At 42.4% G+C, this 72089-nt stretch overlaps 2 protein-coding genes across 2 annotated transcripts in view; both read left to right on the top strand.

Annotated features, from left to right (window-relative positions):
• The first annotated feature begins 37333 nt into the window (after positions 1-37333).
• Positions 37334-45907, top strand: LOC310774519 (N-acetylneuraminate-9-phosphate synthase-like). The gene is made up of 6 exons (XM_083634602.1): positions 37334-37583; positions 37708-37923; positions 38166-38265; positions 42594-42748; positions 44529-44795; positions 45463-45907. The coding sequence occupies exons 1-6, from the start codon at positions 37452-37454 to the stop codon at positions 45646-45648; spliced, it is 1056 nt and encodes a 351-aa protein (XP_083490728.1). The 5' UTR covers positions 37334-37451; the 3' UTR covers positions 45649-45907.
• Positions 45908-71914: 26007 nt separating this feature from the next.
• The window catches only part of LOC310774521 (N-acetylneuraminate-9-phosphate synthase-like), a 6098-nt gene continuing 5923 nt past the window's right edge, over positions 71915-72089 (top strand). The window contains exon 1 of the mRNA XM_083634604.1: positions 71915-72089. This exon is cut by the window's right edge and continues 73 nt beyond it. Coding sequence (XP_083490730.1) covers positions 72031-72089 — 59 coding nt within the window. The 5' untranslated portion in view covers positions 71915-72030.

The following is a 72089-nucleotide window of genomic DNA, read 5'->3' as shown; positions in this document are numbered from 1 at the left end:
TTTCAAGTATTTACCTTCCAAGTCCGAGTCGAGTCGGAAGTCCTCAAATTTGCGACTCGAGTCGACTCGAGTCCGAGTCCCTATGACTCGAGTCCAATTGTCTGGTTATAGCTTATATAAGTTTGCAAGCATGGCCACATGGAAAGGACAGCATAAAAACGACAATCAATATAAAAAATACCGAAATAACGTTACTCACCTTCATTCCAGAACTGATATTTCAGCCAAGTTTAATCCACTCACTCAGCCCTGCTACAGACTAACCTCGCGTCACCAGGCTCTTCTCGGCGAGCTACAGATAGCTTTGTCTGTGATTCCTGTCTGTCTGTCTGTCTGCTGCAATAGGCTGGTTTTGTGTTGACAAGTATGGCGACACCTATCGAGGGAGTTTCAGGGGTTCCCAGCACAAGCGTGAATAATTTATTTTCATAATTCCATCCATAAGTAACACAATGACAGAATGTTGGCCATGGGTGCCACAGACTTTCTCCTAATAAAACATCTAATATCAGATGGGGGACCCTCATCAAATATTATCGAATGAGGGTCCATGTGGTCTAATTGCAGTGATTCCAAACCAGGGGTACGTGTACCCCTAGGGGTACTTGAGCAGCTTGCAGGGGGTACTTGGAAAGATTTGATTACAATGTATTTAGAAAATGATAATAACTGGCGACTTTTTTCCAATTGAAAACTGTCAAAATTGTATTAAAGAGGAGTCATTCAAATTATTTTCATTTAATGAGATGTGTTAGAGAGGCCTACTAAAAGTTTAATATAAGTTTAATATAACAACTTTAGGAGAATTATGGACACACATGAGTGAGGGGGTACTACCGGCATGGTAAAACAGCTCAAGGGGTACATAACACAAAAATGGTTGGGAACCACTGGTTTAGGGGACCATGGCAGGAAAAAGTTTGAGAACAGTGTATAAAGGCAGAGACTTTTTTTATTGATTTTTTTTGCTATGTATGTATGTATTTTTTTGTTTTGTTTTTTATTATTTATTCATTTTTATTTATTAATTTATTTGTATTTATGCATGCATTTATTTATTTATGTTTATATTATTTATTTATTTATTTATTTATTTATTTATTTATTTATTTATTTATTTATTTATTCATTTAGAGACTTTTAGTTTGAAAAGTACAGCTTAAAATGACAGAGCACACTAGCCAATCAGAAGCAAGGCTCGCTGAAGGCCTACCCACCAATGAAAACCATCCACCCACTATTGAAAACGAAAAAAGGAAAAAACCAGAAAACAAGCTGAGTTTTTGTTTTTCCGTTTTATAGGAAAAACGAAAAAACAAAACAACGACCGTTTTCTGGTTTTTCCCTTTGTCAATTTAAACGAAAAATCAAACCGGCAAAAAGTACCCTGCCCCAGCACAATAATAGCTACAAAATGTAATACCTCTCAAATGACAATTAAGACTTTTGAATACTTTTTAAGGTCGCTTTCACATATAAGCTGGTGGACTCGGTGTGATTTGGGGGGGTGAAGTTGCAACATTGTTTTGCGATTTTCATTTGGTCTGGTTCGCTTTCACACAACAATTTGTCACAAGCGCACCAAACTTTCTAAACAATGTCACGTAGTCGAAACAGTCACTCGTCTATTGGACAGAATAGAGAAGGGAAATCTCTCCTCTCCAGCAGGCTTCTTGCCTGGCTGAGGGTTGACTGAACAACACAAGTGAATCCGCAACACACAAACCATGGAGCAACACCACCTGCGATATTGGGATTTCTGGTTTTACTTTGGTGTTACTATCAAATACATATTTGACAAGAATGTGCCCAATATGAGCAGCATATGAAGCAGAAAGCTGTTGAACATACCGTAGGAGATAGCCAAGCCAGCTGTTGAGAAATGATGTTGTTCATGACGTATGTCACGACGCGGCGCGCAGGTACTGTACGGGCTCTATTCTCCCACAGGCCATCGGCGCTATTACGGGCCTTAACCGCAAAAAAACGTGCCTTGCGCCTGTTTCGGCAAGATAGCAATAGGCTTTAGGCTGCCAAATGCGCTTTAGGCCGAATGGGCGTGGCGCAGTCCCAAAGTGGGCGTGTCGGCGCTAAATACCAGCCTAGTCATATCTTGGGAGCTGGCCTACATTTAGCGCTTTGCGCTTTTCAAAAGCAGGCCTATTCTTTGCCTTCACTGCTTCTTCTCTGTCACCCTTCTCTCTCTCTCTCTCTGAGTTCCCAGCATGCATTGTGTTTCTTCATTTCGCTACTAAATAGCCACCAAATGAGCCAAAATAGATATAAAAGGTAGTTCTAAATTAATGTGTAATGGTAACACAGCCTGCCATTGTCAACATTTCAATATTGGACCAAATAAAACCTCGAAATGAAAACACCACCCTATGTGAAACATATATGTCCTCCTGGGCATATATATACCCCTTGTCGAGTTAACGTGATTTAGAGAAGTAACAGCGGAACGCGCTTCGGAACGCGCTTCTAATGGCATCTGCTATACTGTGATGTCCGTCCAATAACTTGGCCCTATTTCACATTTAGTTTTACAATAAAAACACATTTATGCAATGACTTGACATAATGTAGGGTATATTTATGTGCATCATCCTTCCTGCAGCAGGCGAGAGAAAATGATATCTTTCTGGACAAACTTTCACCAATCTAATAGGCTATATTTTTCTAGCTGATGCATAGAACATTATTTTCACTTTGATCTTGCTATAGTGTAGCGTATTTACATGCTTGCAGTATTGAAACTGCAGTTAGATTGGTTTGAGAAGCATAATAATATGGAATAATAGCCTATAATGCAGACAGACAGGCTGGATGAAGGGAGGGGGGGGGGGGGGGGGCAGAGCGTTTGGCTTTCGTCTGGTTTTGCGGGATCACTGGAATTGGAGCTAAAAAGGCAAGCGTGCGATTCGTTTATTGCACTTATCCAATGAGCATGACGGTGCATAATTTTACGCCTAAAAGGCGTGGTTGTAATGCTTTGGGCTGCATCTAGCGCCAGCACGACGATATCAAGTGCGCCTTTCCACGCCCACTGCTTTGATCTGCGCCTGCCGCTCGGCCTAGAAACTGCGCCGATGCAACGATAGGGGCCATCTGTACATGTGTGCACCCGCAGTGTTTGTTTTGCTCCCTGCTACTGTCTTCTACTCATGATGCACTGCATGAGTGCATCAGATGCACTGGCATTCTTGTGTTTAGTCCGGCTTGCTTTCACACAACAAACGAACTGCACTAGGGTTCACTTGGAAGCGAACCGAGACCCATGTTTTCAAGTGCACCAGAGTTCGTTTGTTTGTTCCGCAACAGAGTTCGTTTGCGCTTTCACACCATCCCAAATGAACCGCACTATCCGAGGAAACGAACTCTGGCGCGGTTAAAGCGGACTAAACAGCTTATATGTGAAAACGACCTAAGGGTCTTAATTTTCCTTAAATTGATTTAATCAACTTTTAATACTTTTCAAGACCCCACCCTGTATTTGGTGCCATCTGAGCTCACATGGCATTGTTTTCATGTGCTCGAACAAACTAAGAGAGCAAACTTTCCAGATTTCAAATAAACCGCTCTGCAGATACTCGGTGTACTTACTAGTATCTGTTGGCAACAAAAACTATGGCACTGGGGTTAAGTAGCCGAGTCAAAGATGAGGTCTAAGGAGGGAAACATTATATGGGTCTGAGCGAGAAGGCAGTTGGCTCACTTCTTCTTCTGGGCCTATAAATCTGTCCTGTGTTCAGTACAGTCAGCAGAGGGAACATGGCAGCTGCCAAATCCCAACCAAACTTCAGAGATCTGGTTGAGAGTGGCTGAAGGGACAAAGTTGACTGTGATGTCACAGATTTAAACCCACTGCTCTAAAAATGTTCTGCACGATTTCCCAGCTGTGGCGAAGAAAGACACTGTTTTTTTGTACACTACCTGATCTGATCACCACCTTGATTATGATTAAGTTAGACCTTACTTCACTGAGGTAACTAATATAATTAACACAGACAAAATGTTGGTAAATTCTGTCTAATAATGAATCCATTTGAATTCAGTGCATAATTCGGCAATGGTGCATACTATGCATGCAGGCACCATTGCCAAAAAGGTTAATTTTATGCTCTGACCTTGGATGTGATTAATCACTTATCTCAGGTCATTTAGGGTAAATTCACAAACCTCCAGGATTAGTGATTGTTAAACACAATGATGCAACACACGTCCTTCTGTGACTGATATCTAACGTTACAGCAAGGTGTGTTTCATTTCCCAAAACAATATAACTGGGGTGTTTCCTGATGGTCCACTGAGTGATGACACATCTGTGTTAATCAATCATCAACTACAGTCTGTTCACAATTAACTTATCGTATGATCTGCTGTGACACAGCAGTTGCTAAGCTGCATACACTGAGTAGTAACATTACTACTCATATGACGTCTCTAAAAGTGAGTCCTTCCTTTTGGGGGATTCTCTATCCTAGACTGAGCAGATGCCCTCCTCTCTCACCACAAGAAGAGGGTCATCTTACCACAGAGTCGTTACGCCAAAATTAGTTGCCATGCTATTTGTGGATAAAGCTTGCTTGTCAAATTTTACCCACTGGTCTCTCATTATTGAAATGTTGGTCTCGACCAACTGGAGACCAGTCAGGTTACCTCATAGCCAGTGTTGGGGGTAACTCATTACAAAAGTAACATATTACATGTAATGTATTACTTTTAGCAGTAACTCAGTAATTTAACCTATTACTTATAGGATAGGATTTCAGTAATATTACACCAGTTACTTTGTCAAGTAACTCAAGTTACAAATTGAGTAAAATGTTTTTTAAATCAAAGCACATATTTAAAAAAGATACAGGGCCCTATCGTTGCATCGGCGTAGAAACTGCGTTTAGGGCCTGGCGCAGCCCAGATTAGTGGGTGCGGACCAGCGCACTCGATATCTTGGTGTCGGCGCTACACGCGGCCTCAAGCATTATAACCACGCCTTTTAAGCGTAAAATTATGGACCGTCTGGTCATTGGTGAAGTGCAGTAAAGAGTCACAAGCTTGCCTTTTAAGCTCCAATTCCACGGAGAAATCCAGTAAAACCAGACAAGCCAAGCACTCTGCTCCCCCCCCTCCCTTTATCCTGTCTGTCTGTCTCCATATATAGGCTATTATTCCATATTATTATGCTTCTCAAACCAATCTAACTGCAGTTTAAATACTGCAGGCATGTAAATATACGCTACACTATAGCAAGATCAAAGTGAAAAGAATGTTCTAAACGCATCAGCTAGAAAAATATAGCCTATCCCTATATGATGAGATTAATTACATTGGTGAAAGTTTGTCCAGAAAGATATAGTTTTCTCTCCCCTGCTGCAGAGGTAGGATGATGCACATAAATATAGCCTACATTATGTAAAGTCATTGCAGAAATGTGTTTTTATTGTAAAACTAAAATGTGAAGTAGAGCCAATTTATTGGAGCGGACATCACTGTAGGACATGACAGTAGAACCGTGTTACACTGTCACTCATCTAAATCACGTTAAATCTACAAGGGATATATATAGCCCCAATATGACATAGATGTTTCACATAAATCTACAAGGGATATATATAGCCCCAATATGACATAGATGTTTCACATAGGGTGGTGTTTTCATTTTTATTTTATTACAATATTGAAATGTTCTACAATTGCAGGTTGTGTTACCATTACACATTATTTAGATCTACCTTTATATCTATTTCGGCTCATTTGGTTGCTATTTAGTAGCGAAATGGAGTAGCTCAATGCATGCTGGGACATTTCACATGCCAGGCAGTGAACTTACAACTTCTTTTTCCTATGGGATGTGTGTTGTGTCTGTCTGAGCGAGGGAGTCAGAGAGAGAGAGTCGTTTTGTGCCTGTCAGACTGAGGAGAGAGAGGGAGTGACACAGAGAAGGGTGACAGAGGAGAGGCAGAGGAGCGCTCCGCGCAACTGGCGCACGGAATAGGCCTGGTTTTCAAAAGCGCAAAGCGCTAAATTTACGCCAGGTGGGTAGATATCATTAGGCCGGTATTTAAGGCCGGAATGCCCATTCTCGCCCATTCAGGGAGTGCGCCACGCCCATTCCGCCTAAAGCGCATTTGGCAGCCTAAAGCCATGTTGATATCTTCCCGAGGCAGGCGCAAGGCATGTTTTTTTGCGTTTAAGGCCCGTTTTAGCGCCGAAGGCCTGTGGGAGAATAGGGCCCACAATTATTGCCTAATCAAACTGTGTGTTTTTATGCAAATAACCACTATAGATGACAATAACAAGACAAAAGGATAACATTTAGAATTTTGGATGGTTTACACTTCACTTCACAAGGCGGTTGAAATTATTTTTCGGGATGGTTCCGGGGTGGCGATGTCATTCTGCTGCTGCTGTTGTTTTGGTAAAAGTAATGCAAAAGTAGTGTAATAAGTAACGAGTTACTCTAGACAGACAGTAATATAGTAAAGTAACTTATTACTTTCAGATGAAAGTAACTAGTAATATGTAGTATATTACATTTTGAAAGTAACTTGCCCAACATTGCTCATAGCACAATAGCAATCAGCTCTCAACATAAGTCAAGTGTGATGTCTGTTGTGACGTGTGTCTCGTGACTCATCACCCCATCCTCAATAGCCAATCAGCTCCTGCCAATATGACGTCCGTTATGACGTCGCTGCTGAGCCTATGACGGGACAGTATATATAACCATGGTCACGCGTCATCAGCCTCTGCCTGATCGTTCACCTCAGTGGTGGCTGTATCTGGTCTGATGGTCTTCTCTGGAGCTGTGTTTCGGCCCACCCACCTCCCCAGTCCACCACCAACGTCTTGACTCCTGAAGAATTCCCTATGGGGGGGGGGATTCTCTATCCTAGACTGAGCAGATGCCCTCCTCTCTCACCACAAGAAGAGGGTCATCTTACCACGGATTCATTACGCAATGGTTGCTGCACCTGGGCTGATCGTATCCTCTGGCGGCCGGTCGCCCAGCCATCGGATGTTTGCCCCGGCTGCACCCCGGTGACGGTGTCGACACTCCCCGGTGTCTCCACAGACATGAAACCGACCGCTTCCATCCAAAGAGAGTCCAGGCCGTCGGGTCTGTTCAGTACAGCGGATATCACGGCTTGTCTGCCTGGGTACCGAGCACGAGAGATCCCGGTCGGAGCTCCGGTGGTGCCTGTCAGCTGGAGCGAAGATGGGCCGTTCGCGGGTCGCAATGATGCTATTCACAGACTCATCCAAACGACTCATGAATTGATGCATTAAATTCCGTAGCACAGCTTAAAAACTCTTCAAACAGTGCACTTGCACTGCACCATCTAGGCCTTTGGCTTTTGAGTAAAATCCTCATGGCATCATTATAGGCTACTTGAAGTTTCTGCAGACTTGCTATTTTATAGCTTGACCACAAGTGGGCAGTGTAGAGTGGTGTACAGTACGCTCTAAATAGAGTGATCTTAACTCCACATGCTGAACTTACGTGTGAGGATGTTCGCCTGTGCATACATCCTGCGGCACTGTCTGTGACTGTCATCATCATCTGTCATCTGTTCTGTAATAAAATGTCAAAAGATATTTTGCTTTTACAAACACTGAGAATATTAAAAGATAGTTTCAAATCAGGAAATACTTGACCTTTGTCCTCGTTTGTTCTACAAATTAAAACAACTCTCTTACTGGCATTATACTTGATATAATTTTCCATGCCATACTCAGTGCTTATATTGAGAAGCTGCTAGAGTCCAGCGCTACTTGGACTCAGCACCACCAGATCATCTGCATACACCAGATGATTCACTAGATCAGTGATCCTCACTACTTTCTCCATGAGAGCCACACTAGCCGGTCAAAGTCAAGAGGAGAGACACTTTTACCGCAAAACCACACAGTAAGCATTTGACGCCGTGGCGCAGCCAGAACGCTGCGCAGACGGACCTGGTGGGACCAAGCTGTAAGACCTCCCGGACCAGGCAGAACCATCAGGAGGGCCGGGTCTGGCCCCCGGGCCGCAAAATGCACAGGTCTGGTATAAAATGGCCTGCATTTATATAGCGCTTTTATCCAAAGCGCTTTACAATCAGTAGGTACACTCACCCATTCATACACCGATGGCGGCAGGCTACCACACAGGGTGCTGGCACACCATCGGGAGCAATTTGGGGTTCAGTGTCTTGCCCAAGGACACTTCGACATGCAGACTACAGGAGGCGGGAATCGAACATCAGACCTCTTTTATCCAAAGCGATTAATGGATGACCCGCTCTACCTCCTGAGCTATAGCCACCCGGGTATAACGGGTGGGATACCCCTTTCTTTCTCCTTGCCGTCACCTTATAATGGGTGGACAACCACTTCCTCCTTGTCGCTTTATAACAGGTGGGGTACCCCTTTCTCCTTGCTGTCATTTGACACTGGTTGCATGTTGGGTGATAATCTAGTGACGAGATTATCACCCAACATGCAACCAGTGTTACAAGCATTCAGCTGCTTAGACAGATCATCAATATATATATAAAAAAAAGATAGGGGACAAACCCCCCCCTGTCTGACACCATTGGTTACACCAAATGGGGCTGAAATACTGTTGCCCCACTTGACTTTGATAGTTTGGTTGGCACCAATAGGCTTAAATCCTAACTACGTAACCAGGCACACCTTTTTGGCTGAGTTTAATAAAAAACGCTTTTAATGATTGACACGATCAAACGCCTATAGCTTTGAAGCACTAATAAAACACATAAGCACTGATGACTTTTACCCTCTATATTTGTTTACAATTTCCTTTAATGCATAAATGCATAGGTGTCGGTGCCATGCTTGGGTTTAAAGCCAAACTGATTGTCTGTGGAGTGAATGTACTCACTTATTTTATCCAACAGAATAATTTCCCTCACTTTAGACAGTACATACTGTCTATATTGGCTAAGGCTACGGGTCCGTAGTTGTCTAGGCTACTAACTTTACCAGCCTTGTCCTGAATAACTGAGACTAACAGAGAGCATGGAATGAGGAAGCATAGCATGAGGAGATGTTCTTACTGGCATAATTATTTAAGGTGCTCAGCAGCGATGCCATCTAGGGCTACTTGCTTTGTTAATAGATAACTTGTTTATGGCTTTATACACCTCATGTGCCGTAGTGACCATAGAGTCATCACTCTTGATGTTGTCTGCCTTATATAGTTCACTGTTAACACAGTTGAATAGATGACTATAATAGAGAGGCAAAATGACCGCCTACTTCCTGCTAAAGCACTGTACCAGAGATTTTCATCCGCCATTTCTTTTCCCATACACATTTTGTAAAATGCCTATAAAAAATAGTTTTACTGGTTCAAACCAAACGGTACAGATATATTTAGAAACAGGAGAGATCGCATAACATTTCACTGGGACCAAAACGTTAAAAAAAAAATGCCGGTTTATAGAAAATATTTTTTTGATGTTGCCTTTTTTTTGTTTTGGTGGAAGTGAAATGTTCTATGGTCTCTCCCGATTATAACATTAGCTGAACCGTTTGATTCAACAAAGTAAAACTATTTTATAAGCATTTTACGAAATGTCTATGGGAAAATAAATGGCGGGGTGAAAATCTCTGGTACAGTGCTGAAGCAGGAAGTGACATTCCACTTTGCCTCTCTATGCTGTAGCCGTACCTCAGCTATATTGTGTGTTATGTTCCATCTACAGTAGTACATTTTAAGGATGCTTTAGAATTGTTTCTTCTTTCGGCCTTTCTGGGAGGATATGGGTCGTTTAGTGTCTGAGATCCTAGGCTTCGACATTGAGGTATCCTTTCCCTCCCTGTTCCTTGGAGTTACAGTACGCATGAAGGTCTATGTAAAAGTGATGCCTACCTTCTGAAAATAGTCCTGATCGCATGTACGAAAGCGATCACCAAATGTTGGCTTCAGAGAAACCCCCCCACTCCAGAGCTTACAGGAATTGTCAAACATATACACCACATGGAAATGATGACCTTTGACCTTACAGAAAGATAAAGAGGAAAACTATTGCTTAAAATGGGATTGCTACTTACAGGAAAAAGGAACTGTTACGGTTCCTTCCCTTTTCTTTTTCTTTCTTTTTCTCTTCTCTTACCTGTTCACATTCAAATATTGCTTCCTCTATGTATTAAGTACCGATGCCGAGAGACTATAAATTGCACTGTATCCGACTACCCACTCCTAAACAAGATATCACGTTCTTTGCCCCTTTTGCTCTTTTCCCCCTGTTTGTTTGAATATATATGTATGTTTCTAATATATATATGAAACTTGGAAAACTGTGAAAATAAAAAATTAAGTAGAAAAGTCAACACAGTTGTTACTTAGCATCTTCTTTGCCATGGAATCAGCCCTTTTTTTTATAGCTCAGCACAGTTCTCTGAAAGGACAAGTGGTTATATAGACTGTCAAACAGGTGCAGGGCATTACTGTGAGATTGATAGAAAATTACAGCTTCCCTTCTATTGGCTGTGACGCTGCCTCCGTTACTGTAGCGCGAAAGTTGGTTCACTTGCGGGAAAGCTTTTCAGCACCATGGACAGCAACGGGGCGGCCTCCGTGCTGTCTGAGCGGCCGGACAGGTTTCTCCACGCAGCCAGGAGGGACAACAGAATTAGGCTATGTTCCCACGGGCGTGTCACGTTTTGTTATTATGATGCTCATAGTATGGTTTATTGCCTTCATGCAGAGCATCCACTATGTTATTATACATACGACGACAGAGAGCTCGCATATGCTCCTCCTCCTTACAATTAACATCCACAGAATTGCGTCTTTGCATATATGAACATTTAAATATTTATCAGTAAGAGCAAAAAAAGCTTAAAAAAAAAAAAAAAAAAAAAAAAATCTGTAAGGGTATATCTAACCTTTCTGTGTTATTGTTGCCATCATCTCTTGATATACCAGGTAACTTTGCTCAACGTTTATTGATATTGCAAGAGGGATATGATCAGTTGTTGCTCTGCCGTACAAAATGTCCACACATCCCATTGAGAGATGTGCATCAGCGGTACTGATGCAGTCCAGCCATGATGTGGTATGCCAGGCCTCACTGATATATAAATAACTATTTGCAGGCAAACACCCTTTGCTTGACAATATACGATTATTATTGTCACAAAATTGAGTCATATGGCATGCAAACAGTGAACTGCTGTCTGAAATATCTGCATTCATGTCCCCAATGACATAAATATCGGAAGATGAATTGTCTTGAATGAAAGAGTTAATAAATGCAATATGCAAATACTCATCCTCATTCTCTCGACACTAATAAGGTGTATACACATTCAGAATGACAAAGTCTTTATCATTATTGAGACAACCTCGGGAGTTCGGCCTAGTGGCTCCGGTATGGGCTGTGGTGAAGGAGCTGTCCGAAGTGCTGAACCGGCAATAGCGCGCCGGACCAGAGCGCGCGGTGGCCAAGCCATAGCCGCCGCTATCCATGGTGCTAGACAGCCTTCCCGCGCCACTGGCAGCAGCGGGAGGAGCTTCTTCTTCTCCCGGGAAGTTGGACTTCCCATGCATGAAAATAAACCAAACTTTCCACAAAAGTCCAGTCCCATGCCAAACTTCATTGACACAAATCTGGTGCCAATTGTCTTAACCCTAGAACACTAACGTCGGGTGATTTTCACCCGGACAATTGAATTCACGTGATTTTCATTGTCTTGCTGCTGTCTGAGGTGGGCGGGTCCTTAGGTACCTTCAGGATGCTCACTGACGTCATTGAATGTAGGTTTCTTTCCCTGCTCCCATTCATACGTGTTCGGGTGATTTTCACCCGACGTTAGTGATAGAGGGTAAAATATCTTCGGGTTAGGGTTAATGGTATTGTGGTGACTTCTTTTTTTTTTCACCACACAAGTACCATGAATGGTTGGACCGAAGGAGAAGTTGGGAGCTCCTGTTTTTTTTTTTTTTTTTGGGGGGGGGCGTTTATAACGATTACCTCATTTTTCCCGAATTTGATATATATTTTATAGTGTCCCCCATAATAAACTGTTTTGTGTTTTTTGTGATATTTCACATGTACTGTTGTACTTTAAGATATTTTGATGAGAAGTATGTTTTATGGGGTATATTGCATTGGGTGAAATACACCCGACGTTAGTGATGGTGTGACTTTAAATCACGTTAGTGTTCTAGGGTTAATGGTGGCGCTACAGCGACCGTCTAAAGTTTCAAACTTTGAAAATTCATAACAAATCAGGCATACGTGCTACAGCTTTGCAGCTTTCACCGAAATGTGCGCGCAAATGAGGAGAAACTTTTGTACACTGCGAAACCGCAAAAACTGTAAAAGCCCCCCCCCCCCCCCCCTTCCCCCAGCCCTGTCACTAATGGCAGTGTTCTAAGCAGACTGGATTGCATGCAGCAGATTTGGACTATAGAAAAAAGACTTGAGACTTGACTTGGACTCTAGGGTGGAGTATGACCGTGTGCGAGATTCGAATGCAGGTCGCTGGCTTGGACGCCCTTTCTGTTAACCACTCGGCTATTGATTTGTTGGAGTTTCTCTCTGCACTTTATGCTGTCCTCAACATGGAAGACTTAAGCTTAATTTATACTTATTAGAAAGTGTCGCTCAGCACATGGTCGCAGACGAAAAAGAAAGTGTCACTCATGGTGTTGCATTTATACTTCAGTGAATGTTCGCCTTGGTTCAGCGGTCACATGACACCCGAACGCGATAAGCAGACAGCCAAGAGAAGAGAGGGAACGCACAGTGAAACCACCTCGGAGGCAAGATGTAACGTACTTGGCTGCAGCCGCATATAAACGACACACAACTCACCTCCTCTCTCTCTGGGAAATTGGTCACAATGTTCTTTGTGATTTTCACAAAGTCATACATCACTGTCTGTCTACCTGACTGCAGTCAGCAGGTAGACAGACAGTGAGACAGACAGGCAGTATCACAGAGACTTTCTGTCAGTCTGCTCGACTGTCTCACTGTCTGCCTGTCTACCTGACTGACTGTTGTCAGACTGACTGCCTGTCTACCTGACTGTCTGTCTGTCTGTCTGTCTCACTCTCTGCCTGACTGTCTCAATGTCTGCCTGTCTACCTGACTGACTGTCTGTCTGTCTGTCCCACTGTCTGTCAGTGTCTAAACTGACTGTGTGTTTCACTGTCTGTCTACCTGACTGACTGATGTCTGTCTGTCACTGACTGACTGACTGTCTGTCAGACTGACTGTCTACCTGACTGCCTGTCTACCTGACTGACTGACTGACTGACTATCAGACTGACTGCTGTCGTATCTTATTATGAAAAATTTCGATGTGCAGAGGAGAAAGTAGAATGAAGAAAACAGGAGTCAAAGCCAGCAGTAAGGTCTCACAATAGGCGTTATTGTTTTAACCAGCACGCTGAAAAGTAGGACCGGATTTGGGCCTGCAGGTCCACAAATCGAGAATAGCATCTGCCGTTCACTTCCTGTACTGTTCCTTTTAACCCCTCTTGGTCACACTAAGCCCTGCCTTCCTTCTGACCTCACGTCCTATTCTCCTCCACCAATCAGATGACTCCGTTCAGCTGTGGGTGTTCCCAAGCAAATGCAGAAACTAGATTGATAACTAGTTAGTCTTCTCTTCTCTCCCAGATGTCCAAATCCTTTGTTAACCTTTCTCTGGAGAAACTAACCCCCTTCTCATCTCGACCTTATCTCAGGCCTGAGGGCACAATATCTGCCCCTACAGGTTATTTTAATAACTGTCCTCCAGGGTGAAGCTCCTAGTCTCTTTACAAATGCTTATGAGCCTTCGCCCAAAAGATTCAGCACCTGGCCTCTTCAAACAGCAATCCTCAGGTTTAACCCTGATCAAACAGATGCCTTGTCTCTTATCCATTTCCTAAAATTGAACCAAAAGTGCAGATGTAAAGCGTGGGTGTGTGACATATTTGTCATATCTCTCTTGAGTTGCCTTCTGCTTACCTGTTGCCCTGTGTGTATGTTTTAGCTGTGTCTCCACCCAATATCTCACCTGTCCACATTCCCCCCCAGTCTGTCTTAAACTACATTACATTACATTACATTACATTACATTACATTACATTACATTACGTCATTTGGCAGACGCTTTTATCCAAAGCGACTTACAATAGCACATTTTTTTGTCAGCAATAGAACACTCAACTATGGAGCACAGTCTATGACAACTACAACTTCTGAAGGAACAGTGGTACAAGTTTAGGTTAGTGGTACAAGGTTGGTTAGTTTTTTTTTTTTTTTAAGAAAGAGAGAGAACGAAGTTAGATCAAGAAGGGCCCAGATGGAGCCTGAAAAGGTGTGTCTTTAGTCTTTTCCGAAAGATCGGCAGTGATTCAGCAGTCCTGACCGAAGGTGGAAGCTCGTTCCACCATTGAGGTGCCAGGGACGAGAAGAGTCGAGATCGGGATGAGCGACTTTTGAGCCCCCGTAGCGAAGGAGGGGCGAGGCGACCTGCACTGGTGGAGGAGCGAAGGGAGCGGTGAGAGGTTTGGAACCTGACCATGGATTGCAGGTACCGGGGAGCTGACTGGTGTACTGCCCTGTAGGCCAGTACCAGTGTCTTGAATTTGATGCGGGCCGATATGGGAAGCCAGTGGAGCTCCTGGAAGAGGGGAGTGACGTGAGAGAATTTGGGTTGGTTGAATATCAGACGGGCTGCAGCATTCTGAATGAGCTGAAGCGGTCGGATGTCGGTGGCAGGTAGGCCGGCCAGGAGCACGTTGCAGTAGTCCAGGCGGGAGGAGACAAGAGACTGGACCAGGAGTTGAGTCGCTTCTCTTGTGAGAAAGGGACGGATTTTGCGGATGTTGTAGAGAGAGAACCTACAGGAGCGCGCTGTAGCAGCTATGTTGGCAGAGCAAGACAGCTGGTTGTCCAGGATCACCCCAAGGTTCTTAGCTGTTTGGGAGGGAAGTACAGTGGTGTTGTCAATGGAGATGGAGAGATCAGCGAGAGGGCAGTCTTTTCCTGGGAGGAAGAGTAGCTCGGTCTTACCAAGGTTGAGCTTGAGGTGGTGGGCAGACATCCAGTCGCCAATGTCTTTGAGGCATGCAGAGATGCGAGCCTCGATTTGAGTGTCAGAGGGGGGGAAGGAAAGGAAAAGCTGGGTGTCATCAGCATAGCAGTGATAAGAAAAGCCATGAGAAGAGATCACATAGGCAAGAGATCTGATATAGAGAAGGAAAAGTAAGGGGCCCAGGACTGAGCCCTGGGGGACACCGGTGGTAAGAGGACAGGATCTGGAGAGGGACCCTCTCCATGAGACCTGGTATGAGCGGTTCGAGAGGTAGGAAGCAAACCAGGAGAGTGCAGAGCCTGAAATGCCGAGGTCAGACAGAGTGGAAAGAAGGATTTGGTGGTTGACTGTATCGAAGGCAGCAGACAGGTCAAGGAGGACAAGAACAGAAGAGAGGGATGAGGCCTTAGCAGTGTGAAGGGCCTCTGTGACAGCAAGAAGAGCTGTCTCAGTGGAGTGAGAGGCCTTGAAACCGGACTGCAGAGGGTCCAGGAGGTCATTTTGGGAGAGATAGAGAGAAAGTTGTTCGGACGCTGATCGTTCGAGGGTTTTGGAAAGGAATGAGAGAAGAGAGACAGGTCTGTAGTTGTGAATAGCAGTAGGGTCAAGGGAGGGTTTCTTAAGCAGAGGCTTGACTCTTGCAGTCTTTAGAGCAGGCGGGACAAGACCAGAGGACAGAGAGGAGTTAATGAAGGTAGTGAGGAAGGGAGATATGTTAGGTGAGATGGTTTGGAGGAGAGAGGAAGGGATAGGATTGAGGGGGCAGTAAGTGGCTCGGTTTGAGCTGATGAGTTTAAGCACTTCATCAGGAGAGAGAGGAGAGAAGGAAGGAAATCCAGGGACAGGGGGCCGAGGAGCAGGATTGGAGTCGGGAGTGTTAGTGAGGGTGGCTGGAGGATGGAAGGAGGAGCTGATGTCATGCACCTTTTTAGTAAAGAAGGTTACAAAATCATCAGCAGAGAGGGAGGAGGGAGGGGGAGGGGAGGGAGGGTTGAGGAGCGTGGAGAAGGTGGTGAACAGTTTACTGGGATTGGATGCAGAGGACTGGATTTCAGAGATGAAGAAGGAGGTTTTTGCTTTAGAGACAGCATCAGTGAAGTTTGAGTGGATAAGGTGGTAGGAAGAGAGATCTTCAGGGAGATGTGATTTTCTACCACCCTGCTACCAACCAAACTCGTTCTACGACCTCACTCAGTCTACTAACCCTGGGCCCCCTTAAACTAATGCCTATTCACCTATATTTTACTCAATATAACTATAACAATTCCATAATTCATATACTGCAATACAGTTTAATATCCTACACTGCCTGTCTACCTGACTGACTGTCTGTCTACCTGACTGACTGACCATCTGTCTGTCTCACTGTTTGCCTGACTGTCAAACTGTCTTGCGGTCTACCTGACTGTCTCACTGTCTGCCTGACTGTCTCACTGTCTACCTGACTGAGTGTCTGTCTGTCCCACTGTCTGTCAGTGTCTGAACTGACTGTGTGTTTCACTGTCTGCCTGTCTACTGACTGACTGATATCTGTCTGCCACTGACTGACTGACTGACTGACTGACTGACTGACTGACTGTCTGCCTGACTGTCACACTGGAGCTTATGTAATTTAGTGTATAGCTTTGTTGTTTTGAATTTGACATTAGGCCAGGCATGACAATTGAGGCCTCTTTTAGAGCTGTGACGTCTCACCCCTTTTGTTTTTGCCCATCCTTAGTCTTCTGCACGGCCCATCCACCATCATGGTCTTCATCACCAGTGTCCGGGCCGGCCTCCTGAAAGGTTCCGCCTGTGTCGTTGGTGTCCGGGCCATCGTCCAGGGTTGCTCCACCCTTCGGCCTCGCCTCCTGGATGCCCTCTACACCTGTTGTGCCTGTTCATCCCTGCCCAGGCTACATCACCTGCTCACTTCCTCCATAGGGTGACTACTTAATTTTAACTATACATCAACTGACACTTAACTAGATCAGCTTGTGATTTGTGTATCTGTTTCAAATAAATGTACCATTTGAAGGGGCAGCTGTTCAAAACTCCAAGCTAAACGCCCTGGACTCAATCTCAGAGAATCCTTTACACCATCACATCTCACCCTTGCCAGTTACACACGTCATTAGTACCCACAATCAGGATTTAATTACCCCACCTCAATCTATGCCCTACCTTCATCCTTGGCGGTGTTCCTTTAAAGGTTCTGTTAATCTATTTTTTCTCATATGTGTTCTATTGATCACACTCCTCTGATCTTGCAAGGCAGCATCAGGTTAACACTCCCCCACCCTGTCCACCCTTTTGGTCATCGTTCAATTGATTATTATACAAAAGGTAGTTCTGGCAGGAGCAATTTGAATAGATGATGCAGAGTTGGGATAAGACAAGATAGTTTGGACTTTTTTTAATTGCAAAAGGTTTACATTTCCTAATATGTATTATTGCCGCATGCATTTCATATGCTTGTTCAAAATATGCTTGCCACATGTATTAGATATGTTTGTTCAAAGTAAATTACAAATACTATTTGAATATGTGTCAATTGTTTAAACACAGGCAAAATAGATACATTTTATTTTGAACACATACTGTACCTGTATTATTTATTTGCTGAATTAAAAAATTGAAGTCAGGCAATTGTACCCTTCACAAATAAAGCAGGTGAAGACCAAGTTCTCCAGGCAATTAAGGTATGGATGATATCAGCTACAGATAAAATTGTGCTAAATGATAGCTACTGTAATATGGTCTACAAAGGTCCAATGCAACAAGTATTTGGAATTGACTACAAATGCAGTCAGTACATTTTAGTAGACATGATGATTATGCCAAACAGCTTTAATGGTCAAAAGTTGACACTACATGATGTAAAATACTTTAATAAAGACAGGGCCGGCCCTAGCCATCTGGGGGCCCTAAGCAGGATATAGATCAGGGGCCCCCTCCCAGGGGCGGGGGTTTGGGGGCATCCGCGCTGGAAGTACTTTTAAGTAGGGAGTGCTGTAAGGAGGGGCCTCTCGGGGCAGCGCCGAAGAAAATTTGACGTTTTTGGACTTTTAGCCATATTTAGAAGAATATTTGAAACAAACAAAGATGACAATGACGCTCGTTTGTAGCCCTATCAGTGTCAAGCAAGCGTGTAGAACCCAGCAGCCATAGGGGTTGCCAGGTCAGTTAAACCAGGGGTTCCCAACCTTTTTTGTGCCAAGGACCGATAGATACATGCAGGACCGGTTGTCAATTTTAATGGTTTTAGTTACATATCGCTGCTGTCGTTCCAGGACCTCGAATCTCCAAAACAGAAACTTTTCAGGAAGTAAAAAAAACCTGTTTGCTCTTAAACTACTGAACCAAATGTCGTCAAAGTTGGCACATGTCTTAATTATAGTTAGTTTCCCGCTGAATGTGTCATTACTTTATAAATATCTGACCTGGATAAGCTCAAATGATGTTGTTTATATTATCAGTCCGACTTGGAAGCGCTTTCTCATGGCCAGTCAAGCGGGAGGCAGCCGCATCCTCATGCACGAGCCCCCAAGCTCCAGGCCGCGGGCGCGCGCGCAGGAGCAGCAGCATTGCCCCTCGCCTCTCATGGCCGATTTGGGGCTTTCGCATGGGGTGAGAAATAGTCTGACATAACGTAACGTTAACGTTACTTTATTCTCGTCAGAAAGCACTCCGATTTGCATGTTAAAACAAGTTTGCAGCCTAGGAATAACTGGAAAACATTTGATTGATATATTAACGTCAGAGGAAGCCAGGATGAGTCAAAACGATATGAGAAATACACAGCACGTCTGCCGTGTGTCTTTTCCGGGTTTAGTGTCCTGCGTGGGGGGGTACACACGGAGGTAGGGGGGGGATTTCGAGGTTTGACTGACAGATTGAGGGCGAATGGCGTTACGAGATTTACTCACAAGCTCGTTTTAATGCTTTTCCATTGGTTGCATTTGTTAAAAACCACACAGAGACGTGAAGGGTGACCAATGGCATTGATTCATGACAAAAAGTAAGAAAGTGAAAAAAGTGACATTTGAGGTCCTGGCCCGACACCGACGATATATATTTACTCACCAGGTGGCGACAAAAGGTAAATAACAGCCTTTTGTGTTGTATGTAGCCTACAGTATTTATGTTTTTGTTTAAACTACAAACATAAATAAACGTCAACCTATGTTTTAACTACCACACACAGCATATAATATTATAGCCTATGTTTATAAAAAAAAAAAAACTCCCGGGGCTCTAGGCAGCCGCTTGGTTCGCATATAGGGCGGGCCGGCCCTGAATAAAGATTCTGGAGTCAGAGGTTGTTCTCAGATGAATATAGCTTGCAAGCGGAGGAATACAGAGTATAGCTTAAGGCTGGTACGATATCACGCATTCTCTAGATCAGTGATACTCAACCCGAGGCTCTAGAGCCACATGTGGCTATGAATAAATACAAATCTAAATATAGCCGCAAGCGGCGATGGGCGGGGTTCAAGCCTTGCGCAGATGACAAAGCTTCTGATTCTGACTAGGACATCCTCCTTGATATATCTGCCAAGTTTCGCGATCATTGGACAAACAGGTGCAGAGTTACAGCCTTTTTTGTGTTAGGCCACGCCCATTTCTGACGTTTATGGCGCCCCCTTTTGGTCGAATTGCACAAAATTTGACACGCATGGTCTGGGATGGTCTCCGAAGATCTCCAGCAAGTTTCGTGAAGATTCCTTAATCGGTCATGAAGTTATGACAATTTAGCTGTGAGGCCACGCCCTCTCACAACTTTAATGATCAATATCTCCGAAACTAAAGTAGATTTCAAAAATCCAAAAATCACGATTGTAGAGCTTGCTCCCTAGATGCTTGCTGGCGATTTTGGTGCAAATCTGTCCAACGGTCTAGGAGGAGATGTCAAAAATGTGTTTTCCAAACTTTTCCAAATATCTCAAACATTTTCCAGACGGACCTTAAGGGTCCTTGAGGCAAATTTGTAGAGCAGGTTCACCTTGAAAATCGGACCAACGGCGTGGAAGTTATGGCCTTTAACGTAAAACCTTCAATTATAGCGCCACCTTCAGGCCGATTCGAAAAATCTTTCTTGAGCACCTACCAGCCAACAATATCTGTCATTGGGCCACATTTCAGGTCTCTACCATTCACCAACTCACGGGAATTTGCGTCGGGGCAGATGAACAATAATAATAGTAATACCGGTTTTACAAAACAATAGGGTTTCAGCCCCTTCAGGGCTTGAACCCCTAATAAAATAATTGGAGGAAAGAGACTTGGATTGTGGCTCTTTCAAAGCTTTGTTTTTGTCAGTGTCTCCTGAGTAGAGCAAAGGAAGTACCACTGCTTCAGTGGTTCTCAAATGGGGGTCCAGGGACCCCCAGGGGTCTGTGGCACTTTGCCAGGGGGTCCGCAACAGGTTCGCCAGGTATATGTAACCTGCCAGGTAATTGAGGTGTGGTTAGAGGCGTGGTTAGAGAAGTGGTTGAGGCGTGGCCCTGCTCCTGAACCTAAGTTAACTATCACTAACTTCCACAAAAATATTGTATGCTTTAAATCTAAAATGGTTCATGGATTACATTCTAATCTAACAAACCTATCAATTTGAAAGTCAAGCACATTATTATTCAATGAATCATCAATTATTATGGCTAATAATCACCAAAACAAGTAGCCACTTGTCTATGGTCCGTGATCGGCATAGCCCTGCCTGTAGAGACGACTTTTTGGTAAAAAAAAAAAGGCGAAATTACAATTTTATATGTAGACTATTAAACCAAGAAGTTGATATGCTGATAGTCCTCTCAGCTTTTATTTAGGCAGACAGTGAGACAGTCGAGCAGACAGACAGAAAGTCTGTGTGATACTGCCTGTCTGTCTCACTGTCTGTCTACCTGCTGACTGCAGTCAGGTAGACAGACAGTGAGACAGATTGACAGTCAGACAGACAAGCTAGCTAGTCACTACATTTTATACTGTAGAACACCACAACATGAGCAGCAGGTTTGCCGCAAATATAAGTTGAAAGCTATCGTTAGCTTGCAAGCTAACAACGTAGTTATCGCTGATATAAGTTTGCAAGCATGGCCACATGGAGAGGACAACATAAAAATGACAAACAACATAAAACATATCGAAATAACATTACTCACCTTCAATACTGATATTTCAGCCAAGTCCACTCGCTCAGCCCTGCTACAGACAGCTTTGTCTGCGATCCCTGTCTGTCTGTCTGTCTGTCTGTCTATCTGTCTGTCTGCCTGTCTGTCTGCTGCAATATAGGGCCGTTTTTGTGTTGACAACAAGTATGGCGACACCCATCGAGGGAGTTTCAGGGGTTCCCAGCACAAGCGTGAATAATTTATTTTCATAATTCCATCGATAAGTAACACAATGACAGAATGTTGGGCATGGATGCCACACACTTTCTCCTAATAAAACATCAGATGGGGGACCCTGATCAAATATTATCGAATGAGGGTCCATGTGGTCTAATTTGTTTTAGTTTAGGGGACCTTGGCATGAAAAAGTTTGAGAACAGTGTATAAACTATAAAGGCAGAGACTTTGTTTATTGATTTTTTTAGCTATGTATTTTTTATTTTTTTGTAGCCTATTATTTATTTATTTTTATTTATTCATTTATTTTCTATTTATGTATGCATTTATGTATTTATTTATTTATCTATTTATTAATTTAGAGACTTTTAGTTTGAAAAGTACAGCTTAAACTGACAGAGCACACTAGCCACTTAGAAGCAAGGGTCACCAATGAAAACCACCCACCCACTATTGAAAACGAAAAAAGGAAAAAAGGAAAAAACCAGAAAACGAGCTGAGTTTTTGTTTTTCCGTTTTATAGGAAAAACGAAAAAACTACCGTTTTCTGGTTTTTCCCTTTGTCAAACCGGCAAATCAAACCGGCAAACATACCCTGCCCCACCTGCAACTGCTTCCTAAACTAACTCTTATCTTTACTTTACTTTACTTGACTTTACTTGACTTTACTTTATCCCCTGCCTGTCTGCTCCGACTGTTTTTGTTTTATTTGCTCCGTCTGTCTGCTATGTTTTTAACTGTGTTTTAACTTGTGTTTTAATTTGTTCTAAGTAACTTTGTATTTATTTTATCCCCTACCCCCTATCCCTCAAAATGCTGTGCCTTCTGCCAGGTCGCCATTGTAAATAACAATTTGTTCTTAATGAATTACCTGGTTAAATAAAGGTTAAATAAATAAAATAAAATAAAATAAAAAGATATCAGTCTTTCCTTTGTTAATTTGTAGAAGGTTTTCAGAAAACCAGTCAGGGCTTAAAATTCACTTTGCAAACTTGGGGGGAATTCCCCCCTTATGTTCTTTCAGATAGGGGGGATTTATAGACTTTGGGTTTCTTTTTTCAGCCGATACGATAACCGGTAAATATCTGCTTTCTCCTGTCTGATAACAGATACAAAAACTAATGATAATTTCACATTTTTGTCTTTACTTAACCTGTAGTTTATGCACATCTGGGGTATTATAATATGATATGAGTGTTTTAGTAAAGTGTATCACTCAATACAAAAAAATAAAGGCTTTAATACAACCGAAAGCCTATGGCTGCTTAGTCTCCAGATAAAACACAATGATAAAAGACATAGTAATTATTAGACTCCTATTCAGGGATGCAAAGTCATGGATACTTAAAAAGGTGACAGATACCAGGGCAGACACAAAGTGACAGATACCAGGGCAGACACAAAATCATTCACTTAAGTGCCCTATTTTGGGATGAAAAATGTGACTCACTGTTACCTAAAGGTGACTAGTTTCCAGCCCTGCTTATCCTCTTATTCTTATTCGCTTCAGGTTCTATTATTTTAGTACGGCGATGCAGGGCCGTAACCAGGGTTCCGAAATAGGGCAAGGGGAGGTGGATTCGGTGGCGCCCGCAAGGGCGCCGCCTAAAAAAAATTGAGGGTTTTTTTCACCCTTTTTTAGCCATATTTAGAGTAATATATCATTTTAAATCAACATTAGGATTATACTGTTGTGATGTCATTATTCAATATATTCTCTTTCATGTCACCACCTGCTCAGCTCTCCTGTCAACATAATTGTAACTAACAAACACAAACTGTTTTAGCCAAATTCATATCAAAATGACACCTGCAAACACAGGTACACAACCCAAGTCGTACACAACACACAAAGTCATCATCGATAATAAAAAAAACATACAGAGGGACATTTATTTATTCCTGATAGGAACGATTGAAAAATAAAATAAAATATATTATGTTGTTTTTAACTTTACACCACCTCTTTTTGTTACTTATTGGGTCATGAAACTGAAACCATGCATATAGCCACCTGCATACCTGACTTCGGGAGCTTGGCAATTGGCATCATGCATGATTAGCCAGTAGCATCCCAACGTGTCACACAGGTAACATTACTTAAGAGACAGACTAGACACTTACTTTCTTGGTTGTTGCTAAAAAATCTGTCAGTGTCACTCACTGTCTGACTGTCTCTCTTTGCAAATGAGGCAGGCGGCATTCCCTTTGAATTCGACGAAAAAATGATCACTCTCCCACTTCTCCTGAAACTGTCTGTGCTCGTCATCAGCCTTTCTTTTGCCTTTTTACAGCGACATGTTCACTTCTCAACAAAAGACAACATTTTAGCTGCAAAATGTTTTTCTTTTCACTTGGGTGAACCGAATCACCTGCTAATGAGGTGGATTTTACATGCAGTGATGATCCCGCTGGCTGGAGTGTGAAGCCATGTTGCCAGATACTGCTGACGGTTTCCAGCACAAAGAGTTCAAAACCTGCCAAAATGCACACCAAACCGCCCAAGGAACTGCACATTTTATGGAAATGTATCTGGCAACGCTGGGCTCGTCTGCATGAAGACAGCGCCTCGCCCACGTGCCTCAGGAGTGCGCTCTGTGTTTTACAACGAGCGGAGGTGCGCGCCTGATTTCACTATAACTTGATATCAAGTGGTGGCCGTCTGAAATCGCTTTAGCCCATACGGAAGAGGCATATATACACATATATGGACATACATCCGACACAAGGTCCACATATATGTCACCATACATGTACATGTATGCACTTTGCATACAAACCCACCTGAGATATATGCATATATATGTGAGGATCATATATGTGATCCAAATATAAATTGACATATATGAGCATATAGGCAATTAACATATATGAGTACTCCCATACATGTGATCATATATGCTCATGTAAGTAATGGACATATAGGATTATTCTAGCATATGTTTAGATATATGTACATATAAGCAATTAACATATAAGAATATTTCCACATATTTCCGCATATATGCAAATGCAAGCAACACACATATATGTTATTCTCTTGCATATCAAAATATGTGTGCATATAAGCATTAAACATACATGATTATTATTACGTATGTCAACATATATGCTCATATAATCAATTAACATATGCGGATGTTCGCATACATGTAATCATATATGTTTGTGTAAGCATTGAACATATAGGGTTAAACTTACATATGTCTACATATATGTGTATATCAGCAATTAACATAGAAGACTTTACTTACATATGTCAGCAGGTATGCTCATATAAGCAATTAACATATATGAGTATTCTCATACATGTGATCATCTATGTTCATGTAAGTAATCCAGGGTGCAGCAGAGAGACTGGTTGGAGGGGGCGTGAACATTTCTCCAGAATTTGCATGGAAGTCCCATGATGCATTTGGGGCAGAGATTAGGGATCTAATATGGTTAATAACTCCACAGGATTTAATTTATGAAGCTTTTAAATTATATATTTGGAATCAGCTTTACGATGAGCTTCTAAATCATATATAATATATAATGTTTACACTAAAACCATAATATAGACTATGGGGCATTTTAATGACTCCACTGTCAAAAAACCCTTATTTTTCAATCTCATGCACACTGGACAAACCTTGAAAATATCCAGTAGTGCTGGAAGTCTTGCACAAAACTAACCATTTTTATGGTGGGTTTCACTTCTGAGATGTTCAATCAAAAATAATTTGGAAAATGATATTTCTTTTAATTAAGAGATATGTGTTTTGATTCCATACATGTTCATATATTGTGATATATATGCACATATATCCTGGATATATAGGTGGATATATGTCGAATAGAGATAAATACATACAGTTATACACAGGTAATAGTCATATATGTTCATATAAAAAAACATATATGTCTGTATAGTTATTATTCATATATAGTTTTATATGTATTAACCATATATGCCCGTATAGTGTCAATGCATACAAATGTACATATAATTAATTGCCATATGTGTCCATATACAATTTATACATGTATGCACATATATAATTATATAGGACAAACATATATGGACCATATATGAAACGTTCCAATTCCATACATGTTCCTATATTGTGATACATATGCACATATATGCACATCTATCCTGGATATATAGGTGGATATATGTCGAATACAGATAAATACATACAGTTATACACAGGTAATAGTCATATATGTTCATATAAAATAAAACATATGTATGTATAGTTATTATTCATATATAGTTATATATGTATTAACCATATATGCCCGTATACTGTCAATGCATACAAATGTACATATAATTAATTACCATGTGTCCATATACAATCTATACATGTATGCACATATATAATTATATAGGACTAACATATATGGACCATATATGAAACGTTCCAATTCCATACATGTTCATATATTGTGATACATATGCACATATATGCACATATATCCTGGATATATATGTGGATATATGTCGAATACTTATATGAACATATACTACATGTATGTTTACTACATATATGTGTATATATGCCTCTTCCGTATGGGAGGGCGCGTGTCTGGCCCGGGGGCAGTGGGTTTGAGACCCCTGGCATAAACCATTGCGGGATTACTCCCTCTTTATAAATTGAAAATATGCGGGAATTTCCAAAAAGATCCAATCCTGTGCCAAATTTTAAGCCCTGCCAGTGGTTGTTGATGTTATTGATGTATCTCACAAGCTTTATTGCAGGACTAAGGTTATATGTATGTAGCCTACGGCAGCATAGGAATGGTAGGATTGTGACCAAGGTGGACCTGAAGAAAGAGACAGAGAGAAAAAACAAGGCAGTGCAAAGTTCACATGAGAACAATTATTATGGAATCTGACAGAACCAGTGGTGCGATGTCACAATAGCAATTAAATGAATTATTTGCGATGGCTGGTATTGTTTTCAACATGTGTGTGTGTGTGTGTGTGTGTGTGTGTGTGTGTGTGTGTGTGTGTGTGTGTGTGTGTGTGTGTGTGTCTGGAGTCCTACCAACAAAATATAACCTGGCAACCTGGTATCCATCAACACATGACTCACACTGTATCCTACACTCAACCCCCCGCGACAAAGAGACAATAGCACATATCCTAAACGGCTGCAGCCAATACAAAGGACTTTACATAAGCAGGCACGACCGCCTGGTGGATCTGGTGTCAAACAGCATCAGAGAAGTACAGGACAATACAACACAAATGCACAAACACAGCACTGTCAAACTGGACTGGTTCAATCACAACACCACCGACAATAACACACTGCACAATATCCCAAATACCCCAGACATTGTTTTCATCAATGAAAGCAGAAAGTCAGTCACCATCATTGAAATAGCCTGCTCTTTTGATCTGTACATGGACACCTGCTTCACAACCAAACTCATGAAATATCAGCCCTTGGTAGAATATATTACAACTCTAGGCTACAGCTGCCAACTCATTGTGATTGTGTTTGGGAGTCTGGGGCATGTCCACAAACTCGTGCTCCGTGGACTGCAACTAGGCAGGCTGCTAAAGCCTGATGCAAAAAAATTAGCAAAATACTGCTCCATTTCAGCCATAATAGGCAGCCTCTTTATCTGGAGAAGACGATGCTTTGTATACCCTTGAGTGCTAAACATGCTTATGTTAGTTTGCATACATTATATTTAAGTCATCATCTTGTTCCAATGTCTTTTCCTGTGCTTAAGAATTACATGCATCAGTGTCTGGTTCAATATAAATGTACTGTACTGCGGCCTTCTTCTAAAATGTTTGGGTCTGTAATATTTGCTCTACTTTGGATCCAAATAAAAGTATTTAGATGTGTCTTTCCTCAAGGCAAAATGTCGCCTTCACACCTATTGTCACGGGAGAAGGACCACAGGCACATTATTAACCTCACACCCTCTGAGAGAGCCTGGTACATGTATGCGTTACTGAGGCAGGGAGACAGAAGAAGACCCACCCCCGTCTTCCGGTGGCCTGTGCTGCTGCTGTGCTAACTATGGTAAATAAGCAGCTCACTGAATTTTGGAAAGCTTATAATATCCTGTCTGATGTTCAGTCTGGTTTCCGTTCTGGTTTTGGTTGTGTAACTGCAACTCGTAAAGTGATCAATGACATATCTTCTGCCCTCGACCGTAAACAACACTGTGCGGCCATCTTCATTGATTTAGCTAAAGCGTTTGACACAGTCGACCACTCCATCCTTGTTGACAGGCTTAGCAGCATCAGGGTCTCTGGTCCCTCCCTGGCATGTTTTTCAAACTACCTCACCGATAGGGTGCAATGTGTCAGCTCTGAACCACTAGCGTAGCCAGACTTGGCTCATTGGGTGTGCCACAGAAAGCCAGGGTATGCCAGGGGGCGGACCATTATCAAATTTTATTTCCAAAAAAATTTGGGCCTTTTCAAACCAGATTTAGAGGAATATTAAGATAGGACCATATGACCATAACCATCAATGTTTGCTCCTTTTCGCACTCATTATTAGCAGGTAGAAGCAATCAATTAAATTGTATTTTTTGGCAACATGTAAAACCACTTTGGTATCTCAAAAAAGTCTCACCTACTTTTTCCAAAGAGTGTTCTAGTCGGGAAAGAACGCAAGTTTGGTTGGCATGCAGGTTCGTCTACTGCAGAGATCTGTAGCATTCTCAGTGTCCTCTGGACTGCTGCTGCACAAACCACCAGTGTGTTTTTGGCTGTGTCCCCGCGCTGTTATTAACGTCATTGTTTCGGCTGCATCATCTTCATCATCGTCTGTCTCTCCACTGTCCACCACCAAGCGTTCACACCCAAAGTGCTTTTTTCACTCAAAACGCTATGAAAATCATGTTGAGAGCACTTCCATTGTGCGCAAAACACAGCACACGGAGTGCTTTTTTGTGCTCCGTTTGTTTTCCCCTGTAGTCGCGTGCAGTACAGATCAGAACACAACGACCACACGGCCGGTAGCCAGCTAGTTTTGTCTGTTTGATGTTGTTCACTGTCCACATGAAAGCCAGATTATTGCTAATTCTGCTTTTCCTCAATGTTCAACTTTTTCATCTTAAAAAGTAAACACCCACAGCGCTCCTCCAAAAACAACAGACGCCACCAGCGCTGAAACGCCAGGTGCGTTCATTAAAAGAGGAGCACGTCTAGCGCGTCCTTACATAGAGAATGAATTGCAGAAAGACGTTGGCAGCTCCAAAAACGCTATTGGTCTGAATGGCCGACAGGCTGTGCATGACACCTGATGTGTTTTGCAGACAAACAAACACAACTAAATTTTTCCCCCTTTCTGTTTGGGTGTGCCAGCTGCCTGTGTGGGTGGCATTTGCACACCCAGGCGCACCCGTAGCTACGCACATGCTCTGAACAACTCCTGTCGCAGCCCCTCCCTCTCTCCAAGGGTGTGCCTCAGGGCTCAATATTAGGTCCAACTTTGTTTTCTGTGTATATAAATGATCTCTGTTGGTGACTCACTCATTCACCTTTATGCCGATGACACCATTCTGTACGCCTCTGGCCCTACCCCAGATCAGGCACGTGCACACATAGACATGAAAGGGGGCTTGAGCCCCTGCCTTTTTTTCAGTCTGTTAAAAGTGCCTTTTTTTATTTTTTTATTATAATACATTTTTCATTTTCATTCCAACAACACATGAACAAAACAAACAGCTCAGACACATGAAAAAATAAAATAAAAAGTGCCCTTCCCTGACCATGAATGCATTTCTAATGGTGCTTTGTATGGAAATTGCCTTTTCCATGCCGTCACTGAAGGCAGCATTCAAAGACAAAGGCCTTTTCCGAGCTCTCTTGGCCTTGAATGCACCATTTGTAATAGGCCTCTGTATGGAGCAGTGTTTTTCTAAACCGCCCCTGAAGGCACCAACCCAAAGAACCAAAGAAAAGGAGCAAATAAATATTGATGCTTAAATGATTTCACAACAGTAATGCAACAGCATGCAACTTTTATATACTAATATTATTCAGTTATGGAGTTATTTTTCCGTGACAAGTCTCATCCTAAAATGAGATATTCCTCTTATACCCCTAAATTGGCCTTCAAATTGCCTCAAATTTCCGTAGTGCCCTTTTATGAATTTGAGCCCCTGCCCCTCTAATGTTCTCTGCACGTCCCTGCCCCAGATACTGTAGTCATGCTTCTCCAGTCTAGTTTCGACAGCATCCAACAGGTTTTCTCCTCCCTACGCCTCATGTTAAACACCTCTAAGACCAAGGTCATGTGGTTCAGTAAAAAGGGCTCTGTGCACATGTCACCTCCTCAGATCAGTACCCTCAATGGAGCGACCCTAGAGCAGGTCTCTGAATATAAATACCTGCGCATATGGCTGGACAACACTCTGTCATTTTCTCATCATATTAACAAGTTGCAAGCCAAGGTCAAATCAAAAATTGGCTTTCTCTATAGAATGCGCTCCTCTTTCACTCTCTCTGCTAGACTCACCCTGGTTAAAATGACAGTTCTTCCCATGTTAGACTATGGTGACACCATTTTCCGATCTGCCTGCAAAACTACTCTGCAAAAGCTAGATGTTATCTATCACGCTGACATCCGTTTCGCTACAAATGCCCCTTTCAGAACTCACCACTGCACTTTATATTCCTCTGTAAACTGGCCATCCCTACACACCCCTCACGAAATACACTGGTTCATGCTAATTTATAAAACTCTCCTGGGTCTGTCACCCCCCTACCTGTAGTTTGTTGCAAATTGCACCTGCTGCGTACAACACCCGTTCTGCTAACCTCATCTTGCTGAAAATCCCCAAAACTAATTCTGTAATTGGTCATTTGTCATTCTACAACGAGCGGAGGTGCAGGCCTAATTTCACTATAACTTGATATCAAGTGGCGGGCCGTATTAAATCGCTTTAGGGCGCGTGTCTGGCCCGGGGGCAGTGGGTTTGAGACCCCTGGCATAAATCATTGCGGGATTACTCCCCCTTTATAAATTGAAAATATGCAGGAATTTCCAAAAAGATGCAATCCCGCGCCGAATTTTAAGCCCTGCCAGTGGTTGTTGATGTTATTGATGCATCTCACAAGCTCTATTGCAGGACTAAGGTTATAGCTACTGTATGTATGTAGCCTACGGCAGCATAGGAATGGTAGGATTGTGACCAAGGTGGACCTGAAGAAAGAGACAGAGAGAACAAACAGGGCAGTGCAAAGTTCACATGAGAACAATTATTATGGAATCTGACAGAACCAGTGGTGTGATGTCACAGTAGCAATTAAATGAAGGATTTGCGATGGCTGGTATTGTTTTCAACGTGTGTGTGTGTGTGTGTGTGTGTTTGTGTGTGTGTTTGTGTGTGTGTGTGTGTGTGTGTGTATGTGTGTGTCTGGAGTCCTACCAACAAAATATAACCTGGCAACCTGGTATCCATCAACACATGACCCACACTGTATCCTACACCCAACCCTCCGCGACAAAGAGACAATAGCACATATCCTAAACGGCTGCAGCCAACGTGTGTGTGTGTGTGTGTGTGTGTGTGTGTGTGTGTGTCTGTGTCTTTCATCAAGGCAAAATGTCGCCTTGACACCTATTGTCACGGGAGAAGGACCAAAGGCACATTATTAACCTTGCGTCACCAGGCTCTCTCAGAGGGGAAGGGGAGAAAGCCTGTTATGCGTTACTGAGGCAGGAAGACAGAAGAAGACCCGCCCCCGTATTCCGGTGGCCTGTGCTGCAGTGTTTTCGTTCCCCCACATAAATGCAGTCGCTACCATGGATGCATTAAAAGAACAGGTCGCTACGAGTTAGAGAAAAAATAAGAAGCATGGACATAGCAAACAAAGTGTTTGTGTTTTAGCTAACGCTAGTTACTCGCGTTGCCCATGTTTTCTAAACGGAACGCAAGAATTGAGCCGAATATTTATACTAGGGCACAGCACGGTCTTCCACCCAAAACTCGGAGCGAGGTTTTTCCATCCAGGCTAGGTGTTTATATGTCTGTCTTTCGGTCTGTCTGTCAACGCAATAGCGTTAAAACCGTACAAGATACAGTTACGAAACTAATAATGAAACTGCTAATTATCTATATAATAAGCACGCCTAAAGCTTTTGCACTGGCCGCACAGACATTTTGGCATTTTGCGCTTCACCACGCCCACAATTTGCCCTGCGCTCGGCACTAAACAGGCGCAAGCGATAAATTACCGCTTTTGCCAAGATAGGGCCCTATAGTTTTGTAAGTCTATCATTATTGCGCTCCTCTTTCAAGGAACGCACCTGGTGTTTAAGTGCTGGTGGCGTCTAATGTTTTTGGCGGCGCGCTCTGGGCGTTTAAAGCTAAAAAATGTTGAACATTTGGAGGAAAAGCGCGCTGCTCGTCTTTTCACTCCTCCTACCTCTTCTCCTCCCAGAGGGATATTCAACCTCCGCTGCTCCCAGAATTGGCAATAATCTGGCTTTAATGTTCACAGTCAACTACATCAACCAGACGAAACCAGCTGGCTACCATCCGTGTGATCGTTGTGTCCTGAACTGTACTGCACGCGACTGCAGGAGGAAACAAAACAAAGCACACACGAAACGCTCCGTGCAGTGTGTTTTGTGCACAATGGAAGTGCTCTCAACATGATATAGCGTTCTTATTGAAAAAAAAAAGTATCCTGTGTGAACGGCGCCTTAGGGGTTCAAGCCCCGAAGGGGCTGAAACCCTATTGTTTTTGTATTGGTTTATTATTATTATTCCTTTTCTGCCTCGACACAAAATCCCATGAGTTGGTACATTGCAGAAACATGACATTTGGCCCAATGACAGATATTGGTTGTTACTAGATGCTCAAGAAATATTTTTCGAATCGGCCTGAAGGTGGCACTATAATTAAAGGTTTTACGTTAAAGGCTATAACTTCCACGCCGTTTGTCAAATTTTCAAGCAAGTTTTTTTCCACATGTTCAGGTGAACCCGCTCTACAAAGTTGCCTCAAGGACCGTCAAGGTCCATCTGGATTTATTTATTATTATTTAATTTTTTTGGAAAAGTTTGGAAAACACATTTTGAAATCTCCTCGTAGACCGTTTTACCGATTTCCACCAAAATGGCTAGGTAGAATCTATGGAGCAAGGATTTTTTTTTAATCGACTTTCGCTTTGAAGACATTAAAAGTAAAAGTGGGTGTGGCCTAACAAAAAACCACCATAATTCCCCGCCCATTGGTTCAATGATCGCAAAACTTGACAGATATCCCGAGGGATATATGGACCATGTACCAGAACCACTGCCTTTCATGTACTGAGTTTATAAAAAAAAAACTGTTGAATTCTGTAGCCAGGATGACAGGATTAATTGATTATTGACAATTCAAATTCTTTGTTATCCCATTTATTCTGTCTGCCGGTTAGTTCATTAATTTCTAGACAATTTTTTTGTATTCCCTTTGCACTCTCAATGATGTTCATCAAGTCTGTCATGATCAAGTGGAAATAATCAGTAGATCTTTTGTAAGAGATTTTTATGTAGCTCATAATGAGTAAAATGAATAACGAAAAACAGTTAAGCATTCAGCTCTTGGTTTTAAGAGAAGTAATACCCTTTGCCTCCGATGGGGGGTGGGGTGGGGGGGTTGGTTCTGGACCACGTCCCGGGGCCCCCACCCTTCTTAGGTAGCGTTCCCACAATAAAACCTGGCCATTTCCACCGCTGGTGGTGTCTACTTGCTGCAACTGGCAGGCCCGTATCCAGGGTTTCGAAATTGGGGAGGTCCAGACATGGCAAGGGGAGGTGGATTCGGCGGCGCCCTAGAAAATTTGAGGGTTTCCCCCCCCCCCTTTTTAGCCATATTTAGAGTAATACAGTATATCATTTTAAAAAAAAATTATTTTATTTTTTTACCTTTTTTAGCCATATTTAGAGGAATATCTCATTTTTAATTAATATTAGGATACTGTTGTGATGTAATTATTCAGTATTTTCTCCTTTTCTCACTCATTCAGAGCAAAGAGGGAGATATATAGCATGATGATATTGCTCTATATCTCCCTATTTGCTCTGAATACACCAGTTTAACATGACACAGACTGATAGAAATATTATCAGCAAACTTAATGACTAGACTAATTATTCTGATCTGAATGGCATCAAGAAACATTGACTCCTCTCTTTGCTGTATAGTGGGAGGTGCATTTTTGAGTAGGCTATTAAAATAGCATGTCAAGTTCACATTTCTTTATTGCCAGATTAAACAATTCTTATTGGTTGTTGTTGGTTGGTTCAACACAACATGTGCGTGCATGCGCGTGCATTCTTCGCGTGCATTCTTCGCGTTCTTCGCGTGCATTCTTCTCTAGCCTACAAGCATGTAACTTCCTTGATTGTAATTGTTGATAATTCTATTTAAATAGGCTACATTTTCATTTCCCGAAACATTCTTAAACAAGAAAGGAACATAGTGCACTGCAAAATATTTTTAATTACATTTGTAAAAAAAAAAAAAAAAAATCTCTGAAATTATTAGGGAGGTCCGGACCTCCCTGTCATCGACCTATATAAAGATGGACGCCATTTCAGCTCCCGTTTAGTGAAGCCGCTGCATGTTAGATCGCCGCCCTGACGGCTGAATCCAGTATTAGGTCACAAGGCCCGCCTCCCCATGTTAGTGGATGAGAAAATCACAACCGAAATATTCACAGTAAACATCAGATAATTTTTTTCCAAAGGTGGTTCGTATCATTTTAGATAGTCATTATCATGCTAATGCCTGTGCAAGTGATCATTTTTCTGGTCAGTTTGTTTTTAAGTAGTTATTTGACATATAAAAAGGGATAAAAATAAATGATTGACAGCTGTGGCAGCCAGTCTCAAGCCGTCATTGGCTGGACAGGCTCTGCACATTATAGATCTATCGTCATAGACAACACACACGGCTTCATGTTATCTAACGCTCCCTGGAAGTCGGGTGGCTCATGGGTTGGCTGTGCTGGCTACAGACATCAATGGACCCCAATAAAAAGAACATTGTTTTGAGGAATGAAAACAAATGTTTTGTGCGCGAGGAATTAACGTTGGTTGGGGACTGAAGTAAGTTCAGAAAATGTGTTTTATGAGTTACTCCAGCTACGTTATAGGTACACAATGGTTTTAACATGCAGGCTAGCAATGGGGTTAGCTGCTTGCGGTAGTCGGCTGTTTTTCATATTACTATAACTTAACAACCGATAACGATAGCTGGAATAACACAATAATAAGACACATATTTTCAGAACTGACCAGGTTGTCCAACTGACAGGAAATGTGTTTTATAACGTTAACTCCCGTCCCGGCTATAAAATGAGGCCTAGTAGTACACAACCACCATTAGCTCATCGCTAACGGGTTAGCATGACATACAAACAGACGTTTTATTTTTTGTAGGCTATTAAAGCAACAAACGTTTTTATATGCATATCTGGGGGAAATGCTTTGACTGTGGTGATGTTCGTTCTTCACAAGCTCCTCTCTTAGTAACGATATACCAGGCAATAGACCAGGCAGCCTGGCTCAGGTCTAGGCTAACGTTAGGTTGGCCTGCCTATACACACTACCGGGGGGGTACAACAACGTAGCCTCACGGTTACATTTGTTAAACCAACATTTGCGCCAAAAGAAATGTAATCATAAAGTTAATCAAAATGCCACGGAAACATTAGGCTAATCAACACAGAGCTGTTCATCCGAGAATTTCCCCCAGTGAGAGGCTGACCCAAGCAGCCCTGGCTCCTCTTGCGGGCTGAGAGCAGCCCGGAGGTCTGACTTGTCTGGCTGATACAACTCAATCTCCGACAACGGAGAACGTTACAGGCTGCAGTACCCACAACACCAGCAAACAACGTTGCGTAAAGCGTCAAGGTTAGATTTGTAACACCAACATTTGCTCCAAAATGAATTAAATCATAAAGTTAATCAAAATGCCACGAAAACATTAGGCTATAGCTTAGTCAACACAGCAATCCCCCCAGTGAGGCTGTTGTCTTGAGTGAGGCCTGCCTCCACTTCCAGCCCGCGCTGAGAGCGCTGAGAGCACAGCAGCAGTCAGCAGCAGACCGGGAGGCCTGAAAACTCCGACAACCAAAATCAGATTTTCGTACAGGCGTCATTTTGATAAACTGATCTCATAGTGGGAATCTTCCTGGTTACTTTTGGCGAGACAAAAAATATTACAACTTAAATTGTCATATTTACAGAGCTAGACTGTATATAAATACACAACGCACTGTGCGCATTCTAGAAACAGTAGCTCTACATAAGAAAGTTCAGAGGGGCGTGGAGCTCTCAGAGGTTCTCAATCAAGGGCGCTACGGCGCAGACTCTGGTTCAGTGATCTGGCCGGATTTTGGCTTCAAAAGAACATACAGGGAGGAGATAGGGACACTCCCTCCATTCATATTATAACTCAATGCTCCCTGTCCTCATAGCTAGATACGGGCCTGGCAACTGGATCGTTGAGCATTTGAAGAAGGGGGAGGTGGGGGAAAGTATTAAAAAAAAATGTTGATTAACTTGTTTGACGTGCCTTAAAACCAGTCATGTAGGCTATTTGTTCATCAGTTCTGGTGCCATCGCACGGGATGCAATGTAATGCGAACACCTGAACAGTGTGTCGTTAAAAGTGACAGCTAGCTTGATCGGAGAATAAAAGCTATGAGAAGAATTGTGACAATCTTGTGCCAACGCCTGGACAGTGCGTCGTTAAAAGTGACAGCTAGCTTGATCGGAGAATAAAAGCTATGAGAAGAATTGTGACAATCTTGTGCCAACGCCTGGACAGTGCGTCGTTAAAAGTGACAGCTAGCTTGATCGGAGAATAAAAGCTATGAGAAGAATTGTGACAATCTTGTGCCAACGCCTGGACAGTGCGTCTTTAAAAGTGACAGCTAGCTTGATCGGAGAATAAAAGCTATGAGAAGAATCAGGACAATCTTGTAACGCCTGAACAGTCTGTCATTAAAACTGACAGCTAGCGTGATCAGAGATTAAAAGCTATGCGAAGAATTGTCACGGTGTGTTATTAAAACTGACAGCTAGCATGATCAGAGAGATAACAATCAGAATGTGGTGAATGTGGGGGGGGGGGGGGGGGGGGTGCGTAGAAGGGCCCCTGGGAGCTTCAGTGCCCAGGGGCCCCTGGGGGTGTTAATCTGGCTCTGCGGGTCCTGCATGTAAAACTTGTTCAGTGCAGTGCTCCGCCATGTGATGACGATCTTCCAACACTAGATTGTGTGTATGTGTGTGTGTGTGTGTGTGTGTGTGTGTGTGTGTGCGTGTGTGCGTGTGTGTGTGTGTGTGTGTGTGTGTGTGTGTGTGTGTGTGTCCGTGTGTGTGCGTGTGTGCGTGCGTGCGTGTGTGTGTGTGTGTGTGTGTGTGTGTGTGTGTGTGTGTGTGTGTGTGTGTGTGTGTGTGTGTGTGTGTGTGTGTGTGTGTGTGTGCTTGCAGCTTTAATTATCTAATTGAAATGTACTGAAACAAATGTATATACAGTATAAGGATATATGTATGTGTGACACAAAAATGTCATTTATTATTTTGGCAGGTAAAAAGATATGCTTGGCCGGTGGATTTTTTTCCATCTACCCGCCGCTTAGCCGGTGACTCAACAAGTTAATTCCGGGTCCTGCATGTAAAACTTGTTCAGCGCAGTGCTCCGCCATGTGATGACAATCTTCCAACACTAGATTGTGTGTATGTGTGTGTGTGTGTGTGTGTGTGTGTGTGTGTGTGTGTGTGTGTGTGTGTGTGTGTGCGTGTGTGCGTGTGTGTGTGCGTGTGTGTGTGTGTGTTTGCGCGTGAGTGCGTGCGTGCGTGCGTGCACGTGCACGTGCACAGGCCAAACCCACGCTGCAGAGGGAAGGTGTGTCGTAATTATTCAGGCAGGGGTGAGGCTGTATAAAAACGGAGCGGTGACATGACTCAAGCCTCTTCCACCTGTGACATTCCACCTGTGACATCTCCATTTTCATCTCCACATCCATTTAACCCCACCAGGTCTTGAGACTTTTGCACCAACTCTCTTATTTCACTCGGCACTTCACGTCCTACATCACCAGGATGCCTCTGCAATTTGAACTGTGTCCTGGTCGAATGATTGGCGGCTCCCACCCGTGCTTCATCATTGCTGAAATTGGACAGAACCACCAAGGAGACATTGAGATTGCCAAGAAAATGATCAAGATGGCAAAGGTAAGCTGGTGGAGGGGAGAGAGAGGTGTCTGTTTAGAAGCTATACCAGTGCTGTTGTTTCACCACCTTTTTCCTCACCTCTCCTATCTGATCCTCTCCTCTCATGTGTTCTGTATCATCTCAGGACTGTGGTGCTGACTGTGCCAAGTTCCAGAAGAGTGAACTGGAGCACAAGTTCAGCAGGCGAGCCCTGGAGCGGCCCTACAACTCCAAACACTCCTGGGGGAAAACCTACGGGGACCACAAGCGCCATTTGGAGTTCAGCCATGAGCAGTACAGGGAGATGCAAAAGTATGCAAATGAGATTGGCATTTCCCTCACTGCCTCTGGGATGGACGAGGTAAGACTGATTTTTTTTTTTTTTTTTTTAAGCAAGAAAGAATACTTTATTGCATTCTTCTAAAAGATTCATGGAACAGCAATACTCTGTTATATACAGTGTATATAATATATAATACAGTGTATATATATGTGTGTGTGTGTGTGTGTGTGTGTGTGTGTGTGTGTGTGTGTGTGTGTGTGTGTGTGTGTGTGTGTGTGTGTGTGTGTGTGTGTGTGTGTGTTGTTCCATAATTCCCACAGATGGCCATGGAGTTTCTCGATGAGCTCGATGTGCCTTTCTTCAAAGTTGCCTCCTGTGATGCCAACAACTTCCCCTATCTTGAGAGAACTGCAAAAAAAGGTATGAGGCACATGTATCAATGCTTCAATCATTATTCCACTCTTTATGAAAGTTACATTTTCTCCTTTGGAAAATAAATCATTTCTTAATCCTCTTGGAGGAAATTTCAAAAATATATTCTGTAGAAGTATCCCAAACAATAGTCCTCTTTTTTTTAGTGCATTGATTCTACTTTACTCTACAATTAGGGCACAAACTATTTGACAACACATATAGGAGTATAAAAGTAGCTGAACTTACCTTCAGTTACACCGGTTGCTGGAAAAGTATTGTGTCGTTTGAAATACGGTAATCAAAAATGCGAAACTGCTTCTGAGAGTTTTTGTTCTCCTGAAAACATTTGATACCAGACGGCAGACTAAATAGGGAGTCTTGGGTTCGGTGATGCTTGGGTGCATAGACACACCCACTGTAGGCGTGGTGAGTAAAGTAGGCGAGGTGAGGAGTAGGCAGTGTTGAGGAGTAGTGAACTACATGTAGTTTAACTACGTATAGTTGAACCACTCAAACTACAATTTTGGGAAATAAAATGGAAGCAATGAATATGTATATATATATATATATATATATATATATATATATGTGTATATATATATATATATATATACATATATATATATGTGTGTGTATATATATATATATATATATATATATATATATGTGTGTGTGTGTATATATATATATATATATATATATATATATATATGATTCTTACCCTAACCTTAATCATTCCTAGTCAAGTCTTTACTGCTTATTTGTCTGACAAAACAAAACCAAGAAGAACACAGATTTGTTTGCAATAGAAATATAGCATTCAATGTATTGGGTGACAATAAACTCAATTGAGAGGCATATTTTTGCTGGCCTTGTGCTTTTTTGTAGGCTATTTGATTTCATATGTACCTTCACATGTGCCTTGTTAATTTAATGTTTTTTTTCTTTGTTCTTTTTTTTTTACAAAGTATTTTGAACCAGTGGTGGAAATGTGGGGAACGGGTGGGAACGGAGTTAGAGTAAACATTGAGAGGGAACGGTGATAACAATTAGGGGAACAGCATTCCTCCTCAGATTCCCCTTCAAAAAGGCTTGCAATGCAGTGGAGAGCAGAGCAGAGCAGTAGAGAGCAGAGCAGTGGACAGCAGAGCAGTGGAGAGAAGAGCAGTAGAGAGCAGAACAGAGCAGTGGAGAGCAGAGCAGTGGAGAGCAGAGCAGTGGAGAGCAGAGCAGTGGAGAGCAGAGGAGTGGAGAGCAGAGCAGTGGAGAGAAGAGCAGTAGAGAGCGGATATATGAGTGGATATTTTTACCATGGCGCTGGGACAGCGGCCCCACCAGGGTTATAAGATGGGAAAGTCACTCACTAACTCAATCAGTCAAGCAGTCAGTCACTCATTCATGAACGTTTAGTGAGCTTCGTGATTAAAGCTATAGGGATAGGAAGGTAGTAGAGAGTCGGCATTGAGGGGTGGGTAGGCACTTGTTATGTAGATCTAATGGTAATGAGTAAAAGTAATAAGAAAAACAGTAAAGCATTCATCTCTTGATTTGAACAGAAATAATACATTGCATTACAATCAACTGCACAACACAGTCTGCATCAGATAAGACTTTTTTAAATGAATAAGTAGCATTTGTCAATACTTGAAGGAATAAGCAGCATTTGTTATTTATTTTTTATTTTTTATAAGAGCGGTTAGTTCAAGAACGGTCCAGGTGTAAATCATAAGTTAATAATGGACATGAATGCTAGTATGTGTGGGGACAAAATCCAAACAACTTTTTATAATCCTATTGAATTGGACACTGCCAAGGACTGCATGTAGTGCGAAGTGTACTATGAACCTGAGCTCAATATCATAAGATACAACGATCTTGATTACACAGACTATACGAGGGCAAACGTCATTGCACTACTTCATTTTAATGATTACCTTACTATCAACAGCACATCTTGTCCTCTGTCAGCGAGTCATAATTGATATCAAAGGTTGTCTTTATAGTTGTTGACACCCGTTCTTTCCAGACAGTTGACGTCACATAACAGGCAATGAGCTGTATCTCATGGACAATTGCCATCTTCATAAGTGTATACCTATACCCTATCTCTGGACAGTGGGGGGGTTGTCTAGACCGCATCCGGGGGCCGGGTTCCCACAGTAAAACTTGACCATTTCCACCACTGGTTTGAACTAGTTTTTCTGCGTAGCTTGTAGTTTCCTAAACTACATTTCTACCAGGGTAGCTTTGCTGTAGTTTCAACTACGTCCATGGTGAAGTAGTTGGTAGCTTCTATAAGCTATGCTTTCAAAGTAGCTTCCCCAACACTGGGAGTAGGATGGGTGAATACATGTGTCCAAATGTGTTGCATGAAGCTAGGCCATAAACATATAATATGACAAAAGCTTCCCCATTGGGATACACAGGAGTACCATATCCGAGCACAGTTGTCATGTGACACAATTTGTTATGCAATGTCCCATGCATGACTTAGGTTTGGCTCACACCTGTGTATTTATGTCTGTCTAATAATAATAATAATAATAATAATAACAATAATAATAATAATACATTAATAATAATAATAATAATAATAACAACAACAACAGCAACAACAACAACAACAACAACAACAACAATAATAATATAGCCGCAAGCGGCAATACTAGAGGCTCAGGTCTATTGCCCCCGAAGGGGCTTGAATATCTGTATCTTGAATATCTGTATCTTGAATATCTGTATCTTGAATATTATGTCACCCAGGTCAGCAGTTGACCTGGGTGGATCGATCTCTTCTAAAAACAAAAGTGTAGTCACCTGTATGTCAGCAGTTGACCTGGGCAAATATCCTGCAATTTGCTCGACTGTGATCTCATGCGCCTCCTACGGACATTAGGGAGCAGTGATGTCATCAGTGATGTGACATATTGATGACATCATCAGTACTGTCACAATATTGAGTGACATCATTAGGGAGCAATGTGTGGACCAGTCCCACATGTCATTCTGTGCAGTCCATATGTCATATTAATATACAGTTTCATAGCCTCTGTCCAGTCCACAACACACATCTTGAACCTCACTCTGGAAAGCCGACACAACATGACAATACCAAAAAAGGTGTTCTGTTGACTCAGATTCTGCACAACAAAAACGACACTCATCTGTCTGAGCAATACCCCAATCTTTAACATTTTTCTAGTTGATAAAAATGATAAACTTATTTTTAACTAAAAAGATATTAGAAATGTGTGTTGTTTTATATATCAACTTGAACACTAAATTCCACGGTATGGCACAATCAAAAGTGTCCTCTAATCCAATCGGATTAAGGGAGGGGCAAAAAAAACAAAACAAAAACAAGGGATGGCTAAAGTAACTGGTCTCTAGGGTTGTTTTGAAAGTGTCCAACATGAGCTTTGAGGGATGCCCTAAGCTGTAACTAAAAGAAAAATGAAGTGTCCGGTAGGTCATAGCTGCCTTTAAGGTCCTGAAATGATTTGAGACCATCATTGTTGTAAATGTCACCCAATGTACACCCAATACATGGATGCCTTTCCTTTCCCAGTGTGAAAACATTGCTTATGCCCAATAAGTAATAATAATAATTTATTACAATAACTTCTGTCATAATGATGTTGAAAACTTGGCACGCAAATTCAGTACAACCTATAGGCTATGACAAAGTCCCTGCATCAAATATCGTTCACCGCTGCTGCCTGCTTAGTCACTATTTTTTTTTTACTTTTTATTGACAGACTATCAAATATTTGCATTGTGTATCCAGACATTGCATATATGAACTCTCAGGATTACCTATACATTGTCGTTTACTCTTGATATACTGTCATAGAATTTTGTTTTGAAAAGAGTACGAAGAAAAGAAAAGACAAAACCACAACAGCCATCCAAAAAAGTAAAATCTAATGGGTGTTATATATTGAACCCAGTATTCCCATCTTGAGGTAAATTGTTCTAATCTATGGTTGACAAATGCAGTTAGTTTTTCCATCTTGTAGATATCCATCGTAATATTCATCCATTCTTTCAAATTAGGGCTTTGTCACAAAATTCCTAATGACTGACAAGATATTAAATAATGACAAGTGGACTTTTGATAACATACAGTGGGTGTCCAACTTTGAACACGACACAAGTGTTTTTATCGAACAGAAGTTTGCAGCGTTTTCTTTCTTCTTCCTTTGGTGGCCCCCATTTTGAAAACACCTTTGTCTTCTTCTTCTCTCTCTGTTGGCTCCTTCTATTTCTCCTCTTCCTGCTCTCTATCTGCCCCCTCCTTTCTTTCTTTCTTTCTTTCCGTCTGTCTGGGGCAGGCCGTCCCATGGTGGTGTCCAGCGGGATGCAGTCCATGGAGACGATGCGTCGGGTCTACCAGATGGTGAAGCAGCACAACCAGAACTTCACCATCCTGCAGTGTACCAGCACCTATCCCCTGGACCCTGAGCATGTCAACCTCAAAATTATCACGGTGAGATGAATAGAATTGAATAGAATGTGTCACCTGCAAAAGTGAGGGACTTGGGATCACCTGAACCGCCTCAACTGACTCCTCTAAATGTGGAGGAGCAGTTGGCTTAACTCCAAAGTCGCGCCAGATCACTGAGCTCCTCACCTCCTCACATGATCGCCTTCTTTCCATATGACCATTATGAGGGCTGCAAAAAGACTACCCAATAAATCAAGCTTTGTGGCTCAGCTGTGTGTGAATGGGTGAATGTAGGCCAGTAAAGTGCTTTGGATAAAAACACTATATATATCAAATGCAAACCAATCCAGTCCAGTCTCTTCACCATTCACCAACACAGTCCAACACATTGCCGCTGCCCCTAACCAGTGGTCAATCTCACTATTTTTCTTTTTTACCTTTATTTAACCAGATAAAAAGCATTGAGATAGAAATCTCTTTTACAATGCTGACCTGGCCAAGAAGGCACCAACAACTATATGTCAGGGCATGACAAAGACAGTTTACAACATGGAAAGCAATTAAGACAGAATAATAGTAATAATAAAAAAAAAACATAGACAAAAGCACATTACAGAAGGCCTAGCGTTCTAAGTGACACATTTCGACAGGAGCAGGTAATGACGAGGACGTCTGTGATCTTATGTTTGAAACATGCCAAACAAACAAGAGGATCTAGTTTCAGTGGAACTTGCGGGTCGTTCCAGGACCAAGGGCCAAAATAAGAGAGACTCGTTTTTCCAGCCTCAGTCCTCACTCACACACGGCAGCTCCAAACCAAGCCAAGTGCTGGATCCCTTTCAGCCTCACTTGATACCCTCATATCATTGGGCCCTGAACTTGTTGTGTAAACGTTACACTTGATACCCTCATACCATTGTCCCTGAACTTGTTGTGTAAACTTTATTAACGGATAGCCCTTAGAGATGAACCATCTCGTTTTCAAGGGCGTCAAACCCAAAACATACAATACAATACAATACAATACAATACAATACAATACATCACAATACAATACAATACAATACAATATGCACATAATTTGTCTTTTTGGAAGGAAAAGAGGTAGCCGGCACTACTTTCCAAACATGCCCGCCGACCTCTTTTCCTTCCAAAAAGACAGATTATGTGCATTTTGGATTAACATTTCATCGTGTGGTGAGTACCCAAAGCACACCATGTATTTTGGCGCCGTGAGATGTGTGTTTTGGCAGATTTTTAACAGCTGTACCATTAGCCTCCATTCTATGGCGATAATTACTAACTTCACGACTGTAGCTCACTGTGAACTGAGCGAACAGTGCCGATAAGGCATGGTGTATCTTGGTTATGTTGGGGGGATGTGGCAAATGAGCTAAACTTGCAAAAAAGTGGTGTATCCCTTCAACAAAATTCACATGTTCAAGAGATGTTGTTTGATGAATGATGGAGAACAATAGCAGCGCTCGATGACAGGAGGAGAAGGGAAATTCACTTCGCCCAGAAGCTGAGGGATCAGACGATTCATGCAGCCGAGGATATCCCTGCCCTCTGCTTTCTCCGGGACCGGAATGAAGCGCAGTTTGGAGGCCTAGCTTCAGTTCTCAGCAGTTGGCCTATGATAAATTGGGTTCTAATAAATGGGTTCTTCTTAGGCCCCTGCTACCTTCGACCAAGTTTAATAAAAATCGGAACAATCCTGCTACTGTAACAAACAGACGGATAGACCGCACCGAAAACACACACAACAGACAAGCAATAGTGAGCAATAGTTTTTTTTTACCCACTCTCTCTTCTCCCAAAGGAATACCAGAAGGAATTCCCGGACATCCCCATCGGATATTCTGGACACGAGCGGGGAATCTACATATCTGTGGCCGCTGTGGCGATGGGGGCAAAGGTCGTGGAGCGCCACGTAACTTTGGACAAGACCTGGAAGGGAAATGACCACGAGGCGTCCCTGGAGCCCGCGGAGCTGGCTGAGCTGGTCCGATCCATCCGGCTGGTGGAGACCGCGATGGGAACGCCCACCAAGCTGATGCTACCCTGTGAGAAGACCTGCCATGACAAGGTGGGTCCACTTTAGTATTTCATTACATTTTGTGTTACTATATCAAACTGTCCCCCGGCGCCTGCCCACATTTTCCCAGCAAGAGAGCAGGGATGATGTAGTTTTGTAGGCCAATTAACCCAGAAGTGATGCACTTTCTGGTTCCCTTGTCGGGCAGTCAATGGGATTTCTGAGTGGAGTTATCAGTTAGCCTCCACAGTCCCTTCCAGTCATAATATATTAATTATATGATTCATATTAAAGCAACTCGGAGCAAGATTTTCGATTGTTATTAAACAGTCTAAATTTAACATTGATGCCTCACATCTTACCTATAATAGTAGATGAGACCAAAGCCGAGTGAATGGACGAGTGCTGTCTTGATGATCTGTGTGCGGGCCGGGCAGATCCGGAAGTGAAACAAAATGGTTTACGGCAGCCACTTCAGCCATAACCACAAAATTACTTCCAAACAAACTATTAGAATATAACAAGAGAGGTTCGCGAGAGTAGAAAGCCCCTTGAAGTAGCGAGGAAAGCTGTTTTGGGTCTGTTGCTATGGCCGTAAACCGTTTCGCTCTGCCTAGCAACGGTTTACAGCTGCCATAAACCATTTCGCTCTGCCAAACAAATATTAGTTATTAAACCATCTGTGGTTTTGGTTCTCTCTTCTCCATTTCTTTTCCAGCTGGGCAAGTCAGTGGTTGCCAAGGTGGCCATCACCAAAGGCTCGGTGCTGAGCCTGGACATGTTTGCGGTGAAGGTGGGCGAGCCGAGGGGCATCGCTCCAGAAGAGATGCATCACCTGGTGGGCAAGAAGGTCCGTGTGGACGTGGAGGAAGACGACAGCATCACAGCTGCCATGATAGAATAAGGGTCTGCCATGAGGGTCGGGCGAGAGACGCAGCCAGAGAGTGAGAGTGAGAGAGAGAGACAGTGGAGGCACAGCAGCAACACACACACACACACACACACACATACAGTACACACACACACACACACACACACACACACACATACAAGACCACATGCGCACATACACAGTACATAGGAGGATTGAATTCGTTTTTCTGTTACTTTAATTTAATGTTTTCATTATTTAATTGATGAATTAAATATTATTATTTAATTGATTGATCTGTTGTTATATATACTTTGGCAATATTGTTTAGTGAACTGTCATGCTAATAAAGCCCCTTCAATTGAAATTGAGAGTGTCTTTTTCAAGGACGCAATGAGTAAAGCACAAGCTATATAAAAATGCATTACAAACATTCCAGTGCAAAAAAAAAAAGTGAAATCACATGAAAATCACAGATTCAGAGAAAAAACAAGACTATGAATGGATCAATCTGGGCAGCCAGAGTCTATCAGTCTGACAACCAAAGTATCAGTCTGACAACCAGAGTCTATCAGTCTGACAACCAGAGTCTATCAGTCTGACAACCAGAGTATATCAGTCTGACAACCAGAGTCTATCAGTCTGACAACATGAGTCTATCAGTCTGACAACCAGAGTCTATCAGTCTGACAACCATGATTCTATCAGTCTGACAACCAGAGTCCATGAGTCTGACAATGAGTATGACTCTGGGACAGACGGTCGATATCCCGGGGTTCCCACTGTAATACATTAAACCATTGGTATGGGAGATTTAATCATCATGGGAGAAAAATAATTCCCCCCCTTTTTTTTGCGTGCATGCGTGCGTGCATGTGTGTGTGTGTTTTTAACCAGCCTTATTTTGTTATTTAGCATTTCTGATGCTATTGGTTAAATCAGCTAATTTTCATAATTCATAATAATTTCATGGGGGGGGGGGGGGGGGATTTTGGCATCCGCAGTGGAAGTAGTCCCTCGGAGGTTTGGTTTGGTACATAGTGGTACTTGGTCTGAAAAGTTTGGGTGAGAGGTCAAGGGACCCATTGGAAAATAGTTTTCCCCCTAAATTTAGCCTAACTTTGAAGAGCGTTTTAATTTTATTTTTTAGCCCTCTTCCTGACAAGCTAGCATGACATGGGTTGGTTGGGACCAATTGATGCCTTATGATAGATCATCTACCTCTTCCCCCCGAGCGAGCCCGCTGGCGGGCTGAGCCCTTGTCATCTCTCACAAATGACTCTCTACAGCAGCTTAGGAAGCAGGCAGGGAGACATAAAGCACACCAAATGTCGGGAAGAAACGTGGCTACAAAACTCTGACAAGCATTTGTATTCAAACTAAAAATAATTCCAATCCCAAGCAACAATATCACCATGTAGCAAAAACAAGAAAAGTGTTTAACGGTTTACAGATAAAACTACAAGTTATGTCTTACCTTTGCTGTTTTCCAATCAAAGGTTGTGTTTGACTTAATAAAAATGCTACTAATTGCTACTCCTAATGCCTCTTCATCATCTTAAAGCGTTTTCTTTTACAGTCATCATGTTTACAAAGCCATATGGAGGGTTTTACATGGAGTGGTCATCTTCACAGAATACACGAGCTTTGGGTTCAGTCATCAGCATTTCCTGGAAAACTGTCTGACGTAAATTATTTCAGTTCACGTCAATTCTATTGGCTCTGATAGAGGTGTCAATCATCGAAATCGGCCAATGGGGTCCCGAGATATCCCTCTGCGTAACATCCCATGCTTTGCCTGCAATTTGAAGAAGCCCTTTTGATACATTTCACGCAGTAAAAATACAGATATAACGCTTGAGGGTGATCCAAACCATAACGCATATTAACTGAGTACCTATAGTGATACGTAAATAGGAGAAAAAAAAGGTATTTCAGTCTTCTACCATAGAAAAGTCAAATGGCACCCATGATGGGCGGAGCTTGAATTTTTTATCTTTTGCCATGTTCTAACTGATTTTACTCTGATACAGTACATTTGTAATTGATTCTGACACTTCTACAGCAATCTCACAGGTGTTGGCTAGCTTTTGAAAAGAATAATTTTCAGAAAATACCATGTCGTTGTGGAGATATACTCCATTCAGTTCGGGCATGTCATTTTCTGCAGGCGAGCTGAAAAATAGGTTTAGGGAATATGACACCAGATACTTCACTCTGTCTTTAAAACTAAGCCCGCTACAGCCATTTGATTGAAATCGGTAGATTAATGGGAGAAAGAGCAGGAGGTTTAAAAATTGGCAGACTCGGCAGAAATAGTTCAAGTGCATTTTGTTTCCCGCCAAGTGCATGCCTGGATATTTTCAACTAAAGTTAAACTCTTCATTCAACATCCAGGTTGGTTAAAGAGTTGACTTCTCCAGGTATGTCTGGGAGGTTAACCTCATCTGACTCATGAAGCCACGGGCTGTTTCCATGGCAGCAGAAGCCAAATTAAATCTCTTCATTTCCTCTTTTATTATGTTGGTCTTGTCATTAATCATTCCGTTTTGTAAGTGAATATCTGCAATTGCATAATGTCTTTCCTTTAAGTTGCTAAGATAGGTATAGGTAGTAATTCACTAGTGTGAATGTTGTATTCTAGAGTTTATGATTTCATCACTGGGCCCTGGTCGCTCTATTTTTCTGTCAAGTCATTTCATGTTATGAACTCGGGGTCTCATTTGATTTGATACAGTACACACCTTGATTTATTTGAAAAGCTTTACTTTATTAAAACATCTACAAAATTAGACAGCATAATTAATTACATTGGCATCAAGGTAGCTTTCTACAGAGATACAAGTCACCTCAAATATTACAGAGTTCTCCATATGTTAGTGAAGGAATTTACAATGCTGTCCTTAAAATATGTACAGATCATTAGGTTCAGCTTCAAAGACACAAAGGATGAAATCACAGGCATCAAATACTTTAAGTTCATATGTATACAGTATGGGTTTAGTCGAACTACAGTGTATCAAACATGTTTGAGACGCACATACTGACTGTATTCAAATGCACAACATTTACACTCATTCAATCAGTAAACATGTACAGTATTGATAATCTTGATCACCTCAGACTGCTGATTCTACAATCAGTAAGGTAGAATACTAGAATGATTCTACCGCGGTCATCTTAGTGTACTAAATGGGATAATGCAGAGGGTTACATTGATATTCACACTAAAATCAGGACTCCCAGCATCAATATCTTTTAAGCAATGCCACAACTATAAAACGTGTTTTTATTTTTTTAATACAGTCATACATCTGGATGAGCAAATTTAGATGATTAGATATGAGTAAACAAATCTCAACACATATAGTTCAGGGCCAAAATGAGGCCTATGTTTCAGAATGTATGGTTTCATGCAATAAGATCAGTGGCGTGCACAGACATTTTGGGGGGCAGGTGCTCAAAAGGGCCCCCCTCTCATACACACACGAGATTCCTGCCCTGCAGCTCGCTGAGCTGGACCTGCAGCTCGGATACGCAGCTCGGCCACTATGCGGCCTCGCCCGCAGCTCGGCTGCTACGTGGCCTCGCCTACCCCATTGCCACGCATGCGTGTGTGTGTGTGTGTTGCTCACAAAATGTTATTGCTGTCGTAAATATGCATAAAGCCTGTTATTACTACTCCAAGAGTTAGGGGGCGCTGTGCACTGGGATGAACCACAGGTCAGACGTTATAAAACCTTGCCCAGCCTATAATTGTTCTAGGTCATTTACCAGCTCATCTGGGTCGAGGGGGGAATTAGGTTATAATTAAATTGATTTTCGTTGCTGGCTGGACATCTTTTTCCTGTGGAACGCGCGCATACATCCTAGGACGGAGACGCCAACAAGAAACGGACTTCAACCAAAGGCGAGTTGTAATTTAAGTATTGCAGAGGCAAAAGTCTAAGTTATGTTGTTGTGTGTTTTCTGTTGTGTGTTGAATCTGCCCAATAATCACATACACTGAAATGAAAGAGACGCGTTACCAATTGCTGCAATCGGTGGCACACATTTAATAGAAAAGACGCTTTTAGTTGTACGTGCTATTCAGTCTCTGGGATGAAACAATAGTTGCAGATCCGTTACATGTGGCTGGTTGTTGTCTACCGCGGTTGTTTTGAAGGAGAAATGCATCGGCTGTTGAGAATATGAGACTAGGGAATGAGGTGATGAATCATATAGTTTAGTTCCCATGCGTTAGAATGAACTATCACCGCATCAACAGTTTCTGTCCTCAGCTGGGGCCTTTTAATTAGGGAATTAATTTCTAAGCCAGCAGCTGATTCACGCCGGTTCTGTTAATAGAATATAATATTTTACCCTGCAAGGTTAAAAGGCTGTAGTCTTATACGCCATAGCATCGAATAGTAATAGTGCCCATGAGCGGGTAGTAGAGGCTATTAATATCTGGAAAATTGTAAGTCTCGGTCAGAGTGAATGGAATAAGTATTAAGTGTATGTGAATTTTGTTGTGTTGGGAGTGACATGTTTTGTGAGTTGTGAAACACATGGTGTCGGCCATTTTAAATGATGTTCAAAAGCCACGGGAAATGTAATTGTTGTATGCAGGGAAGTTGTACCTTATTTAAAGTGACTAATGCTGTTTTCTATATTTCAGAGGAAGATCAGCTGGTGGAGGAAGCAAAAGGTTACACAGTAATGGGAATAGAATAGAAGTGAATAGATAGATGACGTTAGAAGTGTATAATATAGTCAGCGTCTGGGAAGCTACTTGAAAGCATAGCTTAGGAAGCTACCAAATACTTCACCATGGAAGTAGTTGAAACAACAGCAAAGCTACCCTGGGAGAAATGTAGTTTAGGAAACTACAAGCTATGTAGAAAAACTAGTTCAAACCTGTGGCGGACATGGCCAAGTTTGACTGTGGGAACCCTACTTTCTTTATATTATAGGTACACTTATGAAGATGGCAATTGTCCATGAGACAATTGCCTGTTTTATGACGTCAACTGCCTGGAAAGAACGGTGTCAATAACTATAAAGACTTTAAAACTATAAACCTTTGATATCAATTAGTATGACTGGCTGCCAGGGGACACGATGTGCTGTTGATAGAAGGTATCATTAAAATTAAGCAGTGCAATGACATAGTTTGCCCTCGTATAGTCTGTGTAATCAAGATGGTTGTATCTTATGATATTGAGCTCAGGTTCATAGTACATTTTGCACTACATGCAGCCCTTGGCAGTGTCCTCAATAGGATTATAAAAAGTTGTTTGGATTTTGTCCCCACACATAGCATTCATGTCCATTATTAACTTATGATTTACCTGGACTGTTCTTGAACTAACCGCTCTTCTAAAATAAATAAAAAAAATAACAAATGCTGCTTATTCCTTCAAGTATTGACAATGCTACTTATTCTTTTAAAAAGTCTTATCTGATGCAGACGTGTTGTGCAGTTGATTGTAATGCAATGTTTTATTTCTGTTCAAATCAAGAGATGAATGCTTTACTGTTTTTCTTATTGCTTTTACTCATTACTAGGGGTGTCACGATACACTCAGTTCACGATACGATACGTATCACGATACTGGGTTCACGATAACGATACGATACGATACGATTTTAACAATATTTTTTTAAACTTGAATAATGACAATATATGACTGGAAAAGTAGTATTTTATTTGAAATGCACAAATACAAAACATGCTGTTGTGGGAAATTGTTATTACAATAACAACTAGAAAAAACATGAGATTGGAGATGAGGCTTATCTTGAAATAGAATGAGTTACACCGGCACTTAGATTTACTTTGAACTAAAAGGTTTCTCAGCAGTATAAATTCTCATTATGCATCTTCAGTTTTTCTTCAAACTCAAACAACAAGACTTTTCTTAATCTATTTTTTATGCATCTTCAGTTTTTCCTGTCAAGTAAACAGTTTTGCCAGAAACTCAATTGAATGGTTTCTCTCCTGTATAACTTCTCATGTGTCTCTTCAGAGACTTGTTCAACTGAACTACTTTCCACCCATTGAACTTCAACAAACAAAGACGTTTCTTTGTCTATTTTTGGAAAAAAAAAAAAAAAAAAAAATTTTTTTTTTTTTTTTTTTTTTTTTTTTTTGCGATATGAGATTTCATCTCAACGATACATATCGTGACGTTTTACTATCGCGAAATTTCGTGGGACGATATATTGTGACACCCCTACTCATTACCATTAGATCTACATAACAAGTGCCTACCCTCAACCCTGACTCTCTACTACCTTCCTATCCCTACAGCTTTAACCACGAAGCTCACTAAACGTTCATGAATGAGTGACTGACTGGTTGACTGACTGAGTTAGTAGTAGTAGTAATCTTGGTACCTTGTAGGGACAGCTCAGGACTGACAGTCCTCTTCAGTCCCTCTGTTCCTCGGAGTGGATGGAAGGGCGGAGGGGATCAGGGAGGCAGGCTGTTACACTCAGCATCATCACCTTACTCACCAGCAGGGGCGGTTTTAGCATCAGAGCTTTGGGTGGGCTCAGCCCACCCAAAGGTCATGGACCGCTGAACCCCTAGGGGGGTCCGGGGGCATGCCCCCCCGTAAGAAAATTTTGTACAGTTTCAAGTAAAAATGGATCAAACTGGCACACTTTGAGATCAAAATGAAGAGACTAGATCTATGAAGAACTACACACATCAATATCTTCTTTACCTTTCTGTGGTTTTACAGCGATGAAAAAATAATTGTTTCCCTATATATACTATATATATTCTGCATACAGGTTCTATATGGTAGAATTATGCTTGCATAAATAATACCAAAATCACTTCAGGGGAGTTTCAAGTAAAGTAACATTTTGCTTTGTAGGCAAAACAAAAGTAAAATTATATCAAAAGGGAACTTCCTAACTTATTGGCTGGAATAATATTCCGACAAGATAATAATATACTGTAAGCACTAAAGCAGGAGTTTGCAGTCAACTAGTTGAAATTAATATGTGGCAGTATTTGTGGGGGTCAAAATCTATGTAGGGTGTACCACCACAAATAGATCAGTGTATGGGAAACACTGACTATTAAATTGTGTGACTAGAAAGACACCAATAAATCTGAGAAAATGTACTTTAATTTTGAACAACAGCACTACAACGGTGGCATTACAAATGGTATTATGAAATTATTGTGGGAAAAAACAAGATCTGACTGGTTGGAAGTTGGTAGGCTACCACCACCACAGCGTGCAAAAATAGGGAAAGAAGGAAAGAAAAGTGAATAGCATGCCATGCACGCATGTTAAGCTATCATCATCATCACATCAGACAGGCTGTGTAAAGCAGCCACTTGCGATTCTGAAGGGCTTAATTTCATTCAGATAACAAGGGACCCGTTTGAAAATATGTTTGTCACTTATGCCCATATGTTTCTCAAAAAACATTGCATCCATTTACACCCACTTTACTGCGAGCTAGCATGACATGGCTGGCTGGTGCCATGGTAGCCTACCTACCTTCCTCCAGTCCACCTGTTTGTCTGGCAGGCACAGCCACAAGTTCTTTTGTTTAGCCTACGAAACAACGTTACGCGCTAATTTGCATATCAATATGCGCTAATTAAGTAACTACTAACGACTCTGACTGCTCAATGCTCACTTCACAGTTTCATTGATCATGAGTGGGGAGAACGATTGTGTGGACTGTGGAGGACCACTTCGCTGCTGTACTGTGTGTGTGACCTGTGTGAAGTGATGTGGGATTAGGCAGATAGATGGAGGAGGGAGCGCCTGCGCAGCCGCGGTTCTAGAAACTTTTCGGGTGGGCTGAACCCCCCTAAATGTTTGTCTCAGCCCACCCTAAGAACATAGAGGGGGGGGGGGAAACACGCACACAGCGCATTGAGTGTAGTCAGAAACTGCTACTAATGGCCACCATGGATTTGGAGAGGGAAAAAAATAAAAAAATAAAAAAACTTTTTTTTTGCCTCTATTTTTTTGGGTGGGCTGAGACTATTTTTGGGTGGGCTAAAGCCCACCCAAAAACGGCCTAGAACCGCCCCTGCGAGTCACCAGCGTGTGCGCGTGTGTGTGTGTGTGTGTGTGTGTGTGCACATGCATTTTTTTTTTTTTTCTATAGGGGAGAGTGACTGACTGAGTTAGTGAGTGACTTCCCATCTTATAGCCCTGGTGGGGCCGCAGTCCCAGCGCCATGGTAAAAAATCTCTTACAAAAAAAAACAAAAGTTACAATCTTCAGTGTCAATCAAAATTGACACTTATTCAGCTTCCAAATACATGTTCTCCCACTATTCTCTGCTCCTTTCATGCTGCCTCCTCTCCACTGCTCTGTTCCCACTCCTCTGCTCTCTACTGCTCTTCTCTCCACTGTTCTGCTCTCCACTGCTCTGCTGTCCACTGCTCTGCTCTGTTCGCTACTGCTCTGCACTCTACTGCTCTGCTCAGCTGTCCACTGCTCTGCTGTCCTCTGCTCTGCTCTCTACTGCTCTGCTCTGCTGTCCACTTCTCTGATGTCCACTGCTCTGCTCTGCTGTCCACTCCTCTGCTCTTTACTGCTCTGCTCTCCACTGCTCTGCTCTCTACTGCTCTGCTCTGCTCTGCTGTCCACTTCTCTGATGTCCACTGCTCTGCTCTCCACTGCTCTGCTGTCCACTCCTCTGCTCTCCACTGCTCTGCTCTCTACTGCTCTGCTCTGCTCTCCACTGCTCTGCTCTCTACTGCTCTGCTCTCTACTGCTCTGCTCTGCTGTCCACTTCTCTGCTGTCCACTGCTCTGCTCTGCTCTCCAATGCATTGCAAGCCATTTTGAAGGGGAACCTGAGGAGGAATGCCTTGTTATCACCAATGTTTACTCTAACGCCGTTCCCAACCGTTCCCAACCGTTCCCAACCGTTCCCAACCGTTCCCCACATTTCCACCACTGGTTCAAAATACTTTGTAAAAAGAAAAAAGAGGGAAAAAAAGTATTAGGCACATGTGAAGATACATATAAAATATAATAGCCTACAAAAAAGCACAATGCCAGCAAAATATGCCTCTCAATTGAGTTTATTGCAATAGTTGACACCCGATACATTCAATGTTATATGTTTGTTGTAAACAAATCTGTGTTCTTCTGGGTTTTGTTTTGTCAGACAAATAAGCAGTAAACACTTGACTAGGAATGATTAAGGTCAGGGTAAGAATCTCAGGGCAAGCCAATCAGAGGCAGCATAGGGAATAGGCTGTGTGTCTTGTCAAGAAGTACAGTAACATTAGTGGGATCCTGGCTGCCTTCACGGTCTACTGTATGCTGCCTTCATTGCAATCAGGATGAAAGAAAAGGGGCAGTCCTGTAAAAGGGGGTTCTGGTTCAATAGTAATGGTAGAATGATATATATATATATATATATATATATATATATATATATATATATATATATATATATATATATATATATATATGTGTGTGTGTGTATTTGATTTTGGTCCAACAGTACTATCATACAGATCACTATAAATATCTGGGCCTGCCGCTGGACGAGCACATGACCTTTAAGGAGGGAGTCAGTGTTCTAGCTCACTCAGTGGGCAGAGCCCTGGGATCTGGACTGAACAAAGGCAAACATTGTGGTAATCTGGGATTCCATACTTACACATAACTGTATAACTCCTGTGTCGGATTATGCTTCTGGTGTTTGGGGTTCCCGCGAACATCTAAGCTGTAACACTGTGCATCATAGAGCTATCCGTTATTTTCTAGGAGTTCATAAATGTACATCATTTCTGGCCATCAGTGGTGATATGGGATGGGAATCCCCAACATCAGGCATAAAGGTCAAATTCTCCGACTATGCATGGTGAGGATGTCTGATCAAAGACACACAAAAAATATATTTGACTGGGACATTGCCCATAGACATCCATGGGCAATTGCATTGCAATCTTTATTCCATCTGAACGACTTGTCATTTATTTTTTATAACAGGTTGGTGTGTGATATCCGAGAGACTATGAGCAATATGTTCCTTTTGGATAAAGATAAATGGTCTGTTGAGTTGTGGTATAAACCAACGATAAGGAAACTAGCATCTCATAAAAGACAGTTACTGTGTAGAGCCTGTAAAGTTTGATTTGGACAGACGAAAAAGGTCCCTGTGTGCACAGTTACGATCTGGAACTCTGCCCTTGGCACTGAAGACTGGTAGGTTTAATGCTACCCCTGAAGAAGACAGACTCTGTTTACTTTGTGATTTGTGTAAAATTGAGAACAAGATCCATTCTCTATTCTATTGTACAGCTTATGATGATATATACAAGAGAGATACTTTTCAGTCAAATGTCCTCTATTTATGCAGATTTTTTTGAGAAGAATGATTATGAAAAACTTGAGTTGTGTTTAAAGAAAGGGACCTTCTTTGTAGGAAACTTTATTTCCCAGGCCTGCGAGCAAAGGCAGAATGTTCTGTTCAGAAAGTAATTATCTGTTTTGTTGTTTAAGGCGTATATTGTACTGTGATTTAGTTGTATTTTTATAGTTGGCTTACTGTATATTGTGTGTCTTGTAAGCCCATGTGGGCTGGGCACTGTTAAGTGCATGCCACAATGAATAAGGAAGAAATATATATATATATATATATATATATATATATATATATATATATATATATATATATATATATATATATATATATATATATATACTACGTAGTTCAACATGTAGTTCACTACTCCCCAACACTATAGTATACATGCTAATAAATAATTGCATATAAAAAGAAGTTGAATCATATAAAGGAGACTGTATGCAGGTTAGGAAATAAGTGACACACTTTGATCATTTGTTTTGGTTGATGATTTTTTTGCAGGTATTTGGAAGGTGTGCAGCTGAGAGGGAGCTTGAGAATAATGGAAATGCTAACTTTCCAACAGGAGGCCTACAAAGAAGAGCAGACACAACCCCAGATTGTATTGCAGGGAGGAAACAGCATTCTTTTGAAGATAACAGATAACAATTGACTGAGACCAATTTGGCTGCAGGCGGGTGTGAACGATCAATCACAAGGCAGCAGGGGGCAAAGTTGATTTGAAAAATAATTAACCCTTAATTAAAGCTTGAGCTGGAGTGAAACCTGGAAGTTAGTTATAGAAGAAAAACCATGGCGTATGTGGTTACAGTAAACTGTGTTATTATATTTAATTTGTGGTTGCAATCTACGTTTCAGAATGAGAGGTGAAGATAGCTGGCGAGATAAAGAGATAACGTGCTGAGACCAGACTGCAAAGAACAAAGAAATCGATACATTTGTGTTTGCTTACAGGGAGGGGGGATTGGCACCTATATACAGGATCATAACAGTCTTATTTTTACAGCAGAGTTTTACAGCAGGCAGGACTGCTATCATCAATGCAATTCTAATTACACTGCATTAAATTAACAGATAAAGTGTCATGCCCTCAGCCTCATCTACCCCCTAGTCTTTTTTCCCTCGTGTGTGTGTGTGTGTGTGTGTGTGTGTGTGTGTGTGTGTGTGTGTGTGTGTGTGTGTGTGTCTGTGTGTGTGTGTGTGTGTGTGTGTGTGTGTGTGTGTGTGTGTGTGCGTGTGCGTGCGTGTGTGTGTGGCATGATTGCAGCAGATTGGAGCCTGGTGTGTTGGAGTCAAAGCCTCAGCTTCACAGCTGCCTGCCATCATAATCGGCCGGCCTTTATAAGCTCCGGCCCAACACCCAACAGTCTTCGCTGCATTATAGACTTGTCTACACGTCAGTCGCTCCAGCTTCTCTAGCATTTGTTGCTTTCTGCTCTCTTCTGAGCCTAGCTTTCTCCTCATCTCCTTGCCCAGGATCTCCTGCCTGCCTGCCTGAGCATGCAGACCTGCCACCAGCCACATTCTAAAATAAAAACCTGTCCTTCCTGCTGAACTGCCCAACTGCTGAACTCTCTGTCTTTAAAGTCCAAACCAACATGTTTTGACAAAGTTAGGAGGATTTTTACAGGTGCTAAGATGGTAATGGTTAGGAAGTCTTTTTAATCAAGTATAGTATTGGAATGGAAATACAATTTGAGGCTAAAGATTGATAGGCAGATTTGTTTCGACATAATTTCAAGATATTTGTTAAGAAAATGATGAAGGCAGGTGATATAATTAAAGAAAATTAAGTCTAATATTTTGGTAAGTGAAGGAAATAAGTGCTATCAAATATAAAATAAATCTAGGATATATCCTTTATCCATAATGCAAATACCATAAGGCTAAAGCAATAAAAAAAGAAAATTGAACGGGAATAATAAATCGTTAATGTGTAGACTGATCTGTTTGTCAAATCTATCAGAAAGACTCAACTATTATAATAAATAAATAAAAGGAATTAGTCAAATGTTCAAAATAATCAATTAGAATACCGCTAATGAATGAAAGGAATTAGTCAAATGTTCAAAATAATCAATTAGAATACCGCTAATGAATGAACAGTACTTAAATAAAACAAGGAGAATGTGAGAATAACGTATGGGAATAAAATAAAATTAATACATTTCATGAAAAAGCAATGTTTCAAATATGTTATCTTGACATGGTTGTATGTGCTTGTCTGTCACAGAGATAAAGCAGAGTGAAAATGGGGATTTCAGAGGAGGGAGAGAAGAGTGGAGGAAAATGGATGAATTAGATTGATACAATTTGAATTGACATGGGGACTTGAGACTAGTGTGAATGAGATTGACTATTGACATTTCTGACTTGACTGGGGAGAGAATTTTAATTGTTGGCAGAATCGTGAAGGGCTCAATGGTTAGAATATAGAATGTATTTGGTGTTAGAATTTTGTTTTTGTTCTTGGTTTACAGGGGATAAAAAAAACGTCAGATAAAAAAAAATCAGGTCTTTTATTATTCTTATGTTATTGTTGTGAGGTCTCCAGACCATATTTCAAGCAGAAGGCCACACATGCATAATCCGATCACCCCCTGACGTCAGTCAAGTCCTAGTATGACGTGGTCAGTCAAAGTCCTGGTATGACGTCTGTAATGACGTCAGATATGACGTCAGTTAATTCTCATATATATAGCAAGGGTTCTACGTCACCTCTCTCTGGCCGATCATAGCAGCAGCTAGCTTCACACCAGTCCATCTCCCCTGAAGCCGTCCTCCGAAGCGTTGTTTTGCCCCACTCACCTCCCCAGTCTGCCACCAACGAGTCGTGACTCCTGATCCCCCACGGGGGGGGGGGATCTCCTAGCCTATGCAGATGCCCTCCTCTTGCCTCAAGAGCAGCGCCACTGGCCAATGGAGTCATGCGTGGAAAAAAGAGAGGAAAGAGAGAGAGTCAGAGAGAGTCAGGCCAAGCTGGGAAGCGCCAGGCTAAATCGCGAGGTGCCAAGCAGGCCAAGCTGGGAAGCGCCAAGTTAAACGTTAATGTACCAAGATCGAAGGCCCGACCGAGTTGGGTAGCGCCAGCCGCAAATAGCCGTAAGTCGCTAAAGGTCGAAGGCCAGAAAAGTACAATCAACTACTAATGTACCAAGATCGAAGGCCCGACTGAGTTGGGAAGCGCCAGCCACAAATAGCCGTAAGTCGCTAAAAAGGTCGAAGGCCAGAAAAGTACAATCAACTACTAACGTACCAAGATCGAAGGCCCGACCGAGTTGGGAGCGCCAGCCGCAAATAGCTGTAAGTCGTTAAAAGGTCGAAGGCCAGAAAAGGATCAACTACTAACGTATCAAGATCGAAGGCCCGACCGAGTTGGGAAGCGCCAGCCGCAAATAGCTGTAAGTCGCTAAAAAGGTCGAAGGCCAGAAAAGTAGAATCAACTAATGTACCAAGATCGAAGGCCCGACCGAGTTGGGAGTGCCAGCCGCAAATAGCTGTAAGTCGCTAAAAAAGGTCGAAGGCCAGAAAAGTACAATCAACCACCGGTGCCCGCAGATCTCAATTAACCTCCGGTAATCAGATCTTCCTTTTGGGGGATCTCCTAGCCTATGCAGATGCCCTCCTCTTGCCTCAAGAGCAGCGCCACTGGCCAATGGAGTCATGCGCCAAAGCATTTGCCATGCATGGCGATTGCTAAATAAAGTTTGTTAAATCCTACCAACCGGCCTCTCATGATTGAAGTGAGGTCTCCAGACCATATTTCAAGCAGAAGGCCACACATGCATAATTCGATCACCCCCTGATGTCAGTCAAGTCCTAGTATGATGTGGTCAGTCAAAGTCCTGGTATGACGTCTGTAATGACACACAAATACCCACACATCAAGCAAGAGACATCTATGATGTCTTTCACACAGTACACATCTCACATCGTACGTGTTTCTCTTTATCTACATCTCCTCCTTTATGACTGGATTGAATAAGAGAAATAATAATAATTATAGGTATATTGAATATGAATAATTCAAATAATTAAAAGAGTCAACAGGAGGGAGAATCAAATGCTGTAAAGCTGACTGAAGCATGTCTGCCATCATCCTCCATCTGACTGACTCACTGATTGTGTGTATTAAAGTATTGAAAACAGTAACCAATCAATAATGTGCCCAGTTCTGCCCTGATTGCACGTCAGAGGAGCCTCTGTTGGTATCTATATTTACAGTCTATGGTTGGTATGCAGAATGTGTCTGCAACAAGATCGTATACAAGGTGTTATTATAACAGGGATGTGGGCAACAACAACAATGTGTCGCGCCATGGAGGGCCGTGAGTCTGCAGCATTTCATTCCAACACTGCAGCAGATGATTGATTGATGAGTGATTACCAGAGAGGAGGAACTAATAAAAAATAAAAATAAACTCTCGTAACGGGACAAGCCCCGTCTTCTATTGTCACACGAACACCACAACACATGCATGCGGCCACAACACACTCATGCTGACGGTGGCCGGTGAAAAGTGTCCTCTGCATTTAACCCATCCAGGCATGTCCTCTCCTCCGGGGGGCAGGCCAGGAGCAGTGGTCGCTTTCTCGTACAGCGCCCGGAGACCAACTTCGGATGTTGTCGTCACTGGTCGGATGACGATGACGATCTGATCTTCTGCATGTTTTTAGTGGGGGGGTTATATACGGAGGAACCCCCTGGGGGAGCACGGGGAGAACATGCAAACTCCACACAGACAGAAAGGCCCTTAACGACGAGATACCCCACCTGGGCAGTAGGCACTGAAGATATGGGGGGGAACACAACCACAGCGCCCACAGTGTCCCAGGCGAGAATCGAACTCAGGACCTTCTGACTGTGAGGCGACAGCTCTACCACTGAGCCACCGTGCCCCTAATCATGAAAACCTGCCTCTAATGTACATCTGCAGCCAATTTCTGCAGCTACCAACAAAGGCACATCGAACTTGGCATCTTGAGAGCTATGCAGAGAGGCTGGTTGTCTGGTTGTCTCATCACGGAAATCCCCTGCTTGGCAGCGATGTTGTTCTTCATAATCCAGTAAGTAAGTCATGACACCTTGATAACATCTGAATGAATCTGTACAGGTATACCTGCATATCTGCATACCTCTAACCTGCCATCTATAGCAGAGGTGGGCAGGTCACTAAGAAAAGAGCTCACAAGTAATAATCAAGGCTAATCAAAGCTCAATAATAAAGAAAAGCTCTACCATGCCAAGGAACAGTGTTGGGCAGTAACACGTTACTTAGTAACGCGTTACTGTAATTAGTTACTTTTTGAAAAAGTAATGAGTAAAGTAACTTGTATTACTTTTTTAAGGAGTAATCAGTAATCAGTAACTCATTACTTTTCCAGAGTAACTTGCCCAACACTGCCAAGGCAGTATTAGACATCTTGCGATGGGCGATGCCTAATGAGCAGGTGCTTGAGCGCCTCCTGTGGTCTATCTGTGCACGTGCCTGGGGTTGTTACAGAGCATCTCTCTCTCTCTCTCTCTCTCTCTCTCTCTCTCTCTCTTTGAGAGAGACTGACTCAGCTGTGTCAGATTCATCACAAACCATCCAGCTAGGATGTATCATAGTGAACCTGGAGTCACTCTGACTGTCACAGGTAACTTAGATTATTTGTTAATTCAGTTCCGAATAGTTAATGCCTTGGTAATGCTTGTGTGTGTGTGTGTGTGTGTGTGTGTGTGTGTGTGTGTGTGTGTGTGTGTGTGTGTGTGCGCGGGGGGGGGGGGGGGGGCATGCAGGTGCGTGTGTGTGTGTGAGAGCAACACATTCTCACTCCGAGCACGTAGCATATTGACGCTTTGTCCCGTCCCTTGTGCGTCACTTGTTACTAACATGGTACCCTTGGGCTTGTGCGTCACTTGTTACTAACATGGTACCCTTGAGCGACCCATGAAACGACTTGGGCTTTCCGACTAAACTCAATGTAAACCCATGGAAGTCATCTTTGACGCTTATGGCAACTGCTCCCCCATTAGCCTAACTGCTCCCCCATTAGTCAACTGCTCCCCCATTAAGGTCTGGAGGGAGGTTAGGTTTAGGCGTGGGGGGTGGGAGAAGTTAGGTTTAGGGTTAGGGTCTGGGGGAGGTTAGGTTTAGGCATGGGGGGTGGGAGAGGTTAGGGTTAGGGTCTGGGGGAGGTTAGGTTTAGGCATGGGGGGTGGGAGAGGTTAGGTTTAGGGTTAGGGTCTGGGAGAGGTTAGCTCCTCCAGACCCTAATGGGGGAGCAGTTGACTAATGGGGGAGCAGTTAGGCTAATAGGGGAGCAGTTGCCATAAGCGTCAAAGATGACTTCCATGGGTTTGCATTGAGTTTAGTCGGAAAGCCCAAGTCGTTTCATGTGTCGCTCAAGGGTACCATGTTAGTAACAAGTGACGCACAAGGGACGGGACAAAGCGTCAATATGCTACGCGCTCAGAGTGAGAACGGGTTAGTGAGAGAGAGAGAGAGAGAGAGATTGATGGTTTAGTCTCCAGTGACATTTCTGTTCCATGTTCACAAATCCAGATCTCCAGGTGCAGGTGACCAGTCCAGCAATCCAGCAGTCGTATACCTGGGCAGAGCTGAGGTGTCAGAGCAGCAGTTGTTGCCTAGCTGATCATACTTCTTACGTCTGGTACAAGAATGGACAGGAAATAGAGGAAGCAACTTCTTCGTATACAGGCTATACTATCCTGAAGAGAAGAGAGCTATTCCATCCTGTGCTGTAAAATGACTTGAGGATTTCCGCTCTCCTGCAGTGTGTGAGTTTACTCCACAGTTTGTCTCACACTGCCATCTGGTGGACACGTTTACCTAATGGACAGTACTGGACCTTGACTGCATGTACTGTATTTAATATGGGTGAGCTGAGCCCAGTGGTAATCAAACCCCACCTGTGTAAGTGCCATGCTCTCCCAACAAGAATGCAACCTGCTCTGTTGATGTTTCAACACATTTCATCTTTCAGGCGTCTTTCAGATTTTCAGAGTGACTTACCTCAATAGAAGCATCTGTGCCTTGAAGGGCTCATCAGTGGGCAGTTCTTGCACGTAGCGTAGGCTACAACAGTTATCAAGATAATGTTCATTCTAAATTCTGGTTCCATCCCACAAGTGGTCATCGATGGCAGGATCCATCACAAGCTGAGGACCTTATAGTGAGGACTCAGAGAATGCAGGTCATGTTCAGCAGATTGAAGCAGAGAGAGGACGCTCCACTCTGAGAATCGCTGACTGAGAGAGAGCGATTCAGACCAGTAGGCTATCTCTTCCATTTGAAAACAGAGGTTTGAATGGGGAAGTGATTTTCGTGCTACAAAAAACCCACATGCCCACCCACCCACTCTTATAGACTATTTTATTATAGTATGAACATGACCGTGATTTGGCTGTGACCCCAGTGTGAATGCGCCCACCCCCCACCCCCCATTGTTATTTTTTGTTCTCGCTTAAACCGAATGTTTTATGGTCACTCAAGATTCTCTGGATCACGTGTTGGCTTAAAAACTTATACTATATTTGGATTTATCGAAATGTCTATGGAGAAAATGGACGCGGAACTTACTTCCGGGGCAAATTACGTCACGAAAAGTCACGTGACTGTTGAGCTCTATTGCTCTTCCTATATGGATTAGGTGAGCAATTCTGTGGTTCACTGTGGTTATGTTCACTTGGGCATTTAAACTTCAATAATTTGTTTAATAATTAAGTTGTTCATTCATTCATTCTAACCAGAAGGAAGAGGACCTCCCAACAACCATCTGGACCTGGGCGAAGACCAGACAACATGCTGCAGGTGAGGAAGAGGAACTAAACAAGTCCAAAAGAAAAGTGTTTTCCTCCTGCAGTCTGGCTCCTCAGTTCAGACTGCAGAGTCACTCTCTGTCTTCTAGCAGGCTACAACTTGAAAGCTCATCTGACTGAATATCACTTCATCTCTCTTTCCTCTTCTTCAGCTAAATAACTTCTCCTCTCCTCATCTTCCTCTCTTCTATCTTCCTCAGGGCTGGATCTACCATATGGGCAACCTGGGAGGGTACCCAGGGGCCCTCAACAACAAAAATACAAATAAACGGCCGGGCTCATGTCGGGCTCCACAGAACTATGACACAAATCTAAGACCAATAAGAATACAATAAAAATTGTTTCCAAGAAGATTTCATCCTTTTCTCCCTGCCTCGTGTTCCTTTACCTCTTCTGTCATAAAATTGCAAATTATTGTGACAGTAATCGTTGTTTCTTCATCACTGTCGGTGGTGTATCTTTGACCCTTTCACTCCCGGTTGCATGTCATGTTGATGTTGCTGAATTTAAAAAGTGTATTATACTTTTGCATTCATGATTCAGCTAAATCTCTCAAATATAATATACTCTACAGTATGGCATCAGTGGGCGGTGAGGTTCACCAATCAAATTGAAGAACACACTTCAATCCACAAATATGTTACTGTTTTAAACAGAAAGGCCCAGTCACGTGAACTCACATTTCATTTAGAATGAACTGTGAGTTCACGTGACCGGCTGGTTTACCAGGCTTTAGAAATCTGATCTTACTAATAGTAAGTTAATATTCAAGTAAAAACAATGGCCATTTGGTACAATTTGCTACTTCCTGCCAGGTCTGATTGTAGAAAAGGGAACTTGAAATGGGGGGTGGGGTCACTACACTGTTGTTGTTGTTGTTGTTGTTGTTGTTGTTGTTGTTGTTGTTGTTGTTGTTGTTGTTGTTGTTACCTTCCCTACAGCTAGTAGACTATAGACTATACTTGTATAGATACAGTCGGTCTGTGTGGGAACGCCTACAACATGTTACTACGGCTGGCGCGGGAGTGGGCTTTGACTTTTCAGACTTTTCTAACTGGCCCTGGATTGGCCGGTTTGAAAGGTTCTGGAGGGTAGCAGTACAGTAAGGAGGAAGAATATCAAGAACTCATTAGTTTACACCATGGGAGATAAAGCGGATGATGTTTTGGGCACGTTAGGCTTAAATGCTGCAGATCAGAAGAAATATAAGCCAGTAAAGGAAGCCTTTGATAAATACTTCATCTGCAAATACAATGTCATCTATGAAAGGGCTCGTTTCAATAAAAGATGCCAATAGCCAGGGGAATCAGCTGAGTCCTTCAAGAGCCAGGGGAATCAGCTGAGTCCTTCAAGAGCCAGGGGAATCAGGGGAATCTCTGCAGTTTATAAACTGGCAGGGATGGTAAGGATGAGATGCTCAGAGACAGGTTGGTGGTAGGCACAAGACACCACATCCTGTCTGAGAAGCTGCAGATGGATAGTGAATTAACACTGGAAAGAGCAGTGTTACCGATAAGACAACATGAAGAAATTAAGAAACAGCAACCCATTGCACTGCGCGAAACAAATACTACAGACCAGAAAGAGGCAAATGTGGATTGACTGAAATTCAAGAAAAAGTCCCACAATAAAAACCAACAGGGAAAATGGCCTACGGCAAGCAGCAAGGGTCAAAAGGATTGCCAAAAAGGACAGAGAAACTGTGGACAGTATGGAAAAACACCGGCACACTTTGAACAACTGTTCCGCATTTTGCAGTTGTCTGTCGATCAGGCAGAGTGGTTTTCGAACAGGAACAGGAAGAGGACGACGATGCTCTTTTCCTGGGAGCGGTGACCACAGGAGATGAGCCTAAAACTTGGAGGAAAAAGACACTGAAAGTGAATGGCCATGACATAACCTTCAAATGGATACAGGGGCGGACGTGACAGTGATTCCAGTGAATGGAGCCATAGAATACAACGACAGGACAACGACACAACCAGTATACAAAAGCTAGGTTCTCCTCTGCTTGGCTTTCCAGCAATCAGGCTTCTCTATCCAGTTGACAGTGTTATGGAGCTGGAGGCTGACATGAAGAGGTTGTAGTAGCCCAGAGTCTCCACAGGGCTGGGTTGCCTGAAAGGAGAGTAAAGAATTAAGCTGAAGAAAGACGCTAAGGCTAAACGCTGTTTACTATTCACATTTATTGTTCAGGTTTAGTTGCAAGTACAGGAAAAACAAAATAAGCTATTTTAACACGTTCACTGCCAATGACGTGTTTTTACGTCAAACAAAATCCAACGGTTGACTGCCAATGACGTGTTTTTACGTCAAAAAAAATCGATTATTTTTTTTTGACGGTGGGACGTTGATCTAACCCTTTTACGTCTCCCATACCAGTATTGGAGGTATTGAATGTGTATAATCTATTTTACCGACCCACTGAGTGGTGACATGTCTCTCCACAGTAGAAAGAGGCGAGCCAAAACTGGAGGGAAAAGCGCGAGGAAGCCGTTTTCATACTGTAAAATGGATGGCGAAAACGCTTTCACTTTCGCGCTGACGCACAGCGGTGGCAACGGTGGGGGGTTCCAAGAATAGACTGGATGCACACTTTGAAACACGCACCATAAATAAGCCCAGAATCGCAAGAGCTTCATCAGAGCTCTCAACCGGACCGCCAAGAAACGAGCGAAACCCATCCAGCGAGCCCCATCCAGACTGCCAGGCAGCAGCCTGGGAGCAGCAACTCGTTTGTCACAGACCCGCTGCAGAGCCAAGGAGGGCGGAGGAGAACGCCCACGGAGGGAGGAGTTGGAAGCAGAGGGGGGTTTCCTGCTGTTATGGAGGAAATTACTGTTCAAAACTATTGTTTAGATGTCTGACGTCTTACTGATGCCAAAAATGAATGGTTAAAGTGACTGTTCTATCGAATTTCACAAAAAGCCGTTTATCTCAAAATAATTTTTCAGACGCTGAAACCATGCTGTATTCAACTGCTAATGCTTACATAACTACTAACTCTACAAACTCTTTTAGACAGAGAAAGCACACATTCTATTAGTTCTTTTGAGATATTGTGTGTTCACAAAATCTTAGCAGAAAAGAATCCTCGGGTCTTGAAAGATGAGCCAGAATCCTCAAAAAAACCCTCTGGCAGAACCTACCTACAGTAAAAAAAAAACAGCTGGCAGTGAATGTGTTAAGAAAGTCTGGGGCCGGTTGCACAAAGCACCTTAAGTTAAGATTCTCCTTAGAGTCCGATTTAAGGTGTCCATAAAATGAAATTGGTTGCGCAAATACCCTTAAATCTTCTCCTTAACCCATTGATACCTGATGCAGCATTTGTTTGTATATCCCTCATTTGTGTGTGTATCCCTTTAAGACTGCGTGAGGCGGTTCGCGGTCTTAAAGGGATACACACACAAATGCTGCATCAGGTATCAATGGGTTAGGTTAAACATTTTAAGGAAAACGTAAGCACAAGGTTTAAGGGTGTTTTGTGCAGTCGATTTTATTTTATGGACACCTTAACTCGGACTCTAAGGAAAATTGGAAGGAAGTTGGACTTCCCATGCGTGAAAATAAACCAAAACTTCCACAAAAGTCCAGTCCCATGCCAAACTTCGTTGACACAAATCTGGTGCCAATAGTCTTAATGGTGGCGCTACAGCGACCGTCTAAAGTTTCAAACTTTGAAAATTCAAAACAAATCAGGCATACGTGCTACGGCTTTGCAACTTTCACCGAAATGTGGGCCCAAATGAGGAGAAACTTTTGTACACTGCAACCTATGGCCAATTATGAAATCCAAAGACCGCAAAACTGCAAAAACTGTAAAAGCTCCCCCCAGCCCTGTCACTAATGGCAGTGTTCTAAGCAGACTGGATTGCATGCAGCAGATTGGACTATAGCAAAATACTTGAGAGTTGAGTTGGACTCTAGGGTGGAGTATGACCGTGTGCGAGATTCGAATGCAGGTCGCTGGCTTGGACGCCCTTTCTGTTAACCACTCGGCTATTGATTTGTTGGAGTTTCTCTCTGCACTTTATGCTGTCCTCAACATGGAAGACTTAAGCTTAATTTATACTTATTAGAAAGTGTCGCTCAGCACATGGCTGAGCGACAGGGGTGCTGCAGGTGCTGCAGCACCCCCTAGATTTTTTCCAATTTTTTTCCCAATTTTTTTTCCAATTTTTTTTTTTTCCAAATGTAATTAAAAATATTTTGCAGTGCACTATGTTCCTTTCTTGTTTAAGAATGTTTCGGGAAATGAAAATGTAGCCTATTTAAATAGAATTATCAACAATAACAATCCAGGAAGTTACATGCTTGTAGGCTAGAGAAGAAGAAGAAGCGCGCATGCACGCACATGTTGTGTTGAACCAACCAACAACCAATACGAATTGTTTAATCTGGCAATAAAGAAATGTGAACTTGACATGCTATTTTAATAGCCTACTCAAAAATGCACCTCCCACTATACAGCAAAGAGAGGAGTCAATGTTTATTGATATCTGCCATTCAGATCAGAATAATTAGTCTAGTCATTATAGTTTGCTGATAATATTTCTATCATGTTAAGTCTGTGTCATGTTAACTGGTGTATTCAGAGCAAATAGGGAGATATAGAGCATTATCATCATGCTATATATCTCCCTCTTTGCTCTGAATGAGTGAGAAAAGGAGAAAATACTGAATAATTACATCACAACAGTATCCTAATGTTAATTTAAAATGAGATATTCCTCTAAATATGGCAAAAAAATGTTAAAAAAAAACGTCCACATTTTTTTCGCCGGGGCCCATTCGGGCCCCACCGAGAGTCCCTTCCTCCCAGCACCCCCTGCTTAAAATGACTTCCAGCGGCCCTGGCACATGGTCGCAGACAAAAAAGAAAGTGTCGCTCATGGTGTTGCATTTATACTTCAGTGAATGTTCGCCTCGGTTCAGCGGTCACATGACACCCGAACGCTATAAGCAGACAGCCAAGAGAAGAGAGGGAACGCACAGTGAAACCACCTCGGAGGCAAGATTGAACGTACTTGGCTGCAGCCGCATATAAATGACACACAACACACTTCCTCTCTCTCTGAGAAATTGGTCACAATGTTCGTTGTGATTTTCACGAAGTCATACATCAAGGACAGGCTGATAAAAATAGCGGGGACATGTTCATTCATTTCAATCGAGTGAAAACCAAAACAAGGAAGTATTACTGTACTTTTCAAACAAAGTCTCTAAATGAATAAATAAATAAATAAATAAATAAATAAATAAATAAATAAATAAATAAATAAATAAATAATATAAAAATAAATAAATATATGCATACATAAATACAAACTAAATGAATAAATAAAAATAAATAAATAATAGGCTACAAAAAATAAAAATACATAGCTAAAAAAAATCAATAAACAAAGTCTCTGCCTTTATACACTGTTCTCAAACTTTTTCATGCCAAGGTCCCCTAAACTAAAACAAATTAGACCACATGGACCCTCATTCGATAATATTTGATCAGGGTCCCCCATCTGATATTAGATGTTTTATTAGGAGAAAGACAGACAGACAGACAGACAGACAGACAGACAGACAGACAGACAGGCAGACAGACAGACACACAGACAGACAGACAGGGATCACAGACAAAGCTGTCTGTAGCAGGGCTCAGCGAGTGGACTTGGCTGAAATATCAGTTCTGGAATGAAGGTGAGTAGCAAACTTATATCAGCTATAACAGATGTTTACGTTACATTAACGCTTTCAACTTATATTTGAGGCAAACCTGCCGCTCATGTTGTGGTGTTCTACAGTATAAAATGTAGCGACTAGCTAGCTTGTCTGACTGTCAATCTGTCTCACTGTCTGTCTACCTGACTGCAGTCAGCAGGTAGACAGACAGTGAGACAGACAGGCAGTATCACACAGACTTTCTGTCTGTCTGCTCGACTGTCTCACTGTCTGCCTGTCTACCTGACTGACTGTTGTCAGACTGACTGCCTGTCTACCTGACTGTCTGTCTGTCTCAGTGTCTGCCTGACTGTCTCACTGTCTGCCTGTCTACCTGACTGACTGTCTGTCCCACTGTCTGTCAGTGTCTGAACTGACTGTGTGTTTCACTGTCTGTCTACCTGACTGACTGATGTCTGTCTGTCACTGACTGACTGACTGTCTGTCAGACTGACTGTCTACCTGACTGCCTGTCTACCTGACTGACTGACTATCAGATTGACTGCTGTCGTATCTTATTATCAAAAACTTTGATGTGCAGAGGAGAAAGTAGAATGAAAAAAACAGGAGTCAAAGCCAGCAGTAAGGTCTCACAATAGGCGTTATTGTTTGAACCAGCACGCTGAAAAGTAGGACCGGATTTGGGCCTGCAGGTCCACAAATCGAGAATAGCATCTGGCGTTAACTTCCTGTACTGTTCCTTTTAACCCCTCTTGGTCACACTAATGCTGCCTTCCAGACAACTGGGACCTTCAGATTTTCTGGCCTCCTATTAGGAAAAGTGTGCTGGAACGGCACTCAAAGTGGGAGATCCCACTTGAAAACTGGGAGAAAAAAATCTACCCCCACTAGGCTGGGAACCAGTTGTCTGACGTCACACAACAATGGCCGCAACATGGAGTATGTAGTCCAAAGTATTAAGTGCCTTAATAAAATGTATAATAGAGTCTGTTACATTATGTGTCATTGCTGCTCCTCATTTTCATTTAAATATGTTAGGATGGTGCTCTACTCGTTGTTAAGCTGTCTTGCTATTTGCCAAACAAAAAAAAGTTTGTCGCGGTCCGCCATGTTTCTTGGTTGCGTTTTGCCTTTGTGCTCTGGAATGCTTTGAAGGTGGGGGGTGGGACTTTTCCACTGGGAAACACCCACGTCCCATGTGTCTGGAAGGCAGCATAAGCCCTGCCTTCCTTCTGACCTCATGTCCTATTCTTCTCCACCAATCAGATGACTCCGTTCAGCTGTGGGTGTTTCCAAGCAAATGCAGAAACTAGATCGATAACCAGTTAGTCTTCTCTTCTCTCCCAGATGTCCAAATCCTGTTAACCTTTCTCTGGAGAAACTAACCCCCTTCTCATCTCGACCTTATCTCAGGCCTGAGGGCACAATATCTGCCCCTACAGGTTCTAAGTTGGGACAGTAGACCTTTCTCACGGGGTCTTTTTTGTCGAAAAGGCAGGGTTAACACAGGTGCAAGCAAAACACTAATGAGGGCTTCACTTTCCACGATTAGAATTTGGAAACCCTCATTAGTGTTTTGCTTGCACCTGTGTTTATTAGACAATTATTTGTTCATGATTGTAAAGCCACAGCACAGTGAAGAGGATATTAATGTGAAGATTAGCCTCTTCATTTTGCTCTCAGAGTGCATCAGATTCATGCATTTTACTTTAAAATGTACAACATTTCTTTGTCCAGCACAGCCCCCCCTAGAAACCCCCCAGTCAGACTAATATTTTTATCCTGCTGGTGCCACCCCTGTTGGCAAAGCCTTGAATCGCCTATGAGTGAGTGAGAAACGGAATCTGAGAAACTGAATAATGACATAATAACAGTATACTCCTAATGTTAATTTAGAATGAGATATTCCTCTAAATGGCTAAAAAACATCCAAACACCCAAAAAAGTAAATTTTTCACAGTCCCTTCCTTGCAGCACCCCCTACTTAAAAACAGTTCCAGTGTCCCTGGTGGTGACTGGTCAGCCATTTAATTTTGTAAAATGCCTTTAAAAATTGTATTTGCTTGGTCAAACAAAGCGATTCAGTTATATTTAGAATCAGCATTTTACTTGGACAATTGTTTTTTTTAGTTTTTATCTTGTTTTCCCCCTTCTTGTGTCCGAGTGTAATGTTCGGGGGGGGGGGGGGGGGGGGGGGGGGCCCTGGGAGCTTCAGTGCCCAGGGGCCCCTGGGGGTGTTAATCTGGCTCTGCGGGTCCTACATGTAAAACCTGTTCAGTGCAGTGCTCCGCCATGTGATGACAATCTTCCAACACTAGATTGTGTGTGTGTGTGTGTGTGTGTGTGTGTGTGTGTGTGTGTGTGTGTGTGTGTGGGGTGAGGCTGTATATAAACGGAGCGGTGACATGACTCAAGCCTCTTCCACCTGTGACATTCCACCTGTGACATCTCCAGTTTCATCTCCACATCTCCATCTCCATTTAACCCCACCAGGTCTTGAGACTTTTGCACCAACTCTCTTATTTCACTCGGCACTTCACGTCCTACATCACCAGGATGCCTCTGCAATTTGAACTGTGTCCTGGTAGAATGATTGGCGGCTCCCACCCGTGCTT

This window comes from Poromitra crassiceps (genome assembly GCF_964638095.1).
Source record: "Poromitra crassiceps genome assembly, chromosome: 4".
NCBI classification, from domain to species: Eukaryota; Metazoa; Chordata; class Actinopteri; order Beryciformes; family Melamphaidae; genus Poromitra; species Poromitra crassiceps.
The sequence above is the reverse complement of the archived record's forward strand: the minus strand, read 5'-3'. Positions and strand labels throughout refer to the sequence as shown.

Coding starts and splice junctions, on each gene's coding strand:
- LOC310774519 (XM_083634602.1), top strand. CDS start 37,452: ATGCCTCTGCAATTTGAACTGTGTCCTGGTCGAATGATTGGCGGCTCC. Junction 37,924..38,165: donor CTGCCTCTGGGATGGACGAG/GTAAGACTGATT, acceptor TAATTCCCACAG/ATGGCCATGGAGTTTCTCGA. Junction 42,749..44,528: donor TCAACCTCAAAATTATCACG/GTGAGATGAATA, acceptor CTTCTCCCAAAG/GAATACCAGAAGGAATTCCC.